This window comes from Papio anubis, chromosome X (genome assembly GCF_008728515.1).
Source record: "Papio anubis isolate 15944 chromosome X, Panubis1.0, whole genome shotgun sequence".
NCBI lineage: Eukaryota > Metazoa > Chordata > Mammalia > Primates > Cercopithecidae > Papio > Papio anubis.
The window spans coordinates 38,731,188-38,803,276 of record NC_044996.1 but is presented as its reverse complement, the minus strand read 5'-3'; the positions used below and the strand labels follow the sequence as shown (position 1 = coordinate 38,803,276).

General features: G+C 38.1%; 1 protein-coding gene and 1 non-coding gene across 2 annotated transcripts; one reads left to right on the top strand and one right to left on the bottom strand.

Annotated features, from left to right (window-relative positions):
• Positions 1–18,856: 18,856 nt before the first annotated feature.
• IL13RA2 (interleukin 13 receptor subunit alpha 2) lies at positions 18,857–56,976 on the bottom strand. The gene is made up of 11 exons (XM_021932555.2): positions 56,870–56,976; positions 32,415–32,603; positions 32,097–32,223; positions 30,702–30,853; positions 29,464–29,617; positions 28,814–28,934; positions 25,606–25,790; positions 24,427–24,572; positions 22,849–22,993; positions 20,130–20,248; positions 18,857–18,974 (listed from the first exon to the last, which is right to left on the bottom strand). The coding sequence occupies exons 3-11, from the start codon at positions 32,188–32,190 to the stop codon at positions 18,924–18,926; spliced, it is 1,167 nt and encodes a 388-aa protein (XP_021788247.2). The 5' UTR covers positions 32,191–32,223; positions 32,415–32,603; positions 56,870–56,976; the 3' UTR covers positions 18,857–18,923.
• Positions 47,079–47,187, top strand: LOC116272213. Its single transcript, XR_004180938.1, has one exon. It is a non-coding gene; the product is annotated as a U6 spliceosomal RNA (small nuclear RNA).
• Positions 56,977–72,089: the final 15,113 nt, after the last annotated feature.

The following is a 72,089-nucleotide window of genomic DNA, read 5'->3' as shown; positions in this document are numbered from 1 at the left end:
TTCATGCATGTAACCAACAACACTTGTACCACAAAAGTTATTGAAATAATAAAATATTTTTTAAATGCCTTTCTTCAGAGGAGTTGGGGGAAGGGAGAGCATAAGGAAGAATAGCTAATGCATGCTAGGCTTAATACCTAGGTGACAGTAGATCCATGCAGCAAACCATCATAGCACATGTTCACCTATGCAACAAACCTGCACATCCTGCACAGGTACCCTGGAACTTAAAATAAAAGCTGAAGAAATAAAAAACCACTATATGTTCTCAATAGCTGAATGAATTAACTTCAGAGAGAACATGCATCAGCAACATGAAATTTTTCAGTGACCTCCCCTATTCTTTCAACATGGACTTATTATTACATAGTGGAGCACTTTTGATTCTGGAAAATCACTCTTCAAACTAATGGTGCTTGCTACAGAAAATATTTCACAAATCCCTTTTAATTTAGCACTTGAGAAAGTACAAATGTGCACTTCAGCTATCTTTCTTAGCTGGTGCTATGATCTGGTGATTAGGGCATGAAGGCCTAATCACAAATGAGATTAGTGCCTTTATAAAAGAAGCCCATGGGAGACTGTTTGCACCATCCATTCAGTGAGGACACAGCAAGAAGTCCCCATCTACGAACCGGGAAAATGGTCCTCACCAGACACTGAATCTGTTGGCACCTTGATCTTGGACATCCCAGCTTCCAGAACTGTAAGAAATAAATTTTGTTGTTTATAAGCCACCCAGTCCATGTGATTCTGTTCAGTAGCCTGGATGAACTAAAATAGCTAGTATCATATTTTAAGCAATATTTTGCCTTAAACATCTTTTTTGCTTCATTAGTTTCAAATTCTAATTACCTACAGCAACCGTGAGTTGCAGACCAAGTTTCTTTAAAATCGGCAGCTCAGGCAATTGTTCAATGTAAGATATTTTGTTAATACCACAAGAATTATTTCTGTACCTTAAATGATCAAATAGCATAGGCTAATTTTCTGACCAGTGGAGGAAATGAATGTAAAGCATTTCATTCATGTTTATACATCTTCCTTTAAGATCAAAGGTTTTAACTCTTTCTAGACACTATGGGAACATTTACTGAGCACTTACTTGTTTGCTGTAGGATAGTATAACGAATACAGCTCTAAAGTAAACGACTGGTATCTAGTGCCCACTAACACTGACTTACTAGGTAATTCTCCCAGTCACACAATTTTGCTGTTTTCCAACTTCCTCCTCAATTGCTATGTTATATATAAGTTTCCCAGAACAGTTTAAATCCTACAGCTCACTCTTCCAACTACTTTACTTAACTGTAAGAATGAGTTCTCATGGAGATGACCAAAGCCTAGAATCTTCTTGGGCATTCTACAAAAGACTATAGCTCTCCTTATGATGAGAAAAAAAGACTTAAATTTTCTGCTTCTCAAAGTATAATCTTTTTGGATTTGACTCCGCTAATTTACCCTTTTTGGCAATGCTCTCCATACAGTCTACACAACAAGAAGCACCAAGAACATCCACCTGTTTGGCAGAAGACAACTTCCACCTAATCATCCCTCAATAAATATACAAAAAACTACATGAAACTCAAAAATAAACCTCATACTTCATGCAAAATTTCACTCAAAGATGGATCATAGGTTTAAATTTTAATGTAAAACTATAAACTTTGAGAAGGTAAAATAAGAGAAAATCTTCTCCACCAAGAGCTTGGCCAGGAGTTCTCAAACATTACACCATAAGCACAATCTACAAAAGGAAAAATTGATAGATTAGACCTCATCAAAATTAAAATGTTCTGCTTTATGAAAAGCCCTGTGAAGAAGAGGAAAAGACACCCTACAGGTTTGGAGAAAATGTTTGCAAACCATATATATCTGAAAAAGGCAGGATGTCTGGAGAAAAAACTATCAACAGTCAACCATAAGAAAACAACCAAATTAAAAAATAGGCCAGAAATGAAGAGACATTTAAGCAAATAAGATCTAAAGATGTCCAATAAGGACATGAAAAGATGTTCAACATCACTAGACAATAGGGGAATACAAATAGAAACCACAATGAGATGTCACAACACACCTATTTGAACGGCTGAAATAAAAAATAGTGATAACACCAAATTCTGGAGAGGATACAAAGAAACTGCATAACCCATACATTGCTGGTAGGAATGAAAAATGATGCAAGAATTCTGGAAAATAATCTGGCAGTTCATTATAAAGCTACATATGCAATATGATCTAGCAACTGCACTCTTGGACATTAATCCCAGAGAAATGAAAACTACATTGAAAAACCTACATATGGATATTTATAGCAGCTTTATTCATAATAACCCAAAACTAGAATCAGTCCAGATGCTTTTTAGTGGGAAAATGGATAAAACAACTGTGGCACATCTATACTATGGCATTTATCAGCAATAAAAAAGAACAAGCTATTGACACACACAACTTGGTTGGACCTCTGGCTAATTATGCAGAATGCAAAAAGCCAACATTAAAAGTTACATAGTATGTAAATTTATTTATATGATATTCTCAAAATGATAAAATTATAAGGAGAGAAAATAAATTAGTAGTTTGCCAGGGAATAAGGGTCTGCCTTTCCCAGCTCATGGACTCAAATATTAATTTCCTTTGGCTCACAGACACACCCAGGATCAATGCTTTGCATCCTTCAATTCAATCAAGTTGACACTCAATTCAATTCAATTCAATTCAATCAAGTTGACACTCAATTCAGTCAGGTTGACACTCAATCAAGTGTCCATACACATCTCAATCAAGAACCCATACACATCTCCTGAGATCATACATAATCTTCAAATAAAGACAAAAATAAGGTCATAATTATGCCTAACATGTAAATACTACTATCCTTCATGCAACCGGAAATGCATCAATCTCCACCCAAATGCCATTACACAAAGTTAACAATACTTAAATGCTGATATGAAGTCAAAAAATCGTATTTCACATGGTAAAGGAAAAAGGAAATAAAATGAAGTTTTTTTAGTACAACTGTATACATGCACAAAAATGTTTATAACAAAAGAAGCGGGAAATACTCATGATAATTACATTCCTCATTACTGAAACTGGTCAAGTGGTCATAGCTGGTATTGATGACTACCTTCTTCTACTACCCATTCTGTATTTCCTTTGCCTTCAGCAAGCACATCTGCAGGTTTTGGTTTATTTTCTGGTGGAGTGACCCAAATCTTCATTCCTGACTGGTCTGGGCCATTTGTAGTCCTGCCTGGTTTGGACTGTTTTAGTTTCCCATTGACTTTAATCACAGGGCATGGTAGTACTAAGAGATGCCCTAATGGATCTCCTGTATTCTATGCATACTCTTGCTTACCTCCATTATTGAGTAGTAGACTGATTTCATCTTGCTACTCCAGGTCAATCACCCCGGCCAACACTGTAACTCCCTTCTTAGCCTTTTGACTTAAAGGTAATGTCGTGGGAACAGGAAGGAAAGATTTTGCTAGTGGATCACTGAGGGTGATGGTGGGTGGTGCCACTTCCACTTCCATCCCTTGATTCCTGGACCCGTGAATCCTGGCTATGAGAGAAACAGTACCATATATTGGACGCTGATTCATAGCCTACATAGCCTTCTGGAGAACTTCGCCCTAGGTGTGCAAAGTATTGCAACCTAGTTAGTGTCATAATTGTTACTTCAAAAGACCATTCCACCATTCTATCAATCCAGCATGAGCCCAGGGACCTACTGGACTCAGTGTAAGTTAGACATGAGCTAAAACTCCATTAATTGCCTGACCTCCATAAGCCCATACTTTAACTGGAGGACCACAGTGATGTTTTGGGTCCCCTGGAATCAACATCAGCTCAGAGCCTGTGTCCGTAGTCCCTGAAATGTCTAATCATTTCCCTTTCCCAAGGCATAGTTACCTGGGTAAAATGTCAGAGGTCTCCTCAAAGAAAGATGGGAGAAAGATTAATTGCATAAATTGTCGGTAGTGTAGTGGGTTCCTTCCTTCCCAACTGCCTTCATTCAAGGGATTCTGGGTCTGTAAACTGACTGAACTCTGTTGATTGAGGGGCCATTATTGTCTGTTTTTATAATTCAAATTAGTCTTTTGTCCATTCGACCTGGAAGTTTTCTGCTTATATAAGTTAAGTAGGAATGCAGTAGGCTTCCTATCAATTTCACTTCTAGGAACACTATGTTAAATTAGTGAATGCCAGAGATCTACACGAGTCTGACTATTCTGATTGCTGCTTTGCCTTTGCTGTCCATTAAGTAGCTACAGCAACCTTGCCTTTGACAGTAAGTGCCAATACTTGGCCCCTGTCACCTCAGGATCCAATTATTCCCATTGTATTTAAATTTTGTAGTTGAGTGACTGTGATTCCTACTGTTAGATCTCACATACAAAGAAGAGCAATTACAGAGTCTTCAATGATGCACTTGCTGCCCTCACAAACCTATTTTACGAGGCATTGGTGAAGGATGTATCTTCTGGACCTTCCCAGCTGGGATGAGTAGGTCTAAAGTAACTCATCCACTCCACTATCCCAATCTTCATAAGCCTTTGGATCCCTTCCTCTACATTAAATGAAGGTAGATCAGGCACTTCCAGTTCCCTCACAATGGGCCATCTTTTAACCCTTCTTTCAGTTAACCAAGCAAATAAACTATTATTACCTTTTTCAACTCCCCAATCTGCAACATTAAATGCGGAATCCTTACTTAGTAGGCCCAAATCAATAAATTCATCCTGATCCAACTCTATGTTCCTTCCACTATTATTCCACACCCTTAATATTCATTCCCATGCCTGCTCTTCAGATTTCTGCTTATATAAATTAGAAAACTCAAGCAGTTATTTTTGAGTGTAGTGCACCTCCTCATGGGTCACACTCTGAATGTCACCTCTAGGGGCCCACTGGGAATTTAGTCTAGTTATAGGTCTAGAAAGCAAACAGGGGTGTTGGGGGGTGGCTCCTGAAGAGAATCAACATTATCTTACCTGGCAACTGCCTCAGGGGAAGCCATCACTATAGCCTCAGGCAACACAGGGATTATCTCCTCAGACAAAGATGGAAAGGCTGATGGCAGCATGGGTTGGAGAGAGGATGTTTCCACTAGTGGAGATGGGGAAGCTGTTTCTTCTGGCAAAAAAAAGTTCATCAGAGTTTACAAGTTCAGTGTCCTCAGCTTCATCAGGGTCCTCCCACACATCCCCATTCCAAGATGTAGGGTCCCATTCTTTTCCAATCAATGCCCTCACTTTAACAGTAGACACCTGGCAAGGCTGTACATGCACCTTTCATTGTAGGTCAGCTACTCACATGATAAGAACTTATGTCTAATTTTCAACAATTTCAGCTCTTTCTCTACAGGAGATAAGACTCTCACTCAGAGCAATCTTAGAATATTTGAAGCTCAGGGGGGTTGTTCCAAGATGGCCAAATAAGAACAGCTCCAGTCTACAGCTCCCAGCATGAGCAACGCAGAAGATGGGTGATTTCTGCATTTCCAACTGAGTTACCAGGTTCATCTCACTGGAGTTTGTCAGACCCTGGGGGTAGGACAGTGGGTGCAGCCCACTGAGCATGAGCTGAAGCAGGGTGAGGCATCACCTCACCCAGGAAGTGCAAGGGGTCAGGGAATTATCTTTCCTAGCCAAAGGAAGCGGTGACAGGCAGCACCTGGAAAATGGAGTCACTCTCAACCTAATACTGCGCTTTTCCAACAGTCTTAGCAAATGGCACACCAGGAGATTATATCCCTTGCATGGCTCAGAGGGTCCCATGCCCATGGGGCCTTGCTCATTGCTAGCACAGCAGTCTGAGATCCAACTGCAAGGCAGCAGCAAGGCTGGGGGAGGGGCACCCACCATTGCTGATGCTTGAGTAGGTAAACAAAGCAGCCGGGAAGCTCAAACTGGGTGGAGCCCACCGCAGCTCAAGGAGGCCTGCCTGCCTCTGTAGACCCCACCTCTGGGGGCAGGGCAAAGCTGAACAAAAGGCAGCAGAAACCTCTGCAAACTTAAATGTCCCTGTCTGACAGCTTTGAAGAGAGTAGTGATTCTCCCAGCATGGAGTTTGAGATGTGAGAATGGACAGACCGCCTCCTCAAATGGTTCCCTGACCCCCAAGTAGCCTAACTGGGAGGCACCCTCCAGTAGGGGCAGACTGACACTCCACTTGGCCAGGTACCCCTCTGAGACGAAGCTTCCAGAGCAAGAATCAGACAGGAACACTCGCTGTTCAGCAATATTCTATCTTCTGCAGCCTCTGCTGCTGATACCCAGGCAAACAGGGTCTGGAGTGGACCTCCAACAAACTCCAATAGACCTGTAGCTGAGGGTCCTGACTGTTAGAAGGAAAATTAGCAAACAGAAAGGACATCCACACCAAAACTCCATCTGTACGTCACCATAATCAAAGACCAAAGGTAGATAAAACCACAAAGATGGGGAAAAAACAAAGCAGAAAAGCTGAAAATTCTAAAAATCAGAGTGCCTCTCCACCTCCAAAGGAACGCAGCTCTTCACCAGCAATGGAACAAAGCTGGATGGAGAATGACAAAGCTGGACAGAGAATGACTTTGACGAGTTGAGAGAAAAAGGCTTCAGATGATCAAAGTTCTCCGAGCTAAAGGAGGAAGTTCGAACCCATCACAAAGAAACTAAAAACCTTGAAAAAAGATTAGATGAATGGCACTAGAATAACCGGTGTAGAGAAGTCCTTAAATGACCTGATGGAGCTGAAAACCATGGCATGAGAACTACTTGACAAATGCACAAGCTTCAGTAGCCAATTCGATCAACTGGAAGAAAGGGTATCAGTGATTGAAGATCAAATGAATGAAATGAAGTGAGAAGATAAGTTTAGAGAAAAAGATAAATGAACAAAGCCTCCAGGAAATATGGGACTATGTGAAAAGACCAAATCTACGTCTGATTGGTGTACCTGAAAGTGACAGGGAGAATGGAACCAAGTTGAAAAACACTCTGCAGGATATTATCCAGGAGAATGTCCCCAACCTAGCAAGGCAGGCCAACATTCAAATTCAGGAAATACAGAGAATGCCACAAAGATACTCCTCAAGAAGAGCAACTCCAAGACACGTAATTGTCAGATTCACCAAAGTTGAAATTAAGGAAAAAATGTTAAGGGCAGCCAGAGAGAAAGGTTGGGTTACCCACAAAGGGAAGCCCATCAGACTAACAGCAGATCTCTCAGCAGAAACTCTCCAAGCCAGAAGAGAGTGGGGGCCAATATTCAACATTCTTAAAGAAAAGAATTTTCAACCCAGAATTTCATATCCAGCCAAACTAAGTTTCATAAGTGAAGGAGAAATAAAATCCTTTACAGACAAGCAAATACTGAGAGAGTTTGTCACCACCAGGCCTGCCCTACAAGAGATCCTGAAGGAAGCACCAAACATGGAAAGGAACAACCAGAACCAGCCACTGCAAAAACATGCCAAATTGTAAAGACCATCGATGCTAGGAAAAAACTGCATGAACTAATGAGCAAAATAACCAGCTAACATAATATGACAGAATCAAATTCAAACATAACAATATTAACCTTAAATTTAAATGGACTAAATGCTCCAATTAAAAGACACAGATGGGCAAATTGGATAAAGAGTCAAGACCCATCAGTGTGCTGTACTCAGGAGACCCATCTCACATGCAGAGAGACACACATAGGCTCAAAATAAAGGGATGGAGGAAGATCTACCAAGCAAATGGAAAACAAAAAAAGACAGGGGTTGCAATCCTAGTCTCTGATAAAACAGACTTTAAACCAACAAAGATCAAAAGAGACAAGGAAGGCCAATACATAATGGTAAAGGAATCAATCCAACAAGAAGAGCTAACTATCATAAATAAATATGCACCCAACACAGGAACACCCAGATTCATAAAGCAAGTCCTTGGAGGCCTACAAAGAGACTTAGACTCCCACACAATAATAATGGGAGACTTTAACACCCCACTGTCAACGTTAGATCAACAAGACAGAAAGTTAACAAGGATATCCAGGAATTGAACTCAGCTCTGCACCAAGTGGACCTAATAGACATCTACAGAACTCTCCACCCCAAATCAACAGAATATACATTCTTCTCAGCACCACATCACACTTATTCCAAAATTTACCATGTAACTGGAAGTAAAGCACTCCTCAGCAAATGTAAAAGAATAGAAATTGTAACAAACTGTCTCTCAGATCACAGTGCAATCAAACTAGAACTCAGGATTAAGAAACTCACTCAAAACCACTCAACTACATGGAAACTGAACAACCTCCTGAATGACTACTGGGTACATAAAGAAATGAAGGCAGAAATAAAGATGTTCTTTGAAATCAATGAGAACAAAGACACAACATACCAGATTCTCTGGTACACATTTAAAGCAGTATGTAGAGGGAAATTTGTAGCACTAAATGCCCACAAGAGAAAGGAGGAAAGACTTAAAATGACACCCTAACATCACAATTAAAAGAACTAGAGAAGCAAGAGCAAACACATTCAAAAGCTAGCAAAAGGCAAGAAATAACTAAGATCAGAGCAGAACTGAAGGAGATAGAGACACAAAAAAACCCTTCAAAAAATCACTGAATCCAGGAGCTGGTTTTTTGAAAAGATCAACAAAATTGATAGACCGCTAGCAAGACAAATAAAGAAGAAAAGAGAGAAGAATCAAATAGACACAATAAAAAATGATAAAGGGGATATCACCACCAATCCCACAGAAAAACAAACTACCAGCAGAGAATACTATAAACACCTCTATGCAAATAAATCAGAAAATCTAGAAGAAGTGGATGAATTCCTGGACACATACACCCTCCCAAAACTACACCAGGAAGAAGTTGAATCCCTGAATAGACCAATAACAGGCTTTGAAATTGAGGTAATATTTAATAACCTACCAACAAAAAAAAGTCCAGGACCAGATGGATTCACAGTCAAATTCTACCAAAGGTACAAGGAGGAGCTGGTACCATTCCTTCTGAAACTATTCCAATCAATAGAAAAAGAGGGAATCCTCCCTAACTCATTTTATGAGGCCAACACCATCCTGATACTAAAGCATGGCAGAGACACATACACAAAAAAAGAGAATTTTAAACCAATATCCCTGATGAACATTGATGCAAAAATCCTCAATAAAATACTGGCAAACCAAATCTAGCAGCACATCAAAAAGTTTATCTACCATGATCAAGTGGGCTTCATCCCTGGGATGCAAGGCTGGTTCAACATATGCAAATCAATAAATGTAATCCAGTATATAAACAGAACCAAAGACAAAAACCACATGATTATCTCAATACATGCAGAAAAGGCCTTTGACAAAATTCAAAAGCCTTTATGCTAAAAACTCTCAATAAATTCGGTATTGAAGGGATGTATGTCAAAATAATAAGAGCTATTTATGAGAAACCCGCAGCCAATATCATACTGAATGGGCAAAAACTGGAAAAATTCCCTTTGAAAACTGGCACAAGACAGGGATGCCCTCTCTCACCACTCTTATTCAACATAGTGTTGGAAGTTCTGGCCAGGGCAATCAGGCAAGAGAAAGAAATAAAGGGTATTTAATTAGGGAAAGAGGAAGTCAGATTGTCCCTGTTTGCAGATGACATGATTTTCTATTTAGAATACCCCATCGTCTCAGCCCAAAATCTCCTTAAGCTGATAAGCAACTTCAACAAAGTCTCAGGATACAAAATCCATGTGCAAAAATCACAAGTATTCTTATACACCAATAACAGACAGAGAGCCATATCATGAGTGAACTCCCATTCACTATTGCTTTGAAGAGAATAAAATACCTAGGAATCCAACTTACAAGGGATGTAAAGGAACTCTTCAAGGAGAACTACAAACCACTGCTCAGTGAAATAAAAGAGGACACAAACAAATGGAAGAACATACCATGCTCATGGATAGGAAGAATCAATATTGTGAAAATGACCATACTGCCCAAGGTTATTTATAGATTCAATGCCATCCCCATCAAGCTACCAATGACTTTCTTCACAGAATTAGAAAAAACTACTTTAAAGTTCATATGGAACCAAAAAAGAGCCCACATTGCCAAGACAATCCTAAACCAAAAGAACAAAGCTGGAGGCATCACACTACCTGACTTCAAACTATACTACAAGGCTACAGTAACTAAAACAGCATGGTACTGGTACCAAAACAGAGATATAGACCAATGGAACAGAACAGAGCCCTCAGAAATAATACCACACATCTACAGCCATCTGATCTTTGACAAACCTGAGAAAAACAAGAAATGGGGAAAGGATTCCCTATTTAATAAATGGTGCTGGGAAAACTGGCTAGCCATATGTAGAAAGCTGAAACTGGATCCCTTCCTTACATCTTATACAAAAATTAATTCAAGATGGATTAAGACTTAAATGTTAGACCTAAAACCATAAAAACCCTGGAAGAAAATCAAGGTAATACCATTCAGGACATAGGCCTGGGCAAGGACTTCATGTCTAAAACACCAAAAGCAATGGCAACAGAAGCCAAAATTGACTAATGGGATCTAATTAAACTGAAGAGCTTCTGCACAGCAAAAGAAACTACCATCAGAGTGAACAGGCAACCTACAGAATGGGAGAAAATTTTTGCAATCTACTCATCTGACAAAGGGCTAATAACCAGAATCTACAAAGAATTCAAACAAATTTACAAGAAAAAAACAAAAAACCCCATCAAAAAGTGGGCAAAGGATATGAACAGACACTTCTCAAAAGAAGACATTTATGCAGCCAACAGACACATGAAAATGCTCATCACTGGCCATGAGAGGAAATGCAAATCAAAACCACAATGAGATACCATCTCACCAGTTAGAATGGCAATCATTAAAAGTCAGGAAAACAACAGGTGGAGAGGATGTAGAAATAGGAACACTTTTACACTTCGTTGGTGGGACTAAAATTAGTTCAACCATTGTGGAAGTACAGTGTGGTGATTCTCAAGGATCTAGAACTAGAAATACCATTTGACCCAGCTATCCCATTAATAGTATATACCTAGTGATCATTATAAATCATGCTGCTATAAAGACATTACACATGGTTTATCACACTATTCACAATAGCAAAGACTTGAACCAACTCCAAATGTCCATCAATGATAGACTGATTAGGAAAATGCGGCACATATACACTATGGAATACCATGCAGCCATAAAAGGATGAGTTCATGTCCTTGCAAGGACATGATGCAGCCTGAAACCATCATTCTCAGCAAACTATCCCAATAGACAATAAAACCAATCACCGCATATTCTCACTCATAGGTGGAATTGAACAATGAGAACACTTGGACAAAGGAAGGGGAACATCACACACTGGGGCCTGTCATGGGTGGGGGGAGGGGGGAGCAATAGCATTAGGAGATATACCTAACATAAATGATGCATTAATGGGTGCAGCACACCACCATGGCACGTGTATATATATGTAACAAACCTGCACGCTATGCACATGTACCCTAGAACTTAAAGTATAATAAATAAATAAATAAGAATATTTGAGGCTCAGTATCTGCTTCTGAAGCTGGGAGCTATAATCCCTGACTTAATCATTTTCTTTCATCACTTTGTCCACTGAACTTAGGAGCAACCAACCAGCTTCATTATGTTCCTTGGTTCTCCACATATGGTCAAAGGTATAATGTATAGAGTCACTAAACTTGCCTCTCACAAGCAGTGAATCAGATGTGTCAAATGCATTTCTTTTGCATAACTCTCTAAACTGTTCATGGTAAAGACTCTCAGTGTTCCCCATACTATTAGAAGTAGAGTCCTTAGCATTTTGGGGTCTAACCATATTAAGCAGCCAACTCCAGAAATCCCCAAATCAATGAAAGAACTCCATTCTTAATATTCTCTTCTTCTAGAACTAGTTCTGGTACTAAAATCTGTATCAGTCAGAATTCTCTAGAGGGACAGAACTAATAGGATAGATATACATATGTAAAGAGGAGTTTGTTAAGAAGTATTAAACTCAAACAATCTTACAAAGTCCCACAATAGGCCATCTGCAAGCTGAGAAGCAAGGGGAAGACAGTCTGAGTCCTGAAGCTGAAGAACTTGAAGTCCAGTGTTTGATGGCAGGAAGCATCCAGTATGGGAGAAAGACGTAGGCTGGGAGGCTAAGCCAGTCTAGCTTTTTCATGTTTTTCTGCCTGCTTAAATCCTGGCCATGCTGGCAGCTGATTAGATGGTGCCTACCCAGATTAAGAGTAGGTCTGCCTTTCCCAGTTCACCGATTCAAATGTTAATCTTCTTTTGCCACATGATTGCAGACACACTCAGGATCAAACTTTGCCTCCTTCAGTCCAACCAAGTTGACATTCAGTATTAGCCATCACCCACTTAGAACATTAAAACATTTCTTCATGGAATACAAGGCCCTCCGATACCTGATTCCTACCTTTAAATCACGTCACAGTATTCTCTGCCATGAATAACACTCCAACAACATTGATGTATTTTTAGTTCTAAAGTACCAGCAATTTCCCACAATAGTTACCCCATATTTGCTTTGCTCTCAGATTAGTACCATTTTCCTGCTACTCCTTCCATGTCTCACTTCTTTTTATTTTTCAAGTTTCCTCTGAGAGATTTTTCCTAGGCACTTTAAAAAACTACTACTTGTTTTGTTGTATTATTTTTTCACAATGACTGACTAGGGGCACTGGATGTCAGTTTATCTCAGAAAGAATATCAAAGGTACTGGTGAATGGGCAAGTTCAGAATAAAAAGATGAGGAAAGAGGGTCACAAGCTGTTGAAAACCCATGGGAAGAAGTTGGGATGCCGAAAAGGAAAGCAGCAACAGTCTGGCAGAGATCAACCCCCAAAGAACTTGGAGACACATGGAAAGGGTAGGTGGGGATGCCTCTCTGCTCCCCTCACCCCTGTGATAGTCTGATGACCACCAAACTGTTGGAGAGCCCCTGTGCCCTTGTGACCATGGGCAACACTGTCAGTGGCAATTTGGAAACTTCCTGCAGACAGAAAACTGGGCGGACAGCTCATGCAAGCATGCCCACACTTCCCTCTGACCTGTACTGAGATGGGAGGTATCACACTGGCTGTGCACCCATGGTGGGCCACTGCTCTGCACAGGGATTCTCTGCCCTTGAATCACCACACCCCCATATCCCCCATAAATATGCCCCACAATCCACTCTGACTCTGGCAAGCACGGGAGACCAATAGGTCCCTGGGGAGTTGCAGGTCCCGCTGGAGATCTAATTTTAGGTAGGAGCCACCCTTAAGGGAGAGTAGCAGAGCCCACCAAAGTCCCCTTTGGGACAAAGGAAACACAGATGTGGCACCAGTCTCAAGAGGAGAGGAGTTTACTCAACTCACAGGTATTCGAGGATACAAACCCATGGCTTGGCTCGGCTTAAAACAGTTTTATTTAAGATTCCTTTTATGGAAAAAAGTTCCATCAAAGCCAATTTTTGAAAGCCTATATGAAGTCTGGGCATGGTGGCTCATGCCTGTAATCCCAGCACTTTGGGATGCCAAGGTGGGCAGATCACCTGAAGTCAGGAGTTAGAGACCAGGTTGGCCAACATGGTGAAACCACGTCTCTACTAAAAACACAAAATTAACAGGGCATGTTGGCACATGCCTGTAATCCCAGCTTCTTGGGAGACTGAAGCAAGAGAATTGCTTGAACCTGGGAAGCAGAGGTTGCAGTGAACTGAGACTGTGCCATTGCACTCCAGCCTGGGCAACAAGAGCAAAATTCTGTCTTAAAAAAATTTTTTTTTAAAAAAACCTATATAAAAAAAGAATTATTCTTGCTGCACTTTATACAAATAATCAGGCCAAGCATAATACAGCAAATCAGTCTTATCACGATTTGTCTTTAGTAAAATTCAGAGACTGGAGAGAGAAAAAATTATGCTTCAAAAATTATGGTATACTTGGTATTAGACTCTATTCTTATCAGTTGTTTTTAAGGTTTTTGTTTCTGCAGCTTTGACTATTTATTCTTGTGAACCAATCAGTGATCTCTGCAGCTCAGAAGAAACACGAGGGATGAATAATGTAAAAGTCCAGATCAGTATTCTAATCCTGCACATGTATTATAATCAGCTAGCAACTCCATATCAGCTTGGTACTAACAGTTGCCCAATTCATGGAAAGCTTTTCAACTTGGGCTAATTTTATTTATTTTGCATTACGTTGTGAAATATATTACTGTTGTACTCTTTGTGTAGGAATACAGGATAAGCTTCCTCAATGTTTTCTTACATTAAACACTTACTAATCTTTCAGATATCACCTTTTGTCAGAACTCAGAGTTATGAATGGCCCTCACCGTACTGACTCTTTTTGACTGAGCTCCTCTCTACCCCAAATACAAGAGATCCTAATAGTTAGGCAGAAATATCATTGCCCCATTCAGCCTGAAGAAGTTGCAGAAGAAGGATCTTCATCCGTCTATAACCCTCAGGATTGAGGTTTTCCTTGTAAAATGCAGGGGGAAATATGTTAGAGGTGTTTAAAGCAGAGTGACTCCGTATTGAATAGGGACTGGGTAAAATAAGGCTGAGACCAATGGGTTGCATTCCAAGGATTAGGCATTCTTAGTCATAGGATGAGATAGGAGGCAGGCACAAGATACAGTTCACAAAGACCTTGCGGATAAAACAGGTTGCAATAAAGAAGCTGACCAAAACCTGCCAAAACCAAGATGGCAACTAAAGTAACCTCTGGTCACCCTCACTGCTCATTATACACTGATTCTAATGCATTAGCATGCTCAGAGACATTCCCACCAGCAGTTTTCTCCTCTATTCTAATGCCACAATCTCCAAAGTGATTAGAAACCTGCATTGCAGAACACCGTCAGAGTTGTATAGCTGACAATAAAACCACTTTCTAAAGAGGCCCAAAACAAGACAATTGTCCAGGGATGACAAACAGTTTTAGTTAGTACGGCCACTATTAAAGCCACAACTGACAGGGAAATTTTGGTTACTTCTGTGGCATATGACAATTTTACATAACAATAATAACCATTGATAGCGTACACTAAGTCATATGGTTTTTATACCAAATAAACCAAATATGTTATTTTTGGACTTTAGGGGACCTAATGTCTAAAAGATTAATTAGGTCAGAAAAAGACATAATTTATAATTTAATTTTGGAAAGTTCGCCAGATATCAAATTCCAGGTTACCAGCGTAAGTCATTCATTTAGCCAAATTAACTCAAACATTTTAAAAAGGCAAAAATCTTTACTCATTAATTGAGGGAAGGCTTAGCCTTCCAAACAATTTGTCTCTTTTCTTTCCTTTCTTTTTCCTGTGCTGCCTATTGTAGCCATGCACTGAACATATGAGCCAAAACCCTATCTCCTGCAGGGCTGATGGTGTGGAGGTCTCAGGAAGCTTATGTTGTGCACTAGCACTATGCCCTCCTAGAAGCAGGTTATTTAGTGGTGCATTTCAGGCTTCATTCCAGTATGTGGCTCTTAAGAGTAAGAGCCAGCTTTTCCTTAGGTAAGCTAACTAATGGAAACACCTGCCTTGATGGAGGGGGCAGGTGGTGGTGGTGGGGCGATTATGCCAGGGTGTGCTGAGGTCCCGGTTTTAGGGGCAGGAAGGTGGGAGTGCACCAGCTCTTCATCCTGAGCAGGCAAGAAAGTGATCTTCCTATCATGCCACTGTTTCAGGGCTCATGACCTTCAGTTTGAATAGACTTTGTCCTTTGGTTTCTGGCCTAAGGCTATGAGGCACAGATAGACCCCTCTGGCAGCTACTGTTACCAGTGGTGAACCCATACGGGTCTGCAGCAACCTCAGTTCTTGCCTCTTCAGAAGAAAAAATTCGACTGAGGGGCATAGGCTGAAGAAGAGACTGAGGCAAGTTTTAGAGCAGGAATGAGCGTTTATTAAAAAGTTTAGAGCAGGAATAAAAAGAAAGTAAAATATACTTGGAAGAGGGCCAAGCAGCCAACTTGGAGGTCAAGTGTCCTGTTGGACCTTGGACTTAGGATTTTCTATGCTGGCTTACTTCTGGTATCTTGCATCCCTTTTCTGGTGCAACACCCCGGAAGGTCATATACCAGTTAAATTCTGCCATTTTGCTCTTAATGTGCATGTGTAAGCCCATGCGCTCAACTCCTGAAGGTCTTATCAAAAGAGGGGGCTGATCACCAGCTTCATGTGTATCCTATCTGTAGGGAGATTGCCTTTCCCCGGTGCAGGCTGTGAGCAATTATTATTTTAGAGGGACAGTTAACAACTGCCTGACCATCAGCTGATGGTCAACTGACTTTTCTGGGGGGGTACAGGGGGAGCACTCTCTTGCCCTTCTCATGCCTGACTAGCTACCTACTGTAATGTAACACTATCACCAAAATGAACTTGGAGCAGAGCTTCCTCCTCCAGTCTGACAACTCTTGTGGTTTGTTTGCCTTCCATTGCCAAGCCTCTGCCATTCAGTGTAGAGAGGGTGAGTTGGGCCCCATCCTTCATGCAAGCCCAAGTTGTGTGGGCTCATTTTCAGTGGGGATGGAGCTACCATGTGAAGTACAAAAAGCACTTTCTTCAAGTCCATATGCTCTGGCGCCCAGTTCAGAGAACCTCTGTTGTGTTCAAAATAGTGGACTGGGGGAGTGGCAGTTGACCCGCCTCTCCAAATTCATTTGTGGGTGCTTTGTGCAGGGCTCAACTCTATCCACATTTGGTGCCACTTGATTCCATTTTGTTGGGGCAATTCTGATTGGGGCTTCTAGGTTGATGGTAGAAAGTCCAGAATTCCTTTAATTAGTAGAGCTTGTTGTGCATGCACTAAACAAGGGAATTGGAAAAGTAGGTTGCCAAGATGCATGCAGTCTCCCAGTATGAGGTTGCCTGCCCTATCTCTACCTCACCTTGACCTCTCCACATCACGTTTCTCCTTCCTCCCCTACACCCTTCAACTCACTAAGAACAATTTTAGCAAGATCTAGTTTGACAGCAATTGCCAATCATATTGCATCTTAATTTACACTATCACAGGAGTTTTAGTGTTTAACAAGGACAAGTCTACTTAGGGAAATGGTGGTACATCCTACCATTGATTACAAGTGACAGTTAAGGATGGTATTCTGGTTTACACTTCAGTTTTAGCTTTTTTTCGTCTTTTAGAGATGATCAGTGGCAATGATGAGCACAGCTGTGGCTACCCTTCCCATGAGCTTTCCTCTGCATTATATTATTTTAGCATTTTTTATTCTAAAATACTGCTATAAATCAGTACTTTTCAAATTGAAAGTGCAAATGAATCATCTGGGAATGTTCTTAAAATGCACATTGCTAACTGAGTAGGTCGGGGTTGGAGCAGTTCTCATAAGCTCCCAGGTTATGGCCACTCTACTATGAATAGTACTGAACAGAAACTAGTCTGAACTGAAGCTTGGCTCTTGATTGTAATCTATAATCCTGATTGGAGTTCATTATTCCCTAAGTTTTTTTTTTTTTTTTTTTTTTTGAGACGGAGTCTCGCTCTGTCACCCAGGCTGGAGTACAGTGGCCGGATCTCAGCTCACTGCAAGCTCTGCCTCCCGGGTTTACGCCATTCTCCTGCCTCAGCCTCCCGAGTAGCTGGGACTACAGGCGCCCGCCACCACGCCCGGCTAATTTTTTGTATTTTTAGTAGAGACGGGGTTTCACCGTGTTAGCCCGGATGGTCTTGATCTCCTGACCTCGTGATCCGCCCATCTCGGCCTCCCAAAGTGCTGGGATTACAGGCTTGAGCCACCGCGCCCGGCCTATTCCCTAAGTTTTAAAGCAATTATCGACACCTAGGTTGTCATATACCCTGAAGGTGGGTTGTCCTTTTAAAAAGGTTCTTACTAATTTCAGAGGTTTGTGCCTTTTGGTCTGTGAACCAAAAACACACACCATCAGAAAGTATAGGGAAACTCTCAAGTTTTACTGTATAGTTTGTGACTTCCAGTTTTTTCAAATATGATTCCTAATCATTTTATTACTTTCTGTGTAGTTTGTGACTTCCAATTTTTTCAAATATGATTCCTAATCACTTTATTACTTTTAGCCTTTTAAGCACTGCATTCCTCACACATTTCTCTTCATGAAATGCAAAGAATATACTTAGGACTATGAATGTATTTAAAACTTCTTGCCTCCTAATACTTTCACAGGTTACTTTTAAAGCAAAACACTTTTTTTTTTTTTTTTTTTGAGATGGAGTTTCACTCTTATTGCCCAAGCTGGAATGCACGATGTCGGCTCACTGCAGCCTCCGCCTCCCAGGTTGAAGCAATTCTCCTGCCTCAGCCTCCAAAGTAGCTGGGATTACAGGCGCACGCCACCACACCTGGCTAATGTATTGTGTTTTTAGTAGAAACAGGGTTTCACCATGTTAGTCAGGCTGGTCTGGATCTCTTGACCTCAGGAGATCCGCCTTCCTTGGCCTCTCAAAGTGCTGGGATTACAGGCATGAGCCACCACGCCTGGCCTAAAGCCAAACAATTTTATTCATACTGTGTACTTTCATCCCAAGTGCGGTTTAAAACAAACAACAACAAAAACTAGAATCTCATTTTCCAAGATTTGACAATATCTCTATGGCTTAGTGCAATCTGCGAAGTCACATTGTTTTATTAATACATCATAAATATAAAATCTGACTCATACCTTGATTTCTCTACATGCAGCACTCTCACTATGAATTTATAAGAAAAGAAACTGTTAATAGAATCCAGAAAATGTACTACTAGTTGAGGCTTTGAGTACTCGAAAGCCTATTTAAATACAACAACATTTTAAAATAAGACGTATTCAACATTTGCAAGAAAAATTCAGTTTATTGAGACTCATATTGAACATTTGGCCATGACTGGAAGCTGGTGAGTCAATACCATGTCTCTTGATATGGAAAGTCTTCATCTATCACAGAGAAATTCTGGAATGTAGAAAGAACTCTGTTATTAACAAATCATCATTAATAACACAAACTATTTCACTGAAGATTAACAACTCAGACAATAAGCACAAGAGCATTCAGCAAACAAAGTGAAACATTCTATACACATTCACTTTTCTCTCTATCTTGAAAAGATATGGCATTGAGATAGTTTTCTCAGCCAGGCACAGTTGCTGGCACCTGTAATCCCAGCACTTTGGGAGGCCAAGGTGGGAGGAATTGTTTGAGCCCAGGAGTTCGAGACCAGCCTGGGCAACATAGCGGGACTCTATCTCTATAAAAAATGTAAACATTAGCCAGGCATAGTGGCTAACATTAGCCACTATGAATTTTCTTATGAATTTATAAGAAAAGAAAACTATGCCTGGCTAATGTTTACATTTTTTATAGAAATGGAGTCCCACTATGGTGGTGCAAGCCTGTAGTCCCAGCTACCCAGGAGGCTGAGGCAGGAGGATTGCTTGAGCCCCAGACACCAAGGCTGCAGTGAACCATGATTGCACCACTCCCATCCAGCCTGACTGACAGAATGAGACCCTGTCCCAAAAAGATATTTTTCTCCAGGTTACAACTCCTTCTTAAAGCCCCCCAACCCACAGTGGTCTTACTGTTTTCTGAAATTCTATAGCATTATCTGCAAGACTCAAATGGCAATCATCTAAAATCATCTCAAAGGTTGTATTTTTTCATATGGATCCTGTCTCCCTTAACTTGAGTGTGTGCTCCAAAGGCAGGCACCATGTTTTATCATTTGTATGTGTTCTTGTGCCTGTGGCACACTGGTAATATGTGTTTCAGTCTATGACCATTTTCATTCACTCTTCTCTTTCTCCCAATCCTGCTTTTCTCTTGTAACTCTTTCTGTATACCATTGTCTAGTCTAGAGTCAAATAGTATTTCATGTTCTAAAGTTTGATTTTGACAAAAGTAAATCCACCTCAAAATGTAGTCTTGTAAGATTAATTTTTTAAAATTACTGTATTTTCTGAAGATAACATCATAATCCATATGGAATCAATTGTATACCCACAGTGAATAAGCAAAATTATAAAATGTCACTCCATCAGTTCTAAGTGCAGAAAATTTTAAAAATCTCCCATCTCAGGCTAAACATCATAATGTTACACATCTTACCATTTTCGGGTAGCTATCTCTCTTACACAAAAGCAGACCGGTTACAAATATAACTAATATTAAGATGAAACCAAATGGTAACAAGAAAAGTAGCAAAGTTTTCTTCAATAGTTCTTCAACTAGGATTAAAAATCACACAAAAAGAGGAAGTGTTATACATTTATCACTATTTTTGAAACTGAATTATTTTATAAATAGTTAAGGACTGAGTGAAGCTTGGAAACCCCTGTCATATTTGCCAGTGCATAAATACCACAACTGTGTTTGAGTATAGCATTCCTTTCATTTGTGCACTTTTTATACAGAAAAGTACTTTACTGGACTGTGACATGTCTTATTTTCACTTAAAAAATAACTTCTCAAAACACAATTCTTATTTCCTGATACGGATTTGTTTATATTTGACCTTGTGAATTCTCCATTTAAAAATGACAAAATATTAGCCAAGTGATTAAACAAACATGTCGTGTGTGTCTCTTAACTCTCAGTAAGTCAAACGTGTACTTAGATATTAGGATACTGTACCGAGCAAGAGGTATCCTTCAATACAAATTCCTGTGTGAGTAATGGAAATCATCTTTTAAGGTTACCTTTTTAAAGTTGTGTCATGTTTTAAAGACCAAAGGGAGGGATAAGGTTTTTCTTTTCTTTTTCATTTTGCTTTTTTATTTTAGGGATGGAGTTTTAATGGTTCTTATGCATAGTAAGAAATGAGCAATCACTAGGCAAACTTAAAAAGTAGATGAAGTTTGATCTCCCCAAACTAGTACCTCTCGCTTGTTTTGGAGTAATATAAAAGATCTTTAATCTTAGCCAGACATCTACAAACCTCCCTTGATCCCACCTTTTTCTTTGTCCTATTTCCTCACAATCTTGTCTTCTACTAGAAAATTATCAGTCACATTCACATGTTCAGAGAATATTTACAAGAATATAATCCAGAGAAATTACTGTTATAAGTTATCTGTCATGCAAAATTAACAGTGGGAAGGCAGGAAGCTCCTTTGCTGAAGTTCTACTGCCTTTCCCCATACAGAGTCAATCCTGAAGAGGACATACTCTAATTTCCAAAAATATTATTGTCCTATTTTTCTATAACTTGAAACATCCAATAAGAAATGTCCTAAAGAACCGAGACCATATGGAACTCAAGAAATTCCTTGTTTCTAATTTCAAAGTCATTAAGATTCTATGAAGAGAGCCGGGCATGGTGGCTGATGCCTGTAATCTCAACACTTCGGGAGACAGAGGTGGGCAGATCACTTAAGGCCAGGAGTTCAAGACCAGCCTAGTTGACATGGTGAAACTCCGTCACTACTAAAAATATAGAAATTAGCCAGGCGTGGTGGTGCATGCCTGTAATCCAACTACTCAGGAGGCTAAGGCATGAGAATTGCTTGAACCCAGGAGGCAGAGGTGGCAGAGAGCCAACATCACACCACTGCACTCCAGCCTGGGTGATGGAGCAAGACCCCGCACTCAGCAAGATTTCCCTCAAAGCAAGAGAAATCTTAGGCATCACTATCACTGATAAGATTGCATGTAAAATACAGAAGATAATATATTTTTTGAGGATATGGCTAAAATCTTGCCATATCCACTTTATACAATGCATTGACTAATGACAAGATATAGTTCAGGACATAACTTTAGAGTTTCCTGATTTTTTAAAACAGTGACAAAAATGAAAAATATGAAACTAGTAAGTCTTCTTTCTGATTCTGTATAGCTCTTGGTTGAGTTTTCCACTGTCTTGCTATTCTTTCTCCATAATCCTTAATGATTATATAATATTTTAGGCTTCTCGTTTATTGCCTATATCTACCCAATTGGAAATAAAATATAAGTTCCCTGAGGGTAGAGATTTATTTACTGCCATATCTCCAATGCTTGAAAAGAGTCTGAAACATAGTAGGTGCTTAATAAATATTTGATGAATGAAAGGGATCAATGATACCACTATATTCGTAGGGAGATAATAGAGATTCCACTATAGTAGAACAACTTGAAAGGAGATGAATGACTGATAGATATGCCAGTATCCATCTGTATCAACATCAGTATATGTATTAATAGCTGCATCTCTATCTATGTACCTGAAAGAGCAATGCTGAGTTTATTTCCTTCAATTTTGAACATTTATTGGTAATTTCTACTCCTAAAGCTAGTATATTGTGAAGCACAATCATATTTTACCTCATTGTTTAGGCTTTTTAGTTTATATTGCTATGGAATTTTAATGCCCTTATCATAAATCACTTTAAATCAGTGTTGGAAGTGAATGGAATGAATATGTATATTACTAATCATGGCCTCTGAATTAGAAAAGTCCTTCAGAATAGTATTAGACACTCAGAAACAAATGTATGCTAATCTATACTTGCTTTAAGATTTCTGTTCTCTTGAATACTGAAAGCATAAGAAAATATTGATTAAAATACGCTCATGCCAATCCCTCAAAAGAATGAGCATATTATCTATATTGACAGAAAAACAGGAATGTTGATAATAGAGGTATAACAATATTCCTAGTCCTAACTGAATTAATATTAGACTTTTAATAAATCTTTGTTCAATTGAAGCGCTTGCTAAATTATCCTCTCTGTTCATAGACTATATGGGAAAGTCTTTCACTTTCGTAATTACAAAATATACTGAAAGAAAATTAATTTTGTTAGCAAATAGCTCATTATTTAGTTACTGTCCTTTTAGCTCATACCTTCCCAACATTGTTTATCACTCCACTCACTCCAAATTCCATCATCTGAGCAATAAATATTCACTTTGCTTCTTACTACAAAGCATAACTGTCGGGTTTCATTTGTTATTTTCAAGGTGTACGTTTCATTTTCAACTGTGGTAGTCTGAAAGCCAAGGACAAAATCAGATGCCATTATTTGATCTAGTTGCAACTAGACAGATTCCATATCTGTCCCTTTCAAAGTGGGTTTTATTACATAAAATCTATGCATCAAAAGACTAGAAATGCATATTCTCAGCAGTAATTAGCTCTCTGTATAGTGGGGGTTTTCAAATCATTGTTTCTTCCCTTCTTTATCTATATTTTATTTCTACGGTGATAATGGATCACTTACAGTGAAAGACAGCACGTGTGAGAGGGCAAAATTCCTAGGTAGCTTTGGTGTATATAACACCCAGTATGTGGACTAGTGTCAAATTTCCCAGATTCTATGAACTGGAAGATGCTACATACACTCAGTTACCAAAACACAGAGCCAGCATGTGAATGTTATTACTATGGAAACTATAGAGTTCATATATTAATATATAGCTTTTTCTTTTTTCCTTATTCTTATTTCCTTATTCTGATTGTTAATAAGAATAAGGAAAACTTACATAACAATGCTCGGGGCTTGGAATAAGAATAAGGAAACAAAACCCGTACAACAGTGCTCATGGCTTGGTATGAAACTATTGCTACAGTTACGAGACTCTCAAGGCTGAGTGATCTCAGAGTAAAAAAATCACTGAAGCAATGATTTCAATTTTGCATTTCAAAGAGCTCAATAATTTTTCTCATTCAATATAATTGCTTTTCCTTTGGCATAACTTATCTTAGGAATTAGCATAATGTAGTGTAGACTTAAGTGGACTGGGAATCAGATCTGAAATCTAATTCTAACTGCATAATTTGATTGTAAGTGAATTTACATACCTGGGATCTATATGTCAATTCAACAATGAGTTTTCTTATCTGTATATGAAAGGAATGAATTAGAACTACCGGCTCACTAACTTCTCTCTACCACTCTCTAAACTGGAAACTAATAAGGAAAAATAATACATAACAACATATGATTAAAGGCATCACCACATTGTTGGTGCTGGTGGCAGTAATTAGTCTTGCAACCATTGCCTAATTCCCTAGCCAGCCCTTCTTGCCTGGTACAAGCAATTCTCTTGTAAGCCTGCCATACTGGAATTTTGACCTGATGGTTGTTCCTCCATAAGTAGTTTTTGTGGCTTTTTTTTTTTTTAAATTTTGTTTTGCTTTTACTTGAGGCCTCTCCACAATCCATCTTAAGCCTTCAGTAACTTTATTGACACAAAATTGAAAACAAGTGACTAGATAATCTCTAAGTTCCTATGTAACTTTAAAATTGGTATCATTCATTATACTTTTGTCCATTCGTTTATTTGGCTTTCTGGAGATTGAACTAAAATACATGTCATGTTCTTTCCCTCACGTGAATGCAACTGATTTTGGTTCTCACATTTGCCATTTTATTTAAAAGGCTGCAGTTATGATTTTCCCAAATAAATGCAATATTCATACCACCAAGGTAGTATCATCTTCTCTGATCTCAATTTCATAAACAAAACACCTTGCTGGAATAGGTCCCAAAGGTATGCTCCATTTCAGCTTAATTTCATATAAACTCTCCTGAGTACAAGTAAGACAGACTGGCGGCAAAGGTTTAACTGAAAAGCAAAAGAGAACCATTTCAACACGGAGATTGTTGAAGTTTAGCAGTAGCCTTTATCCAAAGCTAGGGACATCTGGTAACAGAAACCTCTAGGGATAAACCAAGTGGCTCGGTAATATTCCCTATGATGTGTATTAAAATCAAAGTTGCTTACCAACCAAGATGAGTTTCTTAACCAACTTGGTTATTTTGGAAACTCATTTTTGACAAGTCACTCACTGACAAATATATAAGTCCAAGAGAAAAGTTCGAAGACCCAAATCATTACAACGATTTTCCATTTTGTAGCATTAGAAATAACAACCACAATCAGTAATACTACTACTTTTACAGATAGATAACCCTTATTTAATGCTTATGCTATTTCAGACACTGTAAGTACCAAGGATGTTACATCATAATCTCATTTATGTCTCACTAAATTTTTATTGTGTTTTTTTTTGTTTATTTATGTTTATTGAGACATAAATATTTATGTCTCAATAAACCTATGAGGTGGTCCTCTATTATCCTCATGATACTAATAAGGAAATTGAAACAGAGTAACTTGCCCAAAGTCACACAACTGGAAAAATGGTAGATCTAAGATTTAAAGCCAGGTCTGGAAGACTCTAGAACTCATCACTCTCATAACTATTAGAACTGAAAACATAGACTCAATAAATATCCAGTCATTTGTCTATTGAGGCCTGGGAAGAAGTGTCTTCATAATTACTCCATCACTAACACTAGACAAAATTACTGTATAGCAGACAAACTGAAGATGGAAAATAACATTGTGAGTTCTAAATGAAAATGATACTTTAACCTTTATTCAATTCCTTATCTTTCATCCTTATATATTTAATAAGAGCTTCCTCATACACTCTGCTGACTCTCGTTTTTCTGTCTTTGCATTTCCATAGGTCTGTCTCTCTGTCGATATCTCTCTCTCCTTCCTTCCCTTTTTCTCTTTCTCCCTCTCAAGTGATTGTAAATGGCCTAAACTAGAAACAATGAATTTGAAGTTGTTTGTTGGTTTACATCACCTATATTTTGAAGCTGAAAAGTGAAATAACTGGATCTGATAGGCTTGGTTTCTGATGATCCATTAACACAAATGTAGAAATCTTTATAGTCTGATGACTCCAAATAGGGAAATCTGCATCCAATATTTTGTCCATCAACCTTGATGTAATCAACACACTGTAATGCATGATCCAAGCCCTCATACCTGTAAAATGAGTGTTGTGAGAATTGTGTTTAATTAACAATCTCTTCCAGTATTGAGGTGCTTCATTTTCAATTATATTAGGATACCATGTCAGTTTAAAAATCATTTAATAATGTACTATATTTATTAAGCACCTACTATATGCCAGACACCATGATAAGCACTAGGGAAAAAACAGGAGGGAAAGCAGACATAGTCCCTGATTTCATGGAGCTTACAATCTGTTCGGAGTCTTCACAAAATCTCAAAGACAAGGATTCTTACTTGTGTACTTAGGTTATATTGATTCATTAACAAGGTTTGTGAATCAAAGAATAAGATTCCTAGTAAGAAAACCTGTGATTTATACAAATAATCCTGCATGATATTGCCTTTTAAATTATTTTACTGGAGAAGTTATTTTAAAAGAAAGCAAATTTTAAAGCAGACTTAGAAAATATTATGTTTAATAAAATGAATGAAAATCTAGAGGATACAATACACATCAAGAGATAAACGTCAGAAAAGCTACCTGTAGGAGGGCAAAAAGAAAAGAAGGAGTTGTTTGGCAAGTAACTGTTCAATTTTCTCATCTATTAAATGAGGAATGTTACCATATCCTTTAAAGTTAACCTTATTCCAGTAATAAAGCTAAAAAGAACTAGCGGTGATTCCCTACTAAATTTGAAAGCAACAAATGCTTGCTATTTTCCTAAAGAATAGCTTGCAATGCAAACCATGACATTATCTGTAAAAGACGCCAAAATCCCTGTTGAAATGAGGCCAATGTGACAGCTGATACAGTGCCGGTACACATATCTGGACTCTACTAAATTAACTTTATGCCAACTATTTACTTTAGGGAGAGTTTGCAAAATTGTTGTCTCCTGGTTAGTTCACTTGATTAGATTTGGGAGACTTCAGTTCCAGGCTTAACTTCATACAGACTTACTTGATGCCAGCAGGGAAGCCTTTACTTTCCAATCTCTAAAATGTTAATGTTTATTCCTCTCTATTTCATTAAGATGAGGATCAAATTATATCAAATATGAACTACAATGTACAGGAGGGCAGAGACTTTCTCTGATTCATGCTTTTGTCCTTTTTATCTAGAATACTGCCTGGCATTTAAAAGATGCTTAATATGTATTGAATCAATGAACAAATAATTTCGATATTTGAAATTTACCTATTCAATTCCAGATGAGGAAACAAAAACTCTAAAAGAAAAAATTACTTGCCCAAGGCCTCCAAGTTAAATGATGCTAGAGCAGGGATTAGAACTCAGATCTCAGGATTGTTAATAGTTTATAGTTTATCATTTATCTCTTATTATTTTCTAAAGAAAGATGCCATGATAATTTGGAACTAGAACTCACCAATAGTAATGCTTAGTCTTCTCTTGGTTTGTCCATTGTTTAGTAAATGCATACATTTAGATAATTACCTATCAGTTCATCAGTGCTATCACTTGTTTCATCCATGTAATAAATATTTAGTGGTAATCCACTTTCGGTATAGTACTTTGGAGGTAGTCAAGAGAAATATAATAAACAATTCATGCCCACCAATCCCTTAAAAGTTTAACAGGAGACAAGGCACACATATATGAGAAAAAATTTAAATGCCATCTGGACAATAAATAATTACAGGCTATAAAAAAAAATAATAGTTCAAATCAGTCGCAGTGGCTCATGCCTGTAATCTCAGCACTTTGGGAGGCTGAGGTGGGCAGATCACTTGAGGTAAGGAGCTTAAGACCCGCCTGGGAGACATGGTGAAACCCCATCTCTACTAAAAATGCGCAAATTAGTCAGGTGTGATGGCACACGCCTGTAATCCCAGCTGCTCGGGAGGCTGAGGCATGAGAATCGCTTGAACCCAGGAGGTGGAGGCTGCAGTGAGCCGAGATCACACCACTACACTCCAGCCTGTGTGATAGAGGGAGACTCTGTTTCAGGAAAGAAAGAAAGAAAAGAAAGAAAAGAAAGAAAGAAAGAAAGATAGAAAGAAAGAAAGGAAGGAAGAAAGGAAGAAAGAAAGAAAGAAAGAAAGAAAGAAAGAAAGAAAGAAAGAAAAGAGTAATAGCTCAAGAAAAATGAAACAGAAGCTGACAGGATCAGTTAAAGGTTAATGAAACTCGGGAGCAGATGAGCCTTGGAAAAAATGGATAAAAATTGGTGAAAGAAAGATAGAGCCAGAGGGCATTCCAGAAGGTAATGCAAACAAAGGTATAAAAGGCAATAACATGGGTGAGAAAAAAAATGTAGAGATGGATCTAAATGGATTGGAGCATTCACACTGGTAATAGTAGAGAGTATGGCAGCCCAGATTTTATCCTGGGGCAATGAGTAGACACAGGAGGCTTTTGAACAAGAGCGTGGTATATGAAGATGGCAGTATAGGAAGATAAAGCTGGCTACGGTGTGCAGAATGAATAAAAAGGGGAGAGACTGGAATCAGAGCGACTGTCATTTGGGAAGCAATGGCAATCATCCAGGTGTTGAATGAAGGAAGCCTAAAGTAGAGCTCTTACAGTCGAGATGGTAGGTACTTAACAGATGTGCAACCTTGCAAAGGAGCATCAGAACATGGTGATCATGTTACCCTGAAACAATTAAGAAACTAAGGAGATACATGAGTCAAAATGGCCAAGTTTAAAAGCTTCAGTGACAGTTAACAAAGGTAGGGAGTCAGAAAAAAGATCCAGTTTAATAGATAACCCATTTTTATTTAAAGACAAGAATACAAAATGTGTCGAAATTGTTTAGGTTCCAATTTCATCTATCTAAAGGATACAAAATTAACCCAGTATAGAAACAATTATTGCATTCCTTATATCACCCATAGAATACCTTCCAGTATCTACATCCTAAAACCACTTACACCCATTGAAATCCTCAAATAATTGTAAACAATTTTCATCATAAATACAACTCTGACGAGTATAATGAATTTAACTTAGTGAAAATATAGTTACTCATACTATCGATTAATTTGAGTAGACATTTTTAATATTGAAGTCTAATTATAAGAATACTTACCAGTAAAACAAGTTGTAATTGGTATCAAGAAGTACACCTATGCCAGGTTTCCAAGAACAGAGTAAATATTGCCAATTGTAATATACACAATCCATATCCTGAACTTTAGTTTCTGGAATTCCTAAGGAACAAATCAATTGTGAATGCTTCAAAGGCTTGGTGATGAATCATTTGTGAAATCATTTCACAATTTTACTTCATTTCCTATGACCTCTCCATTTTATTTTGCAATCAACATATCAAGATTATTTCAAAAGGAATGTACTGGAAATCACTTCACGATAAGAGGGATGTGCAAAACCAAAAAACATTTGATGGCTCATTTACTCATATTAGTATAAGCATATGCAAGAGTAGTAAAATTATTCTAGGATGCTCTGAGCAGATGAACAAATACTCAGGAATGTTTACTAATATGACCCCAAAACTGGGAACTAAATCAATAAAATAATATGCAGGTTTTGCCAAAGGTATTTGCTGATTTAAAGAATTTTAAAAAACTAATCATCATCTACAAGAATGATTCTATTTTGTGCCACACTGTCACAGGATCTATTGTGCCTACAGCCTGGTACATAAAAATTAAGGGACTTATTCCCAAATGAATAGTTCTGATAGTATTAAATATGAAAAGAGAACTTTGTTTTAACCTTGTGGCGATATCCAATAAGTAGCTTCTGCCCAGGAACTTTGAACTTCTGATCCATTTGTGCATTGCCATGGTAAAAGTGTGTGTATCTTCGCTTCAATGCCCTTGTTAAGATCAAACCCATCTTTGTAATGTAGATTCTTAGTAATGATGGTCTGTTTGACAAAAAGATGAGACAAAGTCAAGCTTAGAAACCTCCATGGTATAGTGAGATATATTAATAAGACTAATAAATCATTAATACCCTGGAGAGTTCCCAAAATCTAAGACAGTCCTAGTGACTATCTGATACAATGCCACAGATACATTTCCAGCAGAGCTCACCTCAGTAGGTCATATCATTTGATGAGATCATTTGAATGTTAACATCTAATTCCAAATAAAAACAAAAACTTTTGGAAGGAAAAAAACTTTATGGCAGGAACTTGAGCTATATCCGCTTGGAATCAAATAGATAATTTTCATATTCCATATGCACATTACTTGGTAAATTATGTCACACTTAAAAATATAATATGAAATCTTCAGGAAATACATAAAGTAAAACTCTGGAAGTAACCAGAGAAATCCAGACGAATCATGAGCTTCTGGAGGACAAAAATCATTTATTGTTTATTCATATATTCCTGATACCTAGTAGAGTGTCCAGCACAAACTTGATCAATAAATGCTCGATTTGAATTGTCTCTTGAAACTACCTAGCTGAATTAGAGAGGTAACAGAATGCCATCTACAATAGAAATATTTGAATATACATACTTGTTGAGTATATAAGTAATCAATAATTCAAAACATTTTCATTGAGCTCTTACTACAATATATACAACGAACCACAATCCTGTGACCCTCTGTAGGAAGGGTACAAAGATAAATAAGCGTTGTCTCCTACAGTAGAAAAGGTCACAGTTCAGTAGCATGTATAAGGCCCATATCCAAGAATATAAGCAATTGTAAAATACAGTGAAATGCTCTTCTAGTGAAGTACTCTTCAAGTTCATATTGCTTGAGACCGAGTTTTGTTTTTTTTTTTTTTTTCTTGTTCTTCCAATGGCAATCTTAACACTGGATGAGGTGAAAACAGATATAGCAGGATGCATAGGAGACAGAGGCAGATGTGGAAGCTTTTTATATCCTAATTAGAACTATTGAGATATGGGAATTGGAGTGGACACTAAAGTCAGGAATCACAAAATAACACCTGATGATCACTCTGATGCCTCAAATGCATGCTTTACTTACCGTCCATGTTTCACTACCAATGTTTCGGTATTTTAGTTCATATTCCACTGTGCATTCCTTAAAATTATCCAGAGACATTGGGGGTTGCCATTGCAAATAGAGATAACCTAAATATCCAGGATCCACTATCTCAAAATCCTGAGGAGGGTTAACTGAAATAAATCAATAAAACACTTTTATTTTTTCTGTATTTTATGACAAATGTTGCTGAATCTAGATGGATTCCAAATGTCCACCAATCAATTAACAGATAAACAAAATGTGCTACATGCATACAATCAAATATAATTCAGTCATAAAAAGGCATGAAGTACTGATTCATGCTACAACATGGATGAACCTTGAGAACATTATACTAACTGAAAGAAGCCAGACACAAAAGACCACATATTGACATAGTTCCATTTCTATGAAATTTCAAAATAGACAAATCCATAGAGAGAGAAAGTAGATTTGTGGTTGGTAGGGGCCGGAGGGAGAAGCAATGCAGTGTGACTGCTTAATGGGTTTAGGGGCTGTTCTACGGGTGATGCAACTATTCTGGACTTTGATAGTGGTGATTGTTGCACAACTTTCTGAATATACTGAAAACCAATGTATAGTACATTTTTAAAGAGTTGGTTTTGTGTAAATTATATCTCAGTAAGGCTGTTAAAAAATCTAGACTACTGCTATATAGTTGTTCCTTCTTTGAGAAACCACATATGCAAAATGTGACTTTGCCTCACTAGGTATTAATTTTTAGAGTAGTAAAAAATTCAATGTGGCTTTATCTCTGTGGTCATGTATGCCAGAATTTGGTCTAAGACGGGAACATTTTATTACAAAAATCTGTCTAACAGCAATAACAAATCAATATAATATAAATATATAATAATAGGCTATAAATAATTTTAATTAATTAATAAATCATTAACATTATATTACATAATATAATAAAATAAGATAATTGAATAATTAAATAATTCCATAATTATTTTTAAATTTCACATTAAATTTCTGTACCTTTTAAATTTATCTAATTGTCATAAAAGCTAAGGATAGTAACTAAGGATACTAATTAAGGAACTGTTCCAGTTAGTTTAGTACCGGGCAATGAGGTTTCAGATACTTAACCTGCTAAAAAAGACTATACAAAAAGGTATGGACAGTGTCTTTTAATTTGTCATTTATCACACAAAATGTGTGTCAACATCAGTTACCTTATACAAGAAAGTGACTAGTAAGAACATAGCTTTTCTTCATGGACTTCCTGAAATAGTTTCAATAACAATTCATCTACTAGTTGGTTACACACTTCCATAAGGTAGGTCAAAAAGACAGTTAATTTTCCATTAAAATCCATTTAATTTTACTTTTCCTAATTTAAAAACTATTCCATTAAAATCCATTTACCTTTTATCTCGATGTCTGAAGATGAAGTATAGCCGAATGTTGTGCTTATCAGAAACGTACATAAGCATCTGATAGCCAAGTAGACGAAAGCCATTTCTCCAAGATTTAAAACCTTGATATTGTCCCCCTATGAAAGAAAAATATAACATTTTAACTTTCTCTTACATCAAATAATCAAACTAAACGTGATTAAAAATACTTTTGTGCTTTCTACCAAGATTGGGAAAACTATATCCACCTCAGACCATGGAAATAGAAATAATCAAGTTAGGAACCAATATAATTGGAAAGAAAGGATTCTAGTTTCATCCTACTTACAAGAATAAAAACAAAGCAAAACAAAAACCCTTGTAGCTCCTCACTTCCCCGCCGACAGGCACACTTCTCCTGACCAGGTTATGGTGACTTCAAATAGCCTTCATCCGGAAGACGTTAGACCCACGAGAGTGTTCTTACTGGTTCACAATGGAGTTACGATATCATCCCTCTCCATAGCAACCGTCTCCCCTAGCAACACATAAAACACTGTCAAATACACTTTTCAGAGGGGGAAAAAAAAAAGAAAAAGAAAAAAGTATTTGAAAGTTATTTCGGCCGGGCGTGGTGGCTCATGCCTGTAATCTAGCACTTTCAGAGGCGGAGGCGGGTGGATCACCTGAGGTCAGGAGTTTGAGACCAGCCTGGCCAACATAGTGAAATCCTTTCTCTACTGAAAATACAAAATTAGCGGGGTGTGGTGGCGGGCGCCTGTAATCCCAGCTACTCGGGAGCCTGAAGCAGGAGAATGGATTGAACACGGGAGGCAGAGATTGCAGTGAGCCGAGATCCTACCATTGCACTCCAGCCTGGGCAATGGAGCCAGACTCTGTCTCTAAGTAAATAAAATAAAAAAATAAAATAAAATAATAAAATAAAAGTTAGTTGACCACTGAGAAAGCTCAGAACCTAAACCGAAGACTCAGAGAGTTCAAAATTTTGCTGTTTCCTCATAAATATTTTTTTTAGTTAGAAAAAGTGTTTATTTAGCTTTTTCGCCCCCTACTGGACGATTGATTTTCTTCTTTGCTCCTTTTTTCTTTTAACTACTTTTTAAAATTAAAATGTGTTATTTCCATCTACTCTCATTGTTGTTCCGCTTTTTCCTGTGTTTCCTGTATTAGCAAATGGCATTGCCATCCTTCCAGTTGACCAAACCAGAAACCTGGGAGTCTTCCTCAACTCCTCTCCCATCCAATCTCTCCATTACCACTACCACTTCCTAAGTGGAGGATCTTAGCAGGGATTTCCTTATTCAGTCTTTCTTGCCTCTGATCCATTTTCCACACCATGGTACAGCAAGAGTGACCTTTCTAAAGGGTAAATCTGAACTTTTCATCTCTTACTTAAACTAGAACTGCATTTCATTGCCACAGAATACAATTTAGTCATCTTTCTATTCTTGAGGGATATTGGTTTTATGATCAAAATTTAAAGGATTCATGCCTTCAAATACCTACTCAATTTGAAATACTTTACTTTTAAGGAAAAATTACTACTCCCAGTTCCATACACTTCTCTTCGAATCTATATTCTGGAACCAACAATTTCACAGAAAGTAAAGGATTAAAAGTCACTTACCCGAACTTTCAGGGACTGCCCTTCTTTTCCTGTGCATAGATTAATTCAGTAGGACAGACCCTCTCTTCCACACCCCCTCTTCCTACTACCTGATCCATCTGTAATATTGTAACTTAGATAAGCTTCAATGGCTACTTTATAGAATCTTAGGATCAAATTTTTAGAGCCAGTATGTATATTAGAGACTATGCTAGTCAAATTCTCTTTTATAAATTGGGAAGTAAAACTCAGACTTGCCCCGACCAAGATTACACAGCAAATTAGTAACAAAGCTGGAAGTAGAACAGAGATCATGATTCCCAGTCCTGTGCACTTTCACCCTATTCTGCTGTGTCCCACAGGCTGGACTCAGGATTATGAATGCTTTTCCTCTGGGACCCCAGTGTTTAAGTCTTCCTTTAATGAGCTAACCAAGCTGAATCAACACCATGTTATTTTTAAAATTCTGCGTCTCATAAAATCAGGAAAGAATGTCATTTCTCTCACTGAGGCCCAACAAATCTTTCTCCCCAATTCCTCTCCCTCTACTTGCCAGCCAATGGCTGCCCACTAATGCATCTGTAAGTACTAGGTAGATTTGGCTAACAGAAGGTTACAGATCTTCCACAGAGCTACCGTCATAGATTAAGATGAACACACTGGTTACTACTGGGATCAAGGAAATAGGTCTGACAAAGAGAAAACCTTCCATATTACCTTTAAGGACTAAGGCAATCAGGCTGCCCTTAAAATGCTCTCAGAGAGATTCTAACAAAATTCTCTCTCCCCTATCGATCTGTTCTTTAAAATTTAGTAGCATTGTGTCATGTACAGCATAAATGCTAAGTAAAGAGTTAAAAATCATTTGCTTCTATTCCATTTATAGGCTACTGAAATCTGACTCAGGCTATCAAATAGCATTTCATGGATCAGACCAATCAATATACCTAAGCAAAGGTGGAAAATAAGATAGCTAGCTTCTAGCATCACTTATGGATAAACCCAGAAAAGGAGTTGCTGAATTACACCTAGGGCCCAACCAAGACTTTCTTACCCAAATGAACACAAAGACAATTCTCTCCTTTGCTTCTGGGTCACAGGATTGTCACTATCACAATAAGGGACTTTATACACTATCTGGTTACCAGGAACACCTGAGTTTCTCACAAGGAAGAGGGGGACCTGAAGATGAAGGGAAGATTAGAAAAGCAAATGCAGACATATTAGATTTGAAGAAGTTGTTTTTACATATTTCAGACCCCCAGACCACAGTTCATAACCACTCATCTGGTCTTAGTGCCTCATTTTTAAAAATAAGGAAATAACAGCCAGAGAGGAAGGTCAGTAGGCCAAGTGTATACAACTTATTGGTGGCAGAGCTGGGACTGAAAACCACATCTCCTGAACCCTTTCCACTAACTAGCAAATAAATGTTCTTATCATAATGAATCTATCCTGCACCTATTTTACTAGAAGCCTCTTCCTGACTCCCAACCTTCCTCTACCTACTGTCACCACCCAAACCATCCAGCGCACCACACAGTTTTATCATTATGACATTTCTGACAGAGCAATAATTCAATAAACATTTATTGAGCATCTTTAGAATTTTTTTGCCAGATAACTATCCCAGCTAAATCTTGCAGAAGATACAAAGTGAAAGTGGCAACAGTCATAGTATCTGTCATAATAATAATACCTTCTAGTATTTATTCATCATCTCAGGCACTGCTCTGTGCCATGCAATTATATGCATTATCTCATATAATCCTCACAATCAGACTTGGACATATATACTATTTTTAGTTCTATGTTATTTGTTTAAATTTTCTTTTTATGTTTAATTTAATTTTAATTGATACATAATGATTATACATATTTATGGGGTAGAGTCTAATGTTTTGTTACATGGATAACGTTGTGTAATGATCAAATCACGGTAATTAACATATACATCACCTCAAACATTTATCAGTTCTTGGTGGTAAGAACATTCAGATTCCTTTCTTCTAGCTTTTGAAAAATACAATTCATTGTTGTTAGCTATACTCACCTTACTGTGCAATAGAAAGCAGAATGTATTCCTCTTATCTAACTGTAACATTGTACCCATTCACCAACCTCTCCCCATCCTTGCTCCCTTATTCCCCACCCAGTCTCTGTTAACTTCTATTCTACTCTCTACTCTATGAGATTAACTTTTCGAAGAACAGAAACTAAGACATTCAGAAGTCAAATGGCTTCCCTCAAGTCACACAGGCCATAAATGATGAAACCTGGATTTAAATCTAGACAATCTAGTACCAGAGCCCTTGATGGTAATCACTATACTAGGTAATTTTTCCATGCTGAAGATCAATGTGGAGGGTAGCTTTCTCTTTCTACCCACTCAGTTTTACACAACACTATGGCTGGGATAGTTTCTTACTGAGAATCTCCTTTGGAATGGCAAACCTAAAGTGATTGCCTCTTCTCAATCTCGCTTCCCCACCACTTCAAAGTCATGCAACATAATACTCTCACTTTAAGAGCTGGCTGCAATCTTTGCATTATTGGAGAAATTCCAGGTACTTACCAATCATATGGTTTCTCAAGAAATAGATTAACTTAGGCAGTTATCACAGGTCCTCTTTTGTTCTCCTCTCTACTTTAGAGACATTAATTAGAATCTCTAATACTTTCTTGCCTGTCTGATAATCAAGGATGTAGAAAACATTAGTTAGGTATTCCTGAAACAGTCACAGAGCCAGGACACAGATTCTACAAGTCACAAGATGGGGAGGTTATGGGTGGGGCCAAAAGCCATCTAAAGCAAATTTGGAATTATACCAAGGTGCTATAAAAGCTGGGAGGACCAATTATTCTTTGGATAAAGTAACAGATATATAGTCGAGGAGCTTGTTATAATAAAAGGCACAGCGGTGTAAGTATCAATCTGGATTTCACTCCTGCCTCAACCACTGTTGTAAGAGGTAAATTATATCTCAATTTGTATCTATAAAATGGAGGTAATGATACAAGCCTGGCAGGGGTGTCTTGAAGATTAAATACGATAATGTATGTGAAAGTGCTAGGAGGATAGTAAATTGCTCTATATACTTGAGAGGGGTTTGCTTCTGAGGACATTGCCACTAAGCAACACTTGAAAATAACTTGCCACAACCTACACATTTGCCTTTATTAATTCAGCAAAATAGACTTGTACACAGTAGATAATTAGACACTTATTGTTAATTTCCAATTTATACCACCCTTGTTGATCCAATGTGCTGCCTTTACTGATCTTTGCCATAATAACAGTAATTACTTTCATTTGTTTAGCTTTTTGTAGTTTGTAAAGAATTTGTATTGATTTTTTAACAGGTCTGTAAGTGTATAAGGTTTGTACTGCATATTTACAAACAGTAAAACTGGGGCTTAGAGAAGTAATATGACTAGCACAGGGCCCCACAGCTGATACAATCTATACAGAAAGGATAGGAAAAGGAAGGAAAAGACAGAAAAACATTGCTAGGCTAATATACATAACATGGTTTTTTAGAAATGTTCTTTCTCTATGTTGACGAAGGAAAAAAAAAAAGATTCTTCTAAAGTGTCCAAAATGACCATATGTTTTTTGTTTTATTTTATTGTAAAGGCAGTGACCAATTTGCAAAGACAATTATTTATTAAAAAATGATAAATGGAATTTTGCAATGTCACTAAAATGATTTCTTTAAAACAACACATAAAAACTATAGGCATGTTATTTCTGTTGCCTTTGTGTAAAAAAAATCAATTATAAAATTTGATACTTCCTATTCACATTGTTTAAGCTATCTAAAAATACTGGTCAAAGGTTTTAGAATGGGGCTTGAGGAGAAAGAAAATGGAAAAATAGAGAAATAGACACCGAGGAGAGAAAAATGGAAATGTAGCATGATTGCAAACTTTAATGTCATTTGCAGATGAAATGATAAATTGATATAGTCTTACATGAGAAGGCATTGACTAGGAGATTTGGGCTTTCTCACCAGCTTTGCCAGGTGACCTCAGAAAACAATAATAATAATAACAGGGATTATAGTTTATTTTGCCTTTACTAGGTGTCAAGCTCCGTGTCAGATGCTTATATGGATTAGCTCACTTAAGCCTTACAAACTTTTATGACTACTATTATTATCATCCCAATATTACAAATGAGGCATTTGGGGCTCAGGTTTCTCAAGGTTATACAATTTAAGCAATAAAGGATGCCAATATCTGATTCTAAAAATCACACTCCTTTTAAAATATAATACTCTCTTTCAAGTAATCTCACCCTGTGAAAGGCAATTTTCTCTCACACAAGTTATCCCTAGGCTATAATTCTCAATTCCAATAGTTAATCTGCCATATAGCCATCCGTGGTTTCAGGATGAGACTCAAGAGCACTGGCTTCCTGGATAACTAATCTTATTTCAAGAAGGCCATCCAACATGTATAAATGCCTATTCACAGCTTCTGGAGTATAGTCATGACTCAGCACCATATACAGAATCTCTGGAACCTGCCAGGTTTTGAGGCCTGATAACACACTGAGATTAATACATGGCTCAATGATAGTACAATCAGCCTATGACCTGGTGGTGAATCAAATCTAATTTAGGTAATAGCTGACAAATAACATGTCCTGCAGTGAAGTAGTTTATAAAGAATGCTGAAGATGACTTTGTACTATCAAACACAAAAAGGCTTTGAATCACACAGATGCATCATGTTTGCCAGTAATAAAGTGGTGTCAGTCATGTCTTATACATATACACAAGGAACTTAGGAAGATGCTGAATTATGAAAATTATTGTATGAAATTGAAATACATGTAGGACTTATTTTTAACAAATATCACTTTAACATCCAGCTCTATATAGCATGATTATATTTCCATCCCTGATAAGATTACATACTAACATTATTTGATATTTATAAAATATGTTCAAAAAATCTACAGTTCTTATAAAACCATGGGTAGTCATTCTAGGCCATAACTATTTTCATTTTTATTTATTTATTTATTTATTTTGTAGAGACAGGGATCTCATTATATTGCCTAGGCTGGTCTCGAACTCCTGGGCTCAAGTCATCCTCCTGTCTCGGCCTACCAAAGTGCTGGGATTACAGGCCTGAGCCATAGCGCCAGGCCTCATAATGCTTTTCTAGATGCTTTTCCTGTATGACATCTTGAGTTCATCTGGCTAACAAGTTTCCTGCAACACTGTCAAAGCTAGACAATTCAGTTTTGAGCCACCATAGCAACATCTAGGTTTACAGTGTTAATTCATGAAGCAGTTTACAAATTTCAGAATTTGTCCCCAAGCTGAGATCACAGCTTTATTAGTGTATAATTCTATCCAACAAACCACCAACATGCTTTTTAAAAGCAACTCACTAAAATTTTTTTTTTGCAACCCTCTAAATAAAATCCCCCAGGTCATCAATTAGTAAATATTTCTTAAAACAGGTCAAATAGTTCTTACTAAATATACCTTATATTCTACTCCAATGAAGTCATAACTAGAGAGCAATGCACTGCCTTGAAAGGCACTACTGCTCTGGAACTAGCAAAACAATCTCTTTTGTTCAACACTGCTCTCTGTACTCCCAGATGGTCCCAAATACTTGTTTGCAAACAGGCAGGGAATACCCAAAACATCCATGTCATGTAACACCTTCAAAAGTAAATAATAGGATATACTCTACCCACTCAATACTCAGTAAAAATAGAATACAAAATGTACAATAGCAATTTTTATATTCCTTCCAGGTTATCTACCAGTATGTTATTTATAGACTGTAAACACATGGAAATGTGGTATTATATTACATATAGTACCATTAGTTAGAGAAAAGAATGTTAAAAACAATTAAATATTAATATTTCTATTACATATTAACTATTCAATTATTTCAGGAAGTCTACTACATGCTAGGCACTGTTATAGGTACTGGGGATACAGCAGTGAACAAGACAAAGTAGCTACCCTCATTTCTGGTGTGGGAGACAGACAATAAACATATCAGATAATCACAAGTTGTATAAAGAAAAATAAAGCAGGATAACATGAAAGAATAATGGGTGATTCATTTTAGGTAAGGGTAGTCAGGGAATGACTCTCTGAGAAAGTAGCATCAAGGACTTCAGTGATGTGAGGAAATAAACCAGGTAAAGATACAGGGAAAGAATGTTTCAGGTAGAAGGAAGAGCACATTCAAAAGCCCTGTGGCAGGAATCAGCTTAGTAGTTTCAGGAATAGGAAGACCAGCAGGATAGGGAACAGAAAAAGTTAGATGATCTCACAAATATAGGAGTGGGTAGGCCATGGTGATGAATTTGCCATTTATTTTTAGTAAAATGGGAAGCAACTGGACAGTTGTGAGCAGTGACTTTGATATGGACAGGAGACAGGGAAATACTGGGTAGAAGAGGGCATTTCCCAGGCAAAGGCCCCACCCTCAAGCCTGGAACCCCATGGCCCTAAATGGGAACAGGCATTCCTGTTTTCACGTTCAAAATGCTGCTTTTTGCCCACCATGCACCCTTATCCTGTACACATATAAACTCCAAACCCTAGCCTCCATGAGGGGACAAACAGAAGCATGGAAGAATGGCAGAAAGGCACAGCAGAGAGAAGAGAAGGAGCATCTGAATGCTGAGAGGAGTTCAGCTGGAGACAGTCAAAGAGGAGATCAGCTGCTGAATGGCCAAACTCCAGGGGAAGATGATCCTCCCACCCCACCTTCCAGTTCCACATCCATCCCGCAGAGAGACACCTCTACCACTCAATAAAACCCCTGCATTCATCCTTCAAGTTCGTGTGTGACCTGATTTTTCCTGGATGCTGGACAAGAGCTCAACATACGGAAAGCTGCCACACTGGCCCTCTGCCCTTGCAAAAAGGCAGAGTCCACTGAACTGTTTAACACTTAAGCCATCCACAGATGACAAAGCTAAAAGAGCACACTGTAACACATGCCCACTTGGGCTTCAAGAGTCACAGACACCCACCCCTAGATACTGCTGTGGATCCAGAGTCCAAAGCATTCACCCTGGCTCCTGCACCTGCCCCTCTGCATGCTCCCCCTCCCACAACCCCCTGTTGCCAGAGAGCCACATACCCCTGTCACAGGTTCTGCACAGGGGGCCAGGGAACTCTCCCACCTCAACATGATGTAGATTACATTTTAAAGGGCTATTGTATGCAATGGAAAGGTAGAAACAATGACCTGGGCTAGAGATGATGGTGACTTTGACCAGGTTGATAGCAGTGCTGATAGAATATACTGGTGGATTGAGTGTGCAGTATCAGAAGATGATGGCTTTATTTTGGCATGGCCATCTGGATAATTGTTTATGGGGCCTAGGGATGATGGTCAAGAGTTCAATTTTGGATGTTTAAGTTTGAGCTGACTAACTAACTAATATCCAAGAAGAGATGAGTAGGCAGTTGAATATTCGACTCTGGAGATGGGGGAAAGACCAGAGCTGTAAATATAAATTTGGGAACCATCAGGATATAGACAGCATTTAGAGCCATGTGATTGATTGGAGTCACCTAAGGTAGAGTGTAGATGAGATAAAGACAAGAGGGCCAATGACTGGGACCTTCAATATATAAAAGGCTAAATAGATCTTGCTACCAACAAAGGAGACAAAAGAGAGGCCATATAAGTGAAAGGAAAATCAAGTGGGGAAAACGTTTCAAGGATAAAGTGATAGGTAGACAATATCAAAAGCTGCTGATAAGTGGAGTAAAACGAGGCCTGAGAACGGGCTAATGGTTTAAGCAAAGTGGAAATCATTGCTAATATTGCTAAGGGAATTCAGTCAGTGGCACGTTGGGGGAAGAACCTAGATTAAAATGAGTTCAAGAAAGAATGGAAGGGTAAATTTTGACACAGTGAGTATAGATAACTATTAGGGATAGGAAAAAAACAGCGTTTGTCCTATTCTCACGCAGGCAAAACAACACAGAATTCTTCGTCTCTGGTCACCGAAACGTATGGAGATGTCTCCTTCACCAACAACCAATCACTTCTCCACTAATTCAAGTCAATTCTAAGACTATCTACCAGGAGATAGTATCGGATCCCTCAAGTTAAGAGTTCAATCCCTCAAGACTGCCCCTACTTCAGATGCCAATAGCAATCCCTGGGTTGTGACTTGTGTTTCTGACTTCTGGGTATGGTTAATTTGCTAGGATAGCTCACAACTCAGGGAAACACTTTACTTACTTTTACCCATTTATTATAAATGGTATTACAAAGGATACAAATGAACAGCCAGATGGAAGAGATGCATTAGCAAAACATGAGAGAGAAGGCACAAAGCTTCCATGCCTTCTCCAGGTATCTCCATATGTTTAGCTCTCCAGAAGCTCCCCAAACCCAGTCCTTCTGGGTTTTTATGGAGACTTCATTATTTAGGTATAATTGATTACAACGTTGGTCATTGGTGATCAATTCAACATTCAGCCCCTCTCTCTTCCCTGGATGAGGGCGGTGAGGAGATTGAAGGTGAGGAGATCATGTGGTTGGTTCCCCTGGCAAACAGCCCCCATCCTGAAACTATCCAGGAGCCCCCAGCCAACAGTTATCTCACTAGCATACAAAAAGACATTTACCACTTAAAAGATTCCAGGAGTTTTAGGAGCTATGTGCCTGGAAACTAGCCAAAACCCAAAACTACGTATATCCTATAAATCACGATAACACAGTCCACCTCCCCTTTTTCAAACACAGATTCTTTACATCAAAATGATCATATAAGTCAGAAGATACTGGCACATTCAGTCCCATTCAGTCATTAATACAGTCATGCACTTCCTAATGATGTTTTGGTCAACAAGGAACAACATATACAACAATGGTCCCCTAAGATTATAGGTGAGCTGAAAAATTCTTATCATCTAGTGACACTGCAGCCATTATAATGTCCTAGTGCAATTACTTTATTTTTTGTAAATGTAATGTGGCCTAACTGGACAGTGTTTCTGAAGTCTACAGGAGTGTACAGTAATGTCCTAGGCCTTCACATTCACTCACTTCTCACTCACTGACTCACCCAGAGCAACTTCCAGTCCTGCAACCTCGATTCATGTCAAGTGCCCAGTACAGGGATACCATTTTTAAACTTTTTATACCATAATTTTTACTGTATTTTTTCTATTTTTAGATATATTTAAAACACAAATACTTAGCATTATGTTATAATTACCTAAAGTATTCAGTACAGTCATATGCTGCACAGGTTTATAACCTAGAAGCGATAGGCTACACCATATAGCCTAGGTGTGTAGTAGGCTATACCACGTAGGTTTGTGTAAGTATGCTCTAGGGTGTTCGCACGATGGTGAAATGGCCTAATGACACATTTGTCAGAAATTATCCCCATCATTAAATGACACATGACTCTAATTAGTCCAGTCCATTATCACGTCTATGAAAATGTCTCCCAGGGTGGGGCCACTCAGGTTTGCAGGCTTCCAAACCTCACAATAACTCCTTTGAGAGGTTTGCAATGAAGGAACATAAGGAGCTATGGCTGGGAGGAAATCTCTTTTCTTCCCTCTTTAAAACATGGATGGAGAACATCGCACATGAAGGTTTAATCCTGCTCTTCCTTAGATTCTTGTCACACCTATTTAGCAATGATGCTGTTCTTATTTTATGGATACAGGTCAGAGTACTTTAGGATATACTTATCAAAAGGTACCCATATTAAGGCAGAGCATTTTTTTCTGAGGCATTTAGAAACTACCAAAGTTTAGTTTCACCAACGATTACATTAACAAGTACTTTCCATCTGCTAAAATAGTTTTGCAGCCTGGCAAGGTGGCTCACGCCTGTAATCCCAGCACTTTGGGAGGCCGAGGCAGGCGGATCACGAGGTCAGGAGTTTGAGACCAACCTGGCCAACATGGTGAAACCCCATGCTACTAAAGATATAAAAATATTAGCCGGGTGTGGTGACACGCACCTGTAATCCCAGCTACTCAGGAGGCTGAGGCAGGAGAATCACTTGAACCTGGGAGGCAGAAGTTGCAGTGAGCCAAGATCCTGCCATTGCACTCCAACCTGGGTGACAGGGCAAGACTCCATCTCAAAAAATAAAATTTTGCAAAGCTATCTCCAACTTCTGGCATTTCTAATAGAATATTATTTTTTTTAAAACCTGCCCTTTCTCCAGACTATAGAACATGTCTACTTCCTATGTGCAATCTGAGGTTTCATTTGTTTTCTTCTAAATTTGTTTTCTGCAGCAAAACTCATCAGAAAAAGAAAACTTACTATTGTATATTTTTGTAAGGCAGTTTTAAATTGTGGTTGTTAGTCTTTGGCTTAAATGATTCAAACCAAAGATCTGAATCAAGAGAGTGGCAGAAATTCTGGTTCTAGTCCTAATTTCAAAATGCAGAATAGGAACACATAGACTTTATTGTATTTTGAAAACTTTGCAACTAAGGGATCAAACAATATAGCTGTGCATATTTCCAAAGAGTTTTAGTAAGTGCATATCTCTAGGCAAAATTCTGTTTATTCTGGCTTAGCTAAGCAGGCTATTTGGAATGCAGAACATGGAGGGCAGCTAGTTCATCATTTCAGGCTCTTGCCGTCTGCTTCTTCCTCATGTCCCCCTCTCTCCTGGCCCTCTCCTCTTCTTTTCTTCTTTCTACTTTTCTTTTTTTCTTTTTTCCCTCTTTTCCTCTCTCCTACTGATGTTCCTCTTTTCCATTAGTGGAAATTAATATATTTTTGCATCACTGGCTGTCCTTATTTTTAAAATACTTGGGCATCCTCTCTTCACAGTACATTTTTCATTAGTTTTTTGGCTTCAGAATAATATTTTCCAATATGTCACTTGTAGATTAAATCTGCAACTTTGTAACCTTACTTTTTAAAAGTGCTTATGACTAAAAAAAAATGTCACTGTTCAGTTGCCTGTAGGCAGAGCTTTATTGTTTTGCAGCACACAGATTGCCCCTCATAGAAATGGATTTCCAGCTTTAAGACGACTGGTTCCTTATACTCGTCGGCTTAAAGACTAAATCCACCTCATAATCCTAAGTGGTAGGTCTACTTACTTCTCCCAATTTCTCATTGTTTTGATAACTGCTTTCGAGCCTAGGCTAGACAATGTTTTTTTAGGTTCCTTAGAGTCTATTTTTATAACCTGTGTTTAATTTATACCTTTGCTTGCTATATTGGTGCTGACATGGCCACAGGCATCCATCCAGATCTTTATTTCACAGGCATTTCCTGAGCATTCATTTTGTACTCAACGCTGCAGATATGAAAACAAACAAGACACAGTGTTTCCTCCCCTCAAGTCTATTGACAGGGCAGACCAAAAAAATTAAACATAGTCATAAAGTGTGGGCTTTCTCTCAGACTACTGGTAGAAATGTGAATTGATGCAATCCTTTTTGGAGGTGATGTGGCTGAGATTACTAGCTGTCTCCTAATATTCACTGTCCCCTCCTTCAGTGGTAACGGAACCCCCAAGTTGTAGCTGGGCACGTGGTCACACAAAACAAATACTACAGTTCTGAGTGCCCTTTCAGCTATATGTGACAGGTGATTAAGTTCTGGCCTAAGAGATGTAAATGGAAGTGTTATCTCCAATCTCTTGAGTCAGGCCTTTAAAGAGAATAGACCTTTTCTCCCCTTACCTGTTCTTCCTTTCCTCCAGCCTGCTTGTTAGAATGTGATCTTGGCATTGAGCCACCTTGGATCAAACAAATGAGGGAAACACCCTAGGCATGGCAGAACAAGTTGAGAGTAGCCCAAGGCCCTTGTTGGCCTCATGCAATAAAGCTGCATACTTTTCATGCAGCCCTGGCTGGATTAGCTATCCCCAGACAGTCATGTGAGCGCAACATAAACCACTGTTTTTTTAAAGCAGAACCTGTGATCTAAAACTAATTAGAGGAGTCTTGAAAAATGTGTATCAAAACACTTCAAAAGTTCATATCCTTTTAGGCCAGCCATAGTGGCTCACGCCTGTAATCCCAGCACTTTGGGAGGCCGAGGCGGGCAGATCACTTGAGGTCAGGAGTTTGAGACCAGCCTGGCCAACACAGTGAAATCCTGTCTCTACAAAAACACAAAAATTAGTCAGGCGTGGTGGTGCACGCTTCTAGTCCCAGCTACTTGGGAGGTGAGAGAATTACTTGAACCTGGGAGGCGGAGGCTGCTGTGAGCTGAGAGCACGCCACTGCACTCCAGCCTGGGTAATAGAGCCAGATCTTGTCTAAGAAAAAAAAAAAGTTAATATCCTTTTAACCCCAAATTTCCAGGTAATCAAAGAAGTATGTGCTTCTATAGTGAGATACCTCTTTTCCACATAACCTTTGAGTCTGAAGCTCCTGCAGAATTCTTATGAAGGGCCACATTTAGCTTATATAGCACTTCCTTTAGCTAAAGCCTCTGACCAAGTACCTGGGAAATAAACCACACTCAGCCACCCCACTTGCAAATATTACAACCACAAAATGCTGAAGTAGAAATTTTTCACAGGGACAAAAATACAATATGACAATTTTTCAATGTCCCCCTTTGAGGTTTTCAAAGTCCTGAATGTTGTAAACAGGAAGATATAAGTGGGCCAGGCACTGTGGCTCACGCCTGGGATCCCAGCACTTTGGGGGGCCAAGGAGGGCAATCACTTGAGGTCAGGAGTTCGAGACCAGCCTGGCCAACATGGTGAAACCCTGTCTCTGCAGGCGGGTGCCTGTAATCCCAACTACGCAGGAGGCTGAGGCAGGAAAATTACTTGAATCGGGAAGCGAGGTTGCAGTGAACCAAGGTTGCACCACTGCACTTCAGCCTGGGAGACAGAGCGAGATTCTGTCTCAAGAAAAAAAATAAGCTGTAAGTGCTGGAGGACGCTCTATGGCTTTCTGGTAATTCTGTTGCTATGAACTGCTCACACGTGCCGTAGCACTTCTTCCAGCATCATGAGTTGTTGCCATAATTTTCCGAAGGCTGTTCTGGCAGTGCACTCACACAGTTTTAATCTTTTTTTGTCTCCACGCTTTCTAATGACTGGCAGCTCACTCCACATGCTTTGGTTATTATCAGAATATCCTGAAATTCAAGTTTTTTCTCAATGAATCAGTGCTATTTCTATCAACAGTGTACACTGTTCTTCCTGCAAAAGTGCCAGATAAAGAAGATAGCTGATTCTATAACCAGAGATTAATCACTGCTGGAAGAGCAAAGTCAAGCATGCCAGGGAAAGAGAACTATGTGGAGTATAATCATCCCAAAGAGCATGGCCTTGTCTTCCATTTTAAAGCATCAATGGAGGGTTAGAATGACTAGCACCTCTTACCCTCTAGCCCCCACTTTACTTCTTAGAAGAGGATGGGGTTCTCACTTTAGCCACACATATACTAAAACTGGGATGATACAGATAAGATTAGCATAGCCCTTGGACAAGGATGACAAATAAATTCTTGAAGCATTCCATTAAAAAAAAGAATTTTTAAAAAGTTGGGGCACTCTTAGGGAGGTCCTAAGCCCTCCTTATTTTCTGATACTTACAACCAGAATACAATGAAGTGTATGTACAAATTTTCACATGCAAACACATTCTTGGCTTCCACTATCAATGACCATGGCTTAAATACTGCTTAAATCACTGCTGGGTGCTGATGAAAGAAGTCCCACTACAGATTAGTTCCATGATAATTGCATAACATTTCATGTTAAATAAGCCCACGGTACCACTCAGGAGCCCTATTACTTGTCTCTGTTCAACATCATTCCATTACTGACCATTACAAACCTTTTCCATTCTCTTAAATCATTTCATCCCTTCTCCCCTGATCTCAGCACATGAGCTTGCCTCATGCTTTGGAAAACAAAATTGAAACCATCAGACAGAAATTCCCTCATCTTTCTGATATGATACAAGAATCTTTCCACATTATCTCTTCTTTCCCTCCTGCTCCTCATATCTGTTTTGAATTCTAACCCTGCTCACACTTTCAAAAATGTTACAGTCATTTTTTTCATCTCTCATATATCTTCCACATACATAAGATGTATGTATGGATACACACATCTCAGCTAAATGCATCTCATTCGCTTTTAAACCTGTTCGTTTCTCCCGACCGTAAATATAAAAACAAATTACCTTGCCTACATATTTGTCTGTAGCTATTGCCCCAATACTCCCATCTTCTTCACAGCCAAATTTCCAGAAACTTCCCCTCTCGCTCTTCATCACTCCATTTCCTTCTGGATTCTTCCTTCACCTCACCACCAATCCATAGCTCTACTGAAACAGGTCCCACTAGAAGAACTAATGACCTCCATGTTACTGAATCTAATTAATATTTTAATCCCAATCTTATTTATGTTTCAGCAGCATTCACCTGTTTAGCATCATCCTTCTTGAAACACTTTTCCCTTGGCTTTTCTGACACCCATTTCCCAGTTTTCTTTCTACCTCTCTGGTCACTTTTTCAATTCATTTTCAGGCTTATCCATTACTTATCCTAATCATAAATGTCAGAGTTCTTTGAGGTTTGGCCCAAGGCCTTCACCTCTTTTGATTCTATATTCTCCCTAGGTAATTTTTTCTGCCTCCACAGCTTCCATTATCATCTATATACCAATGACTTCCAAAATATATCTCTGATATACTTTGGATATTGTCCCCTCCTAATCTCATGTTGAAATCTGATCCCCAGTGTTGAAAGTGGGGCCTAGTGAGAGGTCTTTGGGTCATAAAGGCAGACCCTCATGAATGGCTTGGTGCTGTTCCCTTGGTAATGAGTCAGTTCTTGCTCTATTATTAGTTCATGTAGATCTGTTGTTAAAAAGAGCCTGTCACGTTCCTCCCCACTCTCTCTTCTTCCCTCTCTTGCATGTGACACACCTGCTCCCACTTTGCCTTCCACCATGATTGAAAGCTTCTTGAGGTCCTTACCAGAATCTGACGCCAGAACCATGCTTCTTGTACAGCCTGCGGAAACATGAACCAAATAAACTCTTTTATCTATAAACTACCCAGCCTTAGGTTTTCCTTTATAGCAACACAAAACAGACTGAGACAATCTCCCATGTGAACTATTCTTCTGAGCTCCAGGGATGTATATCTAATTGCTTTCTAAATATCTTCACGTGGAAGTCTCAAGCATACATCAAATGCAAAATGTCAAATGCCAGAATCATGATCTCCCACTTGAAAACAAGTGTTCTTGCAGTATCCATTCAACAGTAGAAGCCAGAGAGTTACCCTAGACATCTACACACCACCATAGTCAATCCATAGTCAAGTCCTGTCCATTTCTCAAATATCACTCATCAGTCACCAAAGGATTTTTCTCAACAATATTTTTAAACTATATAATTAACAAACTTATCAAAGAAAAGCATGGAGAAGAAAGTATATCTTCCTTGGAACAGTACTAAATTTCTCCTTAGTCAGATTATCTTAAAGTATCTAGAAAATCCTTCAATACATGATTTCAAATTACTGATGGATGATATCATTCAGTTATCTCTGCTTCAGAGAACATGAAATCCATGAAGATTACAAATACCCAAAACATTAACACAACCTTTTTTTTTTTTTGAGAAGGGTCTCATTCTGTCACCGAGGCTGGAGTGCAGTGGCACAATCTTGGCTCACTGCAACATCCATCTCCCGAGTTCAAGCGATTCTCCTACTTCAACCTCCCGAGTAGTTGGGATTGCAGACACCTGTCACCATGCCTGGCTAGTTTTTGTATTTTTAGTAGACACAGAGTTTCACCATGTTGGCCACGCTAGTCTCAAACTCCTGACCTCAGGTGATCTGCCAGCACCTCCCAAAGTGCTGGGATTACAGGTGTGAGCCACCATGCTCAGCCAACACAGCTGATCATCTTCCTTTTCTTTATTTCCTTTATCAAATGCTAGGATGACTTCCCAAGCCAGAAACCTAGAAGTCATCTTAGATTCCTTTCTCTCATTTATCCTCAACCACCATTTCATGCACATACACAATATCCTAAAGATTCAATTCTCTAAGCATCTTTGCAGTCCATCTGTATCACTCCTTCTTCACTGCCACGACAGATTCTAGCCATTACCATCTCTTGACTAATCAACAGCAATAACCTCCCCATGCATTTTCCATCTTACAATAAGTCGGGTTCTGGTCATTCTCACACTGTAGCTAGCACGACCTTCTAAAAACTCAAATATGTTCAAACTTTTTCATTGGTTTCCCACTGCTCTGCAGAACAATTTATAATAACTCACAATTCAATGTGCTTCTGGTGTGACAGTGTTTTTCTAAGCACTTCACTGTATTAATTCACTTAGTCCTTACTATGGTATTATGAAGTAGGTACTGATGTTATCACATTTTACTAATATAGAAACTGTAACACAGAGAAGCTACATGATTCCCTTGGGGTCTCATAGCTATCAAGTGATGGAGCCAAAATTCAAAGCCCGGCAATGCCATTTCAGAGTTTGTGCCTTTAACCTCTATATTGTGTTGTCTTATAAAACAACATACAAAATATTTAGCATGGCAAGCAATACTTTTCCACTTTTAGACTCATCTTCTACTTATAGGTCTTGAAAAGTCGGGTCTTATTTTATCTCTAAGCCTTTTCCCACTGATATCAATACTGCTTTACCTAGTCTAGTCATTTAGATTTAGCTCAGGTACTACTTCATTCTATAAGCTTTCTCTATTCTCTCCCCCTGATTGGATTGCGAGTCTCCTCTGTACTCTCTACTAAAATATAAGTGAATAAAATTCTGCAATATTTTAAAAGGCACTCACCATTTAGTGAAGAGGACAGTCTTCTAACCAGACAAGTATGTGGCTACGTTATTTTGAGACGATCATTTGTGTTTTGCCCTGTTTTTTCTATTTTTCATCCCATTTCTAGAAGATAAATGGGCCATTTTATTGTTTCTTACCCATGGAAATTCCTCCTCCCCTGTTGCCACTTGTCTACACTTGCCTTCCTGGCTTTAATTTTCCCAAAACCCAGACTCATGGGAGAGATTATTCTCTCTAATATCAGTGAGGATCTCAAGACAACAGATGAAATTCCTTTTAGAGCCCTGAGAGATGGAAAAGGGACACAGACTTTAGACAAAAAGAAGTCAGGAGTCTGATAGGAGTTGGTGGTGGCAGGGAAAATAGGGAACAGCTCAACATTTGATGGCAGCAGCCTAAAACAGGGGCAAAAGCTCAGAAAAGTTTCAATGAGTATGCCGAGCCTGAAATACAGGGGACCCAAACTCAGCAGTGATCCAGTTCCCCAAGCCCCCAAGCATAGCATAGGAGCAGCAGCAGCAAACATGAAAGGACCATTCCAGGTGGAGACAAAATGGGGTATCAGAGAGTACATCAGGGAGTTGACAGAAGATTAATGATCAATAGCTAAAAGGGCCTCCCCAGTACGGATGGTCTCCAACTTACAATGGTTCAATTTACAATTTTTTGACTTTACGATGGTGCAAAACCATCACAATTTTGATATACGTTGAATTTTTATTGTTTCCCAGGCTAGTGATATGCAGTTACATGAAATAGTCGACACTTTATTGTAAAATAGACTTTCCGTTAGATGATTTTGCAAAACTGTAGGCTAATGTAAGGGTTCTGAGCACGTTTATGGGAGGCTAGGCTAAACTATGATGTTGGTAGGTTAGGTGTATTAAATGCATTTTCAATTTATATTTTCAACTTACAATGGGTTTATTATAACCTCATCATAAGTTGAGGAGTATCTGTGTTTTGGTGTAGCCTAAGGCCTCAAAATATTTGTATAACTCAGCAGGAGGCTTGAGTATTGACTAAAATTGTGTGTCTTACTTTCCTGGCAGAATGTTGAATACAGGAGAGCTTATAAGAACATTTTAAAACGTGAAATTTCTTGCATATCCATTTGTGGACTAGATTCTTACTAACGTCACTTATAATAAAATGTAGTAAGTTCCAGGAAAGAGGCAAGCATTTAGAAGCACAGAGGACAGGTACTCAATCTGGTCTTGGGAATGGTGGTCAGGTAATTAAATAAATGCAGGGAGTTGATAAAGTTTAATGAATTCAGGGATCTACAAATAGTTTGTTTTTGGCTGCAGTATAAGATGTACATAGGCATGCCTTTTGAGCCACATTAAAAGACTTTGGACTTAATCCTGAGGGCTATCAGATAGTACTGAAGGATTTCTGAACCTGAGGGATATATCCAATAGACAGCTCATTTTAACACATGTAAACTGCAGGAATACGGCTTTTGCCACCCTTGAAAGAACAGATCTGAGGGGGACAAGAAAGGAGACAGAAACAACAAGTTAGGAGACTTTTAAATAGTTCAGGATAGAGATAATGAAGACCCATACTACGAAAACAATAATGCTCTAAAAAAGATGGAACACATAACGTATATTAAAGAGGTAAAATGGACAGGCTTTAGTGATCAGTTGAAAACAGAGAATAAAACTGGAGAGATTGTAGAGATATTTGGACCACTGAATTTGCAGGTAGCATTTGCAATAGAGTAGTTCACAAATGAGACTACAGAGTGACCAGAAAAGAAGGAGGAAGGAAAGGAGAAAGTGGTATCACAGAAACTAATGAAGCAGAAGATTTCAAAGAGAGAGTATTAAAAAGCAAAGTGCCTCACATGTCAAAAAATTCGGGTACTTGAGAAAGTAGGACAAGAATTGAAATGTGTCTGTTGCATTTGGAAATAAGAAATAATTAGTCTTTTTTTTTTTTTTTGAGATGGAGTCTCGCTCTGTCGCCTGGGCTGGAGTGCAGTGGCGTGATCTTGGCTCACTGCAAGCTCCGCCTCTCAGGTTCAGGCCATTCTCCTGCCTCAGCCTCCCGAGTAGCTGGGACTACAGGCTCCCACCACCACGCCTGGCTAATTTTTTGTATTTTTAGTAGAGACAGGGTTTCACCAAGTTAGCCAGGATTGTCTCCATCTCCTGACCTTGTGATCCATGCCCGCTTCGACCTCCCAAAGTGCTGGGATTACAGGCATAAGCCACCTTAGTAAAGGCAGTTATATGTGTGGACCACTTTTATTGAAGCCTTGTTATACAGGTTGTACACAACTTGGTTATACAGGGAATGGTCAAGAAAAGATGTCTCTTTTATTTACTTTTTATTTTTATTTTTGTCATGAAAAGAACTCAATGGGAGGAAAAGGTTAAAAACACAGAGAAGAAAGAGGATAATTATGAAAAGGGGCCCTGAGAAAGCAAGAGGACAGCATGTGCTTTAAATCACAGACAAATTGAACTTGGACAGATAGAGGGCTAGTTTTTCCTCTCAGACAGGACAAAAGCATGGGTGAAGATACAACTCAATGTGTGTGTAAAAAACAGGAAAGTGGGTGGATAAGTGGTTCAAGCAGATCTGATGGCTTTTATTTTCTGTGTGAAATAGCAGGCAAGCCCATCTCCTGAGAATAAATGCATAATAACTGAGTTGGAGGCTTAAAAAGAGAGGAAAAAGTTTGCAATAACCACTAAAGAGGATGTAAAAGAGCCAAGGGAATTCCAGAAGAATCTGAGTAAGGACATGGAGAAGGATGATCTGGTTAGCACTGATTCATTCTGCAGTTCTCAGCTAAGACGTCAACTGCTCAAAGATGAAGTCCCTGTTACGTGTTTTCAGAGAATTGACTACCTTTCTTTTAGAGACTTATCATGGTTTAAATCTTATATTAATTTGTGAGATTATCTGATTAATTTATGTTTCATTGGACTGCAATCATGAGGTCAGGGATATTTATTTTCCTCATCATTGTATCATTTAACCTTTAGTTTCCCATCTCTAAAATATGGAGAACAATAATTCCTTTCTACATGATCAGGAAATGGATATAGTTAGGTTAGCATGAAACTGGAATTTAAGATATAAGAAGACAGGGACTTCTGATTGTTCATTGATGTATCCCCGGTGCCTAGCACAGTGCATGACACATTGTAGAAGCTCAATAAGTATTTACTTGAATGAATGAAACAAATATAGCTTCATATTTGGTGTCATAGGACACCAAGTCTCTAGACTTCCATTCTAGTGCTCTTCCCATTCTCCTACAGCTATCTACAGCAGATGATTGATGCATTATGCTTATTATGCTAAGGGTCAATGCATAGGCATTATTATCTTTGTTTTGCTCAAGAAGAAAGTGAAGCTCTGAAAGATGAAGTATCATGTGCAAATTAAACAGCTAGTAAGTGGTGGATCGAAATTCAATCCTAGGTCTGTGTCACTCCAAAATTTGATCCCTTTTTAGTATTCCATAATACCTACTCAGGTATTAGACAATAAAAGGTTTCATACATGAACCTTTCTAGGAGTATGCATAGTTGAAATTGAAACTTTCCCATCAACCTCCCCACTGGCAAAGAAAAATAAACAAATAAAAAAGCATTACTTTAGTGGTAAAAAATCTCAGGAAAAGTAACTATGACAGGCCAATGAAGATAACATTTATGGGCATTCACCTACCACTGCCTCCCACATCACACCATGGAAGCACCTACCAATCTACTCTATGTGACTCTATATATTATCCGTCTCCCCAGAATAAATTTTTACCCCACAGGCACAATGGAAGACCCAATTCTAAAGAGTTTATCTTCTCAGAATTGTCTCAGAGTGACCACAGAAGTAGGATGGGGTAATGAAAAAAGCCACATAGATCTTGGCATGACAGTGATACGGGAGGGGGGCAGGAAAGTGCTGGGTAGAGAAGGACAGAGTCCCTGGCAAGGGCTCCACCCTAGGGCCTGTGACCATGGACCTAAGTGGGAACAGGCACTCCTGTTTTCACGCCCAAATGTTGCATTTTCCATGACCACTCTGGCCCACCATGTTCCCCATCCTGTGCCCATAAAAACTTGAGACCACAGCGGGCATGGACACAAGTGGTTGGACATCAAGAAGACCAGAGGAACACACCAGCAGACATCAGCAGACATCAGCAGACCAACATGGACACTGAGGGGAGTTTGACCAGGGGCAGTTGGAGGAGTATCCAGGGGAAGATCACCTTTGCACTCCATCCTCCTTCTGGCTCCTCATCCATCTCACTGAGAGCCACCTCCACCACTCAATACAACCTTGCATTCATCCTCCAAGCCAATGTGTGATCTGATTTTTCCGGTATACTGGGCAAGAACTCAGGATACAGAAAGCCCTCTGTCCTTGCAGTAAGGCAGAGTCTAATTGAGCTGATTAATACAAGCCATCGGCAGACAGCAAAGCTGAAAGAGCACACTGTAACACACACCCATTGGGTTTCAGGAATCATAAACACTCACCCCTAGGTGCTGCCATGGGGTTGAAGCCAAAAGCACTCCCCACGACCTCTGGACCTGTCTGTCTGCGTGCTCCCATAGGGGTTTCAGCAGCCTGATACCGAAGAACTGACCCTTGTGGCATGCCCTGCGAGGGGCATAAGGGAACTCTCCCGTTTCAATACTTGAGCTATCTCTATCCCAATTTTCTTATCCATGAAATGAAGGCAATATTACTTGCCTACATAAGGCTTAGGAAATGATTAAATGGAATAGTGTATATAAAATGTCTGTAGCACAGTGGGCATGATAATTCAATTGTTAGCTGTCTAGTGCTTCCCTCATATCCAGAAGCCACCTCCTATTGATTCCTTGAAGACACTGAAAAAATATATCAAAAGGAACAAGCAACCCACCCCACCCTGACTTCTCCAAGTTGTAGCAAAATACATATGATACATTTCTTTGATTTAAAAAAAAAAAAAAAAAATGCCTTGGAAGCAGCAACTCATCATTTACAGGTGAGATCTCAGCACCAAAAAATAAAAACAATCCAATAGGCATTCTACCTCTCCTTTGTCTTATCCTACCGTTTAAGTAGTTATTTCTAACATTTTATTGCCTTTCATAACATTAGGTAGAGTCAGGACATCTGGTTCATTTTACAGATGAGGAAAGTAAGATAGGGAGGGTGGGGTGTCCATTCCAAGGTCACACAGCTATGCAAGGAAGATCTAGAATTGGAAATCAGATTTCTTGGTCCTTAGTTTAGTACTCTCCCCACTTAGTAATAATAATGATAATAATAGATCTGTGCAATTTATTTGAGTCACAAACTCTCTAAAACATTATAGAATTTATTAAAATTTCAGTCAAAAATAGCTGAAATATATTAGTCTAATACCTTAGTAGGCAGTGTGGAATAGGAGAAAGAGCTCAGATTTTGAAGTAAGGCAGACTTGGGATTGAATTCTAATTCCACTCTAAAGCATTTCAGAGTTTTAAAAATTTCAATAAAAAATAGCTGATGCGTGCTTGTAGTACCAGCTACTTGAGAGGCTAAAGAGGGAGGATTGCTTGAGCCCAGGAATTCAAGCCCAGCCTAGGCAACAGAGTGAGAACCAATCTCTTTAAAAAGTTGTTTTTAAAGAGTTCATTAATTTTTGGTGTTCATGTCCTGCTTTTATGTATCGTCTTACATATTTAAAGAAGAAAACTAATCCGGAAGCACCCAAAATGGGTACAGTTTGTAAAAGTGATGTTCATTATTTAAGTGTTAACTATAGAGGAAAACAAGCATCAGAAGTATGAGATGATAGTTCATTTCAGAGCAAAAGCTGTGAAAATTGGAAATTTTATATGAATAACTCTACTGTATATGAAATCATAATATAGGAGCAAATTATGCATAAAAGGACACGCATATTCTATAACTTAATTCAAAACATCATACAAAGATAATGAAATCATTCATTTTAGAGAAGTTCTATGATTGTCTGTGAGCTTAAGAGATAAAAGTTGCTGCAAAGTCAAGGATTCTGACTCATAGAAAAAAATCAGATAGAAATTAATCTCAGAGAACATCCTAACTCTAAAATGCAACTACCTTACCACCACCAAAAAAAAAACAGGTTTGCTTTATGAGGTATGAATTTTATAGAAAATAAAGGCTAATAAGGCTAATAAGAAAACAACAATAAAATTAAAGCAATAGTGCTATCCATACTGATGATCCAGCACCCATAAGCTTCATGAGGGAAAAAAATGCAGTACTCCCCAAATTATTGTTGTATCAAATCAAACTATTTTTGCCCCAAAAAGATTCAAGATCCCATTAGGAAAAAGTGAAGAAAGTGATACAAATATTCAAAACTTACCTCTTACCTGCAAACTTTCTCCCCTAAAGTATCAGACTTACTCTATATGAATAATGTGTCCAGTTGTAATCAAATTCTGTAATACCACTGAAGACTGTCTCAATGAACAGCTCCTTAGTTTAAATGGATTTTAAAGGATCTTAGAACTAAAGCCTTTCTTTTAAAAATGTAGGAGGAGCTCTTGCTTTATCCATGAAAAATACCAACCGTCATTAGAAAATTTGCATCCAAAACAGGTCAGCATTTAAGGTTACATTTGTCAAAAGATTCAGAGGAAATTACAAAGTTCATCTGAGTGTTTTCTTCCCCCTTTTAATTAGCTCCTGATACAGCATCTTAGTATGCCAGTGTTTTCTTTTTTCTTTTTTTCTTTTTTTTTTGTTTTATTTTGTTTTGTTTTAGCTGTGTGACTCATCACATTGGGAATTAAAAGATAATCCAAAGGTAAGCATTTGATTGCCAGGTTTATGTTGTTTCCCTAAAGTGTACTACCCAAAGGCATTATTATTTTGAGTTTCAAATACTTTAAGTACAAAAGGAGTCATAAACAGATAAGGAATCCAGAAACCCGGATTCTACTCTAGGCTTTCCCTCCCAGTCAGCTCTGTGACCTAGGGCAATTTCCTTAACTTCTTTGGGCCTCAGTTTCAAAAACTTACTGAATGGGATCTCAGAAGTAATCTGGTCTAACCTCCTATTCCCAAACAAAAATTGCCCCTGTACTTTCCCTAAGCAATTGTCAGTTTCTCATGTGTAAAAGGAGCCAATAGAACTATGTCATTGTCTAAAGCTTCCTTGATTTCTAAAATTCTTGATGTTGTAATTAAAATTCAGTAAGTATTATGTATATATGTTGTTTCCCATTGGAAATTTATCAAATCATTCTTTACACAACCAAACAGGAGTTTATTTTTGTAAATTCAGGCCACCACCAAATTGTCCCTTATCCTTCAAGTCTCCAAAGAGGTTTTGTCTGCCCCTGGTTTAATCTCCATGTCCAGGAACCACGCAAGCCATAAGAAGCCAGAATACTTTTGATGCTTTTCTGGAGCAGATGAGATGCCAGTCATTTATTCCCAAAAGGGAATGAATTGAGGCTGTATCCAATCTGTACACCATCCGATAGATACAAATTATCTTCCTTGCTTTGGAACACAGGTTCAGACTTGATAACTTCTCTCAGATTCTAAAGATAGGTTTTACACTAGATACGTGAATAAACAAATAAAAGGCAAGAGTGTGAATGAAGAGTGGGCCACGTGTGCAATCCTCTCTCCACCATTAGCTTTATGTTGTACCCCAAGATGTTTTTTACTCCTAGATGTCTTTCTTTTTTATTCATTTCCATAGCTGATGTTTCTCCCTAAATTAAAGTTAGGAGGGTGGGAAGAAACTGGGAATTGTTTAGGGAGTTTTGTATTTACTTTTCAGATGTCAGCTGATTTGGCTCTCTCACAATAATTTTTAGCAGAAATTATTTATCAGGCCTACAGGAGGAATTTTCTAATCAGAATTTGCTGACATGACGGTAAGAAAAAGAAGATCTAGATTCAAAATCTTCTTTCTTTTTCCTGAGATTGCATTTTCAATTAACTAATTTGTCTTCTTCTATTTAAAGAAAAAAAAAAAACACCTCCAGGAAGTTTTCTTCAAGCTTCCTGTTTCCCCTGAATCCTCTAGCTCTTGCAAATATTTCACTATGCTATAACTTATCTTTCAATGCCACTAGCCCAACTTCGTGATATTCTTATTATATACTATGATATTGGAGTACAACTCAAAGAAATGGAAGCATAAAAATATCTTGGAATAATAAAGTACATTTATTTGTAGATATGCAAACCACAAGTTAAATTTAGTTAATCAAATACAGTTAGAAACAATAATGCACCATGCCTCAGTTGTTAAAGTCCATTAGATATTCCCTTCCACCTTGATTTGATAGCTTAATCAGTGAAAGCATAAGGTAAGCTTTGCTTCTTGGTGTGAAAAAAAATACACTAAAAAGATAATTCATTTTAATCTACTAAAAGTCCTATTTGAATGCTTTCTAATGGCATCAATACAAATAAATATATTCTTAGCTTTGAATAAATATATTCTTTGTCATTGATACTTGTATACTTGTACCTTAGCAATCATTAATCTCTGCTCCAGACACAAGGCATATTTCAGGTCCTAAGAAAAGAAGATTTGGGAGTAAACTTGAATGGTGCAGAGAAAGGAGGATGGGTAAGACTACTTGGGGCAACCCCTCTCTAGCTGCAAGATGGTCTACACCAAATTGAAGAGAAGGTGTAAACCCAAACTTGATGCAGACGTTGGGTAAGTGTTACCCAACGGGTGTGGAGTGAAAGGTACATCAAAGCCTAAGAATGGGGAAATTTTTCAGGACAGTTGAGATTAAGTCATTGTGACACAATTAGGTGCAGCTAGAATGGAGCTAGGCTAGACAAGGACGTTCCATAGCCTCTCCAGCAGGAATATATACACTACTTTATTTTATCTAGTATCCCCCTCAGACAAGCAAGTGGGTATTATTTTAGTTTTACAAATGACTATTAAGTTACTTTCCAGAAGTCAAAACTTCAGGAGAAATCAAACCTAGGTCACCTAGATTTGACACCTAGGCTTATGCTCTTCCCATAGAGTCATTCCACTGCTGGGATGTTTTGTTTTGTTTTGTTTTGTTTGATACCTCAGTAGCTAAAATGGTCAACTGGCAGATGTCATTCTGTAAAGCTTTATAATCCCAAGTATTCTGTTAATTATCAAAACAGGAAATGAGTATTCCTAAACTGCTATACAAATGAGGTAATCGGCAAAGGCAGCATCTAATGTCTCAAGTATTTAATGGCCTTGGTAAGGTTAAAGGGCATTAAATAGGCAAAAACAAGAAAAATAAACAATGCTTTGACATTTAGGTTATATATATATGCACATGTACACACATGGTTTAAACAAAATTCCCTGAATTTGGTAACAGATTTTAAACATTCATGCAAATGTCACTTCTAAGGTTCTAAAGGCATTTTTAAAAAATCAAACCATCCCCACGAGACTGACTTGAAAAGTTATTTGGTAAAGTTGGCATATTGCATAGAACATTGGTCTCCTATAAAGAACACACTCTGTGAGATAGAGGGCATCAAGATTTTCTGCTTTCCCCCAAATCCAGTTAGTTTGATAAAACTAATTTATGAACTCTGAATTCACCCTCTAGACTACCACAGATTCAACAGTAGGAAACCAGACCTGAGATTCTCAGGAAACCCACAAGATTTGGAAAATACAATTAGCAACATCAGGGTCTAGTCCCTAGAAACTTACTGGAATTAACAATTAATACCAGTCATGAACAGAGACCACAGAGGTTGGCTGTGCCAGACTGTTTGCCATTCACTCATTCAAGAGTTACAAAGCAATAATGTGCCAAGCATTGTGGCTCACATTCTAGTTAGAAGGATAGAAACCAGAAACTATGAAATATTTATGGTACAGTGTGAGAAGAACAGGACACTATGATAGAGGTCATTGGCAGCAAAGGGAGCTCAGAGGAGAGAACAACAAACTCTACCTGTGTTGTCAAAAGGGTGAGTATCTTCATGCAGAGATGGTTTGGAGAACCACCCTGGCTCCTGATAATACCAAATTGTAGAATAATAAAATGTATATTTGACATTTGTCCTGGGTTATCTCAACAGAGTGCCTAAAACCCTTGGAATTTCCTGAGTAATAGGAATGTCTTCTATTATTCATAATGAGCCCCTTTCAACTACACCTGAATTTATGCTAATGAAGTGACTCTTGGAGGATAGGGGCTAGTGGCCAGAGGAACCAACCACTCAGTTAGAGGGTTTGAACTTTCAGGCCCACCCCTGACCTCCAGGGATGGTAGAGGTTTCAGAGATTGAATCAATTACCAATGGCCAATGATTTGATCCATCATGCCTACATAATGGAACCTCCACTTAAAAAAACAAACATAAACCAAAGGGTTCCAAGAGCTTCCACACTGAGGTGCTGGGAGGGCGGCATGTCTGAAGAGGGCATGGAAGGTCCACAACTCCCTACCCCATACCTTACCCTATGAAGTTCTTCCATTTGACTGTTTTGAATTGTATTTTTTTATAATAAATTGATAATAGTAGTGTTTTCCTGAGTTCTGTGAATCATTCTATCAAATTATTGAAACTGAAGAGCCAGTTAGTCTGAAGCATTGGGACTTGCTACTGGCACCTGAAGTGGGGCAGTCTTGTGGGACTGAGCCCTTAACCAGCCATGTCTGTGCTAACTACAGATAGTGTCATAATTGAATTGAATTGTTGGATGCCCAGTTGCTGTCAGAGAATCAGAGATTTAGAGAATTGGTTGGTATCAGAAAATACTCCAGACAAGTCAACCTTCTGTGAAAATAAATAAAATTTAAAAGCCGTGGAATCCCCAAAAACACTTTAAGCTCTGAGAGAAATGTAACTGTGATTCAAGCCACAGATGGATACAACTTCTGTTCTCAGGTTATACGTTGACTCACTTTCTTATTTTTCTTGTTCTGTACCATTACTAGAGATAATTAAACAATGTCAGGGACAAAAATCTCCTGCCTTCTTAATGAATGACTCTTGTTATAGATTAACTTCCTCTCTGGTGTCCTGCTTTGCTCAAACTAGATGACAGAAAACCCATGATGATTATACTCTCTGTAAAAAATGTTAAATATATCCTTTCCAAAAAGAAACACTGACTATAACCAATCAAATTGCTATAACTAAGCACCAGCCTTGTATGAATAATGCTGTAATCCTGCTAAAAACTCCTCTGTCTCTGCCTGTATAAATAAAACCTTACCTTCCCTACTTCAGAATGCTGACTCCATTCCCTTGGTGTTGGAGTTTCTGAGGTCTGTCCTCACACATTGCACTTAAATAAACTCTCTTTCAATTAGATTTTTACCTTTTTGATTATTTGAGGTTGACACTTCTTTATAACACTTTCTTTATCAAACTCACAGAGCCTACCTTTTTGTAAAAGCCTAGGTCTTTTAGGAAGCTAATCAAGATAAAATTGTTGATGAACTCTGGCAGAGACTAATTATTTCCCAGTGTCAATTCTACTATTTTTCCTTTTATTATAGTGATAGAAACTCATGAGTTTTAGCTGTGTACATGGCCTCCAGTCTAGAGACTACATTTTCTAGACTCCTTTGCTGCTTGGTATGAAAATATGACTGAAATTTAGATAATGAGATGCAAGAAGTGATGTGTGCAAACTTTGAGTCATGTTTTAACAAGAAAATCATTTCTCCTCTTCTTTCTCTCCCCCCAGCAGGCTGTAGCCCAGATGTAATAGTGGAAGCCATATTTAACCACATTGACAATGTCAACATGCACTAGGAAGTGGCAAAGAAATCAGGTAGAAGGACCCTAGGCCTTGAGTGATCTCCTGCGGCAGTGCTGTCTTCCCATCTTTTTGTCTTTTGCTTGAGCTGTCATATTTTGAAGTTTCTTGATTATAGCAGTTTGCCCTGTAGCTTAATTAATACGGAAACAAATATCCATTAAAGTGCTAATTGACATTACTTACTCTTCCAAAAGATATTTGCTCATGGAATCCAAAAATCAAAGAATGTACAAAATCCAAAGGGAAAATATGCTAATGGTGTTTCAAATCCAGTGATGGGCTGGAAATTTTTGTGTCTTGGTTTGTTTTTACTTCCCTTTAAATCCTAGCATAACAGCAATTCCCTACTCTGCCACTCCATTAGGTTCAGTCCTGACTAATGTTTCACATGTCTGTTTCTGACCTTAGCATGTGATTTCCTTAGGGGCAAAAAGTGTGCCTTACTTACCTCTGTAAATCCATTTTCTAGAATATAGCATGCATTCAATAAATATTTATTAAATGTAACCATATTTCCTCCTTTATTTTTTAAAACTTCCTCCACATATAATTTTATTCGAATAATGCAAATAACCCAATGACGAAGATAATAATGACAGTAGATATTGCTGATTTAAACTGCATGTCAGGCAGTATGTTCAATGACTACTCATGTTCTTTAGTCCTCACAATAACTCCATGATGTAGAAACTACTCTTGGCATTTCCGTTTTACAGAAGAGGAAACTAAGGCTCCGAAAAGTTAAATCATTTTTCCAAGGTTTTACTTTTAGGAAGTGGCTGAAATGGGCATTTGAATCCAAGATTGCTTGACGTCAAGACATTTTCTTAGCTACAACATAGTCTGCCCCACTTTCTTCCAGAAACGGCCTGGCAATGTGTAGGATGTCAAGGAGAAAAATCATCCTGTATTTAAGAGTTAGTTACAGATAATTAAGCCAACTTAAATTATACATTGTGGGTTACCAAGTCAGTACAAATTATAATATGCTTATGAAAAGCTTTTGCTAGCTTCCTGATTAATGAATACCTTCACTTTGAAAATCTGTACACAGGGAAAGTTTGCAATCTGGTCTGAACCTTGGCATAGTTACCCAAAAACTGAAGAAAACCACCCTGGAATGAACATAAAAGGGGCTGCTATTTTGTATAAATATTTCAGAGGACAATGGAACAAAACATTGTAGACATAAAATAGACTTTGCAAGATCAGTTTGAATGTAGTAAATTATCTATCATAAAATGTAATAGTCAATTATATTTCTAAATTTGCTATTGTAAGAATATTCAAACATACACAAAAGTGAAATTAATATGATGAAATCACATGTAACATTTATCTAGCTTCAACAATTATCAAGGTAACAAAATATTTATTAATTTATCCTCTCATGAAAACTGATACTTCAACACTCAAAAGGCAGGAAGTATGGAATTCACAGAACCTTAAACTGGTATGACTGAAACAAATCTAAGAACTCTAGTCTAACTCCCTCTTTTACAGACAAGGAAATCAAGGCCCTGAAAGGAAAGAAGACCTTGTCAGGGTTATTTAGTTAGCTAGTGACAAAGCCAATAATAGAATCAGTTTTCACTAGATCACACTGCCACTTAATAATAAATAATCTTTAATTCATTTGAATCATTTGAAGATAATTAATGCAATATGGTAAAAACTCCTTTCTCCATAAATGCATGAAAACAAACTAGGATATTCTTCAGCATTACCAGATATATATCTTTTTCTACCTATTTTTTCCAAGAATAGCAATTACAAAACAATTCTTTTGTATTTGTCTCCTTTAGTGTCCAAAATGTGTTATAAAATAAATAGTTCTTCAATCACAAGAGTTCAGAAAAGCAATCATATAAAATTTTGCCCTAAAATCATGATCTTTCCTGGTTGGTTCTTGATAATGCTGAGACAGGAACTAACACATAATGAACTTGTTAATGAACTATCAACAGGAAACCAGAAGGTACACATGTGTGTCCTTGGATTGAGTCTTAATAAAATTAAGACATTAAGTCCCAGTTGGAGAGTAGACAAGCAACATAAAATCCCTAATAGCCAGGATACACCATAATTTCAGAAAAACAAGCATCAAAAATAAATATTAATTTTCTCAAGTTGTCATTTTATTAGTGGCATGTGGGTTTTAAAATGTTTAAACAAGTTACTAAACAGAGTTTCAAAGCACCTCATCTATGAATCTTTTTATTTAATTTAGAAGAAAATCACAGATTTTATGGATCATATTCACTACATATTAGCACTGACTTTAAAGTGGCTGTATTGCCAGAAAGGAGAACAGCTGGACTTTTACATTAATACTGGGGTGATCTTGTAGACTATTGTAGATTGGCAGGAGACTATTTTAGATTGGCAGTATACCTTGTGTTTTCTATTTTTCTTTTTTTTGGAGAGAGTCTCACTCACTCCGTCGCTCAGGCTGGAGTGCAGTGGCGCCATCTCAACTCACTGCAACCTTCACCTCTCAGGTTCAAGCAATTCTCCTGCCTCAGCCTCCTGAGTAACTGGGATTACATGCGCCAACTACCACGCCCGGCTAATTTTTGTATTTTTAGTAGAGATGGGGTTTGACTATGTTGGCCAGGCTGGTCTTTAACTCCTGACCTCAAGCGATCCCCCCGCCTCGGCCTCCCAAACTGCTGGGATTACAGGCGTGAGCCATCACGCCCAGCCAAAAACTAAATATTAATTTTCTCAAGTTGTCATTTTATTAGTGGCATGTAGGTTTTGAAATGCTTGAACAGGTTACTAAACAGAGTTTCAAAAGCACCTCATCTATGAATCCTTTTATTTAACTTACAAGAAAATCACAGATTTTGTGGATCATATTTACTACATATTAGCATTGACTTTAAACTGACTGTATTCCCAGAAAAGAGAACAGCTGGATTTGTACATTAATATTGGGGTGATCTTGTAAACTATTTTAGATTGGCAGTATATCTTTGAAGACATGTTTTAGTTCTTTCCTAAGACTAAGACCTACTGTCTCCCTAGGCTGCTGCAATTTAGTGATTCATTCATTTAGTCAGTCATTTATTCAATTAATAATTATTGAGTTCTATACTAGGTAATTGAGATATAGCAATGAACAAATAGACAAATTCCTACACTTGTTGAGTTTACATTCTAGTAATGGAGAGAGACCATAAACAAATAAACAAGCAAAAATATGTTAAGTAATTATAAACCATCAAAAAAAAAAATTCAGGTAAGAGGCTAGATAGAGACTGGTGGTCTGAGAGAACAAGGCTATTTTAGAAAGGGTGATCAGGAATATCCTCTCTGAGGAAGGACCCACAAAGATAACTGAGTAGTGAGTGCTTCAGACAGAAGAAATAGCAAATGCAATGGTCCTGAAGTGGGACTGTAACTGGTGGGTTGTGGCAAAGAAGCCGGTGTTGCTGGGGCAGAGTAAGCAAGGAGAAAAGTAGAAGAAAGAAAGGTCAGAGGGGTAGAGGGGGCAGTTTGTATGGTGCCTCATAGGCCATTTAAAAGATTTCAACTTTTAAACTAAGTGAGATGGTGAGCCTTGGAAGGTTTTGATCAGAGAGGTGAACGATATTACTAATTTTTTAAAGATCACTCAGCTGCTGAGGAGACAATAAGTTGGATGGATACAAAATGGAATCAGGGAGATGATTTCAGAAGCTCCTGCAATTGTCTAGTCAAGAGATGATGGTGACTTGCACTATGATGGCAAAAAGTGTCATATTCTGAATACGTTTTGAACATAGGGCTGGTATAATTTTCTAAACGATTGGATGTGGGTTATGGGAGAGAGAGGGTAATCAAAAATGATGCCAAGGATTCCAGCCTAAGCAACTAAGTAAATGGTGGTGACATTTATTGAAATGAGGCACACTGGGGAAGAAGCAGGCTTATTGTGAAAACAAAGAATTCAGTTTGGGACATGATAAGTTTGAGCTGCTCATTAGACTTTCAAGTAGAGATACAGAGTAGAGAGTGGTTACATGAGTCTGGAGCTTAGGGTGGAATTCAGTACTAGAGATAAAAATTTTGGAGTTAGTAATATATAAATGTTACTTTAAAGCCCTGAGACTGAATGAGATTGCCTAGTGGTCATTTATGTAGCAGACTTAGGCATAGGTATTTCTAAAATTAGAAAATTATGACTTCTAGAGAATTAACACACTACTAAAGATGAATATATATTGATGGAAATAATTATCAAATATCACTAGGTAAAGTAAATGATGTTCATTGATTATAGTCTTTTTTGTCCTTTATTCTCAATTACAAACATATATTATCTGACATGGTAACCTGTCATAAGAATTCTGCACTCTTTCTTTTAACCTACTCTGTTTTAAACAATCAAAGTTTCAGCAATGTTAACACTACATTGGTAATCACTAAACTTTTAAAAGCTACATAGTCTTATTCACTTTATAAGACTCATTATTTGTAAGTTCTTATAATTTTCTAGAACATTTCCTTGCCCGGTTCATTACATTACCACACCAAAATATGAAATTTTCTTACTTATAAATATCTCATTCTCTTCCTTTTCAATTCAAATTTGAAGACTGATTTTCAAATTTTGCACTAATGTGACAACTGTGGAACAATAACTGAAGATTTTCCTGAAGAGGCCAGGCATGGTGGAGCACACCTGCAGTCCCAGCTACTCAGGAGGCTGAGGTAGGAGTATTGGTTGAGCCGAAGTGTTTCAGGTCAGGCTGGGCAACATAGCAAGACTCCACCTCTAAAAAACAATAATAGAAAAATACAAAATAAAATAAAAAGATTTTCCTGAAGAGAGAGCTGTTCAAAGTTTTATAATCTCAGGACTCAAAAGATCCCTTCATAAAAAAGAAATACTTCTTCTTTCCTGTGTCACCAAATTGCTACACCAATTTTCTGTTGGTGCTAGTTTCAGTAGATCATTTTGGGGGATTCCCCATTAATCTTTAGGTGCCACATTTAAATGTTGAGAGCAAAGATGTATACCATTTTCCTTGGTTCTGAGCTGCTCTCTAGCAAACAGATGTAGCCCACATTTAGAAGAAGACACAGAGTAGCTGACAGAAATACAGATTTACCCACTAAATTAATCAAACAAGTTCCATACCATAGTATATTGGTCGAGAACGTAGATCTGGAGCCAGTCTGCCTGGGTTTGAATCTCAGTTCCATCATTTACTGACTGTGTGACCTTGGAAAATGTACTAAAGTTCTCTATGCCTCAGTTTCCTCATCCTTTAAATGGGGATAGTAATAGGATTTAATCCACAGGATAGTAGTAAGAATTAAAGGAATTAATATGTGTAAAGCACCTACTATGTGCATGGCACAGAGTAAGCCTACATGTGAATTAGGTGATGGAAAGTTTTGATTGGAAGAGTAGGCAGGGGGTGAATAAAATGAAGCTCCACCTGTCTATAACTTGCCAGGATTTACCCCTTGCCATGTACTGTGGTTACAAGTCTCAGTATTGGTATCACTCCATTGTGCCTGGGTCCCAAGGCAGGAATTATTTTCTCTAAAAAATACATTGATATTCATATAAAGTATTCAAGAAGGCTATGTGGGGAAGAAGCAGGTGTGTATTAGTCTTTTACCTTTGCACATTTCCACAACATGACTAATTCTTTTCTTGAGTATTTTACAAGGCACAGAGACTAGGACTGGAACATTTTAGTAATGTGTAAAGAATGAATGTATAGATACAAGGATGCATGCATAAATGAAATAATAATTCTAAGAAAAGGGAAGGTAAACATAATGACAGAACATCAAAACAGAGGAAGATGGGAAAGCAAGAATCGCTAAGCCACAAAAGACCTCATTGCCATATTTGGCAACTGTGCTTAAACCTCTTGAATATTTTTTCAAGTAAAATAACTATTTTCAGTCAGCGCTTAACAGAAACTTTTCAAGGTCCACTGTTGATATATAAGAGGTCCTTCCTTTGGAGAAAATAAAGCAGGGAGTATCTTGGGATACAATATCTACAGATAATTGTAAGTCTGAAAATATCAGATAACAATGACAAGACTGCTTCCCTAGTTTATCAACTTCATATGCCTAAGTGAGTTGCAGAATCCCAGGGACCCAGAAGATAGAATAAAGAATTTAAAGAAAACTAGTGTAGGAAAGCAGTGTCATTTCTACTTTTTCCTAAAAGTTTGAAAACTTAAATTAGGGGAGTGGGGTAATGGAAAATATCCCACAAATCTTTCAAGTAAAATTGGTCACACATGTGAATCTGATTTGTGATATTTGTTAAGGAATTTATAAAGATTTAAATGTCTTTTGCACCCTTTAATAAGTATTAAAATGTCATTCTTTTTCCTGAATGACCTCAGTGGTGAGGTGGCCAAATGCAAGTATTCAGAAGCCTTTACGAAGTCCTCAGTCATGCCCACAAGTGAATTAGGCATTGCAAAAGGTATAGATGGATATATAATGTCTACCTCTGAAAAGTACACGGAAATAAGAAAAATAAAGGACTGGGACAGGCCAGTATGGAATCAAGGGCTAAGTTGTCAAATATGGATTCTAAAAGCATTCAGAAAAGGCAAAGAAGGTAGAGTGTATGCTGCTCTCCTGAGCTCCAGACCATTATATCAAATTGCTTAGGAGAAAATTTATTGATGGGAATAATTATCAAATATCACTAGGTAAAGTAAATGACTCATAGGCAAGTCAAATTCAACACGTCCAAACTTGATATCTTCCTCCCCTACTCAGAAGTGTTCTTCCTTGTGCGTCCCATATTTCAGTGAATTGCACCACTATCTAGTTGTTCAAGCCAGATAAGATCATCTTTGTTCTCTCTCTTCCCTCACCTACTACAGTCAATCCAAAACCAAGTCCTGTCAATATTAACTCCTAAATGTCTCTGGAGTCTGTCTACTGCTCTCTATTTCCACCACTGCACTAGCTGAAGATGTCATTACCTTTTCCATGATGATTCTTAATATGCTTCCTGTCATCATGCTTACCCTCCTCCAGTTCAATCTAATCTTCGCTTAGATGTCACAAGATCAAAATGCAAATTGTACTGGGTAAATCTTTCACTTACCAACACATGCAACCACTCTTCTAGTTCTACAAGACAGGGTTCACGGTATACAAGTCACCTTATGATTTAGCCTCTGCTCATCTTTTTTATTTAGATCCCTTCATTACTTCATAACGTCACACCAAACATTTTGTCTTTTTCCAAATATTCCCTGAATTTCTTATGCTTCATTGCCTTTGGACTGGAAGCTCCCTGAAAATTTGGGAGGGCAAGCATGTTGGCAAGAAGTCCAGTTAGAGAGTACTTTCAATAATCCAAGGAGAAGATGATGAGATCTTCCTATTTAGCATTCTAAACTGCACTCAGATGTCTTCACCTCTCTGAAACCCATAGCCTGGGTTTCCATTGACCCATATGGAAAAATGCTTTGGCTGTTCAGTAGACTGTCTCATAATTGTTTACCTGTCTACCTCTTTATCTCCTGTACTGGACTATGAGATTCTTGAGGATAGACAATGTATTTTTATTTATCTATAAGTTCTTGCAGTGCATATGTGGTAGGGCTAGAGAAGATGGGCTAGAGGGAAGAAAATTATGACAGAGAGAAGGGAGAGAGGAGGAGTTAGAAGGGAAGGAGAGTGGCCTATAGTTGTTAGCAAAGACAGAACTTGAGATGTCAAGACAAAGTAGTTAATGGTGTGTAGATATGGGTTACCTGCTTTTTCCTTCATTTACTGTATCAGTGATATTGGCCTTTCACATTACTGTGAGGCTTTTAGCCTGCCACACTGCTTGACAATTTTTGTTTGCTATGTTGCCCAAATACTTGATGACACAGAAAGGCTCTCTAATTCCAAGCTACATAAATATGGCTTACTATGGACATTTTACTGCACATTCTTTTTAATAAGGTTTGGTGGGATTCTTTTGTGGCTAATATATGCCACATTTAATTTCTTAACTGTCATCTATGATATTTAATATGAGGCAAATTCCCACGATACCAACTATTTTATTTTCATGAACAATAAATCAATATCACTTTCTAATCCTCCTCTCCTTTTATTCTAGAAGAGTTTCAACATGAAAATGTTGTCTCTAAGGTCATGAAAAATATCTTCTTTATTAGTCTCCCTTACACTTCTATGGACCAACAGATTCTTAGCCCTAATAGACATACACAAACTCATGCTACCTCACCAGACAAATAACCACCAAAACAGAGCAAGATGTAATGATGTGTGCTGTAAAGAGCTCCAGACTGAGTTAGAGTACCCTAATACTACCACTGTTATCTTGGATACACTCTTTCTTTTCTCAGGATTTCTGTTTTCTCAAAAGATGAACCATAAAGTCATATCCAGTTCTAATTACAGATGGTTTCTGACTTACAATGTTTTGACTTACGATTTTTCAACTCCATGGAGGTGTATGAGATGCATTCATTAGAAACTGTACCCATTCAGTAGAAACTTCAAGTACCCGAACAATCATTCTGTTTTTCATTTTCAGGAACTTTCAATAAATTACATGTGATAATCAACACTTTCTAATACAATAGGCTTTGTGATGATTTTGCCCTTCTGTAGGCAATGTAAGTGTTCCAGGCATGTTTAAGATAGGCTAGGCTGAGCTATGATGTTTGGTAGGTTAGGTATATTAAATGCATTTTCAACTTATGATACTTTCAACTTACAATAAATTTATTGGGAAATAACCACATTCTAAGTCAAGGAGGATCTGTACTCTTCAAAAATACTTTAAAATATATTTGGCTTTATTACAAATGTATTTATCTGATACAATTTTGTTATAAGTTTTAAGAAAATTAAAACTTACCTTTTCAAATGTATGTGAGATTCAGCCACTTCTTGTGAATTGTCTCTACAAATCCTATGTAAAGAAAGTAATATGGATTAAAAACAAACTAACTTAGAGAAAAAGAACTTTTAATCTGGTGACCTCCTGATGAAGTCTGTGGAAAGAAAATTATTCAAATAAACACTGTTTCATTTTACAAAACACTTAACCTAACAGGACTTGGGTGAAATGGCACTGCTCACACTATTTTCCCTCCTTTCAAAAAAGAATCAGTAATATTAATCCTAGTCATCAATGATGAAATAATTACTGAGACAGCAAAGAATTACACCGAGCATATTACTCAAACTGTTATTAAAATCATGTCTGGAAATGAAAGGAGACAACTAAACATTACAATTTTATTACAGAGGATAGGTTTTTCAAATATATCGCTTGACCACTTGTTTAAATACAAATAATGCTAGTGCACCCCAATGCTATATAAGGGCAACATGATTCCTAAAGGGCTGGTGTATCAAATCTAGCCCTATAGGAGAAACCTTGGGATCCCTAGGTCTTGCTGCTGCACTCAAATCATCATAGACAGATAGACTCTCTCCTATTTACAAACCTCTCTGGAGGAAAGATTCCACAACTTTCTTCAGAAACCATTTTCAATGTCTCACGGTCAGGATTCCTTTTTAAGTCTAACCAAAATTTCCCATGGCCCTTCTTAAGTCTATTTAATCATCTAAGAATAAAGAGAATATTTATTGACTATTTGTGCATCTGAGTCATGGCTACATTTTAAAGACAATTATTAAATTATCCCTCACACATCTTTTCTTCTGGGTCAATAAATACAGTTCCTTCAACACTCTCTTCATAGGGCATCTCTTATATCCGGTAATTGGTCTTCTGTATCTTTAGGTAAATGCCATACTTCAGGGCTCTGGTAAGATCTGCCTAGATTTGAGTTTCTCTTCAGATGTT

Excerpts from the sequence above, each read along its gene's own strand:
- IL13RA2 (XM_021932555.2), bottom strand. The coding sequence starts at position 32,190 with ATGGCTTTCGTCTACTTGGCTATCAGATGCTTATGTACGTTTCTGATA. Across the intron at positions 29,618-30,701 it reads TTGGTAGTGAAACATGGACG|ACCATCATTACTAAGAATCT; the intron begins GTAAGTAAAGCA and ends TTTGTCAAACAG. Across the intron at positions 28,935-29,463 it reads TTATTGGATATCGCCACAAG|GAATTCCAGAAACTAAAGTT; the intron begins GTTAAAACAAAG and ends TTTGTTCCTTAG.